At 44.3% G+C, this 72,089-nt stretch overlaps 1 protein-coding gene across 1 annotated transcript; it reads right to left on the bottom strand.

Moving 5' to 3' along the window:
* Positions 1-19,039: 19,039 nt before the first annotated feature.
* On the bottom strand, positions 19,040-66,793 carry LURAP1L (leucine rich adaptor protein 1 like). Its single transcript, XM_073635471.1, has 2 exons — positions 66,086-66,793; positions 19,040-20,732 (listed from the first exon to the last, which is right to left on the bottom strand). The coding sequence occupies exons 1-2, from the start codon at positions 66,287-66,289 to the stop codon at positions 20,355-20,357; spliced, it is 582 nt and encodes a 193-aa protein (XP_073491572.1). The 5' UTR covers positions 66,290-66,793; the 3' UTR covers positions 19,040-20,354.
* Between the last annotated feature and the right edge of the window lie 5,296 nt (positions 66,794-72,089).

Genomic DNA, 72,089 nt, shown 5'->3' with positions numbered 1-72,089 from the left:
AAGTTTTTGTTGTGCCCCTGTTTGGGCTTTAGCTTTACTGCCAATTAAAAACAAGGTCCAGTAGGAAGGTACACAACTTCTGCAACATAGATATGTGTAAACCTTTTGTTCAATAAAATAGGTAATGTTCTAACAATACTGTATATAGCATTGTAAAATGTGTGTTAACAAAGGCTATCTTTATTATTATGATATAAAATTCCTGAAAGTTCACAAAATGTATTGCTTAGTTGTATCTACATAGAAAAATAAAGGCACTGAAATTTCTGCTGGTATACACAAGAGAAAAAATAAATCCGAAAGAAGCAACAATGAGTAGTTATCTATGAAGTGGAGAAGGAACATTTGGAAGGATTATGTGAAACAGTATCTATTCCAGATGTTATATACATGTCATTAAAAGTCAAAGGTACTGACATGTAAATAACCAGGTGGAAAAAATGGGACTGAAATGTTAATTATCCAAAGTCCTTGACAAGGATGAATGTCATTACATAAATACTGTTTGGGGAACAATCTATTATACATATGCCTATGAACAATTATTCTGTAAACATTTGTCAGTTTAGCAGTATTTTTCATTGGAAACTTTGAGCACAGAAGATTTCCTCATAATATTGGGCATAGAGTGTGCCTTTTGTCTGTTAATATCAATCATACACACACAGTCAACTTCAAGCTGATGAATATAAAATGAGTGAATACTGGAAAATCTGCTCCTCCAAACCCCTGCCAGATGATTCAGTGTAATTGATTATATAGTTCCATCAGCAAATGGCAGCAGGGCCTCACAAACAGGAAGCCCTTGCTCCAAATATACATCTTCCTCATTAGGTTGGTGATGTCATAGTGGTTCTCAACCCATAAACCTCTAAGCTATTAAAACCCGAATCCCCTTTGTATTCTTTTCAGTAACTGGTGGTCACCCAGGGTAGAGAGAGCCTGTTCTTTCCCATATTCAATCTTTGTACCGCTTTTGAACATTCTATTATACTGTAAGCTGTTCCACATTTTGTATCCCATCATAAATGCTAATAGATTGTACAATCTTCCAAAATCTGTATCGCTTCTCTCTACCCTAAGTTTAGACATGCAGCAAGTTTGCCCACACCTCTAAAAAAACAATTTTCAGAGGCATTCACAGGTGGTGAGGAAGCGATGTGTTGCATTGGATGCAGTTGAGGGGCGGGCAGTAATGGCATGGCCTTTTTGCTTGAATAGGTGCCCTTGGGCAGCAGTACAGCCTGCCGAATGTGACATGGGGAAGAATTTTTGGCCACAGTCGTAGTATATGAACACCCCCATCTGCTGCCTTTGCAGCTTAAGGGACGGCAGAAAAACTGCCCCCCAGCCGCAAGTCTAAACCTGGCCATAGATGGGTTGTTTTTTGTTTCATTCAGCCAGCTGGTTGAATGAAGAAATACAAATAGATACCTCCATCCCCTTAATACATTGATCAGTGGCTCCAGCCCATTGATTGCAGATGCAGATTGAGAAACATTTTCCAACAAGCCCGATTTACGGCAGTCAATCGCTAAATTGACCTTCATTGAGTGAGAGCGACCACACATGAATTGAAGTTTGTCTGGTCCCTGCTAAATTGGGCAAATTTAGATCCACCTATGGCCAGCATGGTGCGTTTTTGGCTCCACAGACATAAATAGAACTCCTCCTACTAAAAAAAAAAAATTCAGAAGCATGCAAATGTATTCAGAAAAGCGTCAAAAAAGCGCTACAAAAACACATGAACTGCACACACATAGATGTTAACCTAGCCTAAGATGTGTCCCATAGCCCATATATTGGGCACCAGGGAAGTAGGGAATGTTTTACAACCTTGGTGTGTCCCATTTAAGAGGTTTCACTTTACTACATGTAGTGTAGGCACAACAAGAATTGAGAGCAAATCTATTCAAAGATTAGTAAACCCAGTCTTAAGCCTGGTACACACGATCGGATTTTCAGCAGGGAATTGTGTGATGACAGACTGCCTAAAATCGGACCGTTAGTACGCTCCATCAGACAATTGTTGTCCAACTTTCGGCCAACAAATGTTGGATGGCAGGCTCATAAATTTTCAGCGGACAACGGTCTGTTGTCAGATTGTGTGTACACAAGTCCACGCATGCTTGGAATCAATGCTCACCAAACACGACATTAGCAGAAGGTGCCTAGGGTGGCGCTCAAGAGCTGAAATTCCACGCAGTACATCACTACGTTCGTGTTTGTTGGCCGACAGTTATGTGGCGCTAGTATGCAACACAAAATCCATGCACACGTCCTTCGGACAAAAGTCTGACGCTCTGTTGGCCAACAATCCGTTTGTGTGTACGAGGCTTTAGACAGTTGTCCTAGTTGGAAGATCCAGCCCAACTGTATACCTATTCTGGTGACAACTGAAAATAATGAATCTTCCATCACTTTCAACTAGGGATGAGCCGAACACCCCCGGTTCGGTTCGCACCAGAACCTGCACGAACGTTAGAACCCCATTGACGTCTGTGGGACTCGAACGTTCGAAATCAAAAGTGCTCATTTTAAAGGCTAATTTTCATGGTATTGTCCTAAAAAGGGTTTGGGGACCCGGGTCCTGCCCCAGGGGACATGTATCAATGCAAAAAAAAGTTGTAAAAACGGCCATTTTTTCGGGAGCAGTGATTTTAATGATGCTTAAAGTAAAAAAAAAGAAGTGAAATATTCCTTTAAATATCGTACCTGGGGGGTGTCTATAATATGCCTTTAATGTGGCGCGTGTTTTCCGTGCTTAGAACAGTCCCTGCACAAAATGTCTTTTTTAAAGAAAAAAAAGTCATTTAAAAATGCTTGCGGCTTTAATGTAATGTCGGGTCCTGGCAATATGGATGAAAATCAGTGAGACAAACGGCATGGGTACCCCCCAGTCCATTACCAGGCCCTTTGGGTCTTGTATGGATATTAAGGGGAACTCCGCACCCAAATTAAAAAAAGGAAAGGTGTGGGGCCACCAGGCCCTATATACTCTGAACAGCAGTATACAGGCGGTGCAAACAAGACAGGGACTGTAGGTTTGTTGTTAAGTAGAATCTGTTTGTAATTTTGAACGGGTACATTTTTAACGTGTTTAGCTCCAGCCAAAAAATCTTTTTTAAGCTTTTTGGAAAACATCACCCCTGTGACATTTGTTTAGCTGTCTGTGCTCCTCTTCAAAAATTTGAACCTCACTTTTTGTCCAAATGCCAAATGTTTTTTGAAAATTTGGGTTTTTTTGTGAAACAAGGATTGGTGATAAAGCATCAGTGGAAAGGAGAAATGTTTTTCCCATATTAACTCTTACAGGAGAGAATTTCCCTTCCTAGGGGTAGATTTCATCTCACTTCCTGTTGTCTCCTTCCGTTTGCAAGTAGGAGTCGTTTGTAAGTTGGATGTTTGAAAGTAGGGGCCTGCCCTATATACTCAGCAGAAATTTGGGCCTTAGGTGTTGTTGTGGCCACAACACTGTAAGCCCTCACAGGGCCCTGCTGTGAAATATTAGATCAAGAATTGTAATTACATGTCCCTGTTGAACAGGGGCAGAAAAATTGGGCCTTTGGTGGTGGTGGTGGTGCCACAACACTGTAAATCCTCACTCGCTCTTGGTGGGCGCAGAAACGGGCCCTGCTGTGAAATATTAGATCAAGAATTGTAATCAAATACCCCTGTTGAACAGGGGCAGAAAAATTGGGCCTTTGGTGGTGGGGGTGGTGCTGGTGCCACAACACTGTAAATCTTCACTCGCTCTTGGTGGGCGCAGAAATGGGCCCTGCTGTGAAATATTAGATCAAGAATTGTAATCAAATGCCCCTGTTGAACAGGGGCAGAAAAATTGGGCCTTGGGCACTGGTGCCACAACACTGCAACCCCTCACAGATACTCTAGTTGGAACGCAGGAACGAGCCCTGCTGCAAAGTATTGCATTAAAAATTGTAATTACATGCCCCTGTTAAACTGGGGCTGAAAAATTAGGCCTTAGGCACTGGTGCTGGTGCCATAACACTGCAACCCCTCACAGATACTCTAGTTGGAACGCAGAAACGAGCCCTGCTGCAAAGTATTGCATCAAAAATTGTAATTACACGCCCCTGTTAAACAGGGGCTGAAAAATTGGGCCTTGGCGGCGCCCAGAACCAAAAATGTTCTTACAAGCTATCAGCGTGATCATTGAGGAGGAAGAGGATAATTACTCAGGATAGTCACTCAGCATCAGCATAGGCAGTCTTTGAAGGGATCTGAGATTTCAAAAAAAATTATTCGGTTACATCAGCATCAGGTGCTTGGTAGCTGGTGGTGATCCAAGACTGATTAATCTTTATGAAGGTCAGTCGATCGACCGAGTCGGTGGACAGACGCACCCTGTGATCGGTTACAAAGCCTCCAGCAGCACTGAATGTGTGTTCCAAAAGAACGCTGGATGCAGGACAGGCCAGTAGCTTAATTGCATACTGTGCAAGCTCTGGCCAGTGATTTATCCTCAAGACCTGGTAACCCAGAGGATTTTTGGTGGCAAAGGTGTCCAAGTCAGATCTTGCCCCTAGGTATTCCTGCACCATGTAAAACGCAGGCGATGGTTGCTGGAACCGATCATACCTTGGGGCTGCGGACTAAAAAATTGTCTGAACGCATCGGTCAGGCGGCCACCTTCTCCACCGCTCCTTCTTTGACTGACCGAAGCCTCAGCAATGCGTTGTCCAGAAACAGGAGTTTGCAACGCGTTCCCAGAGACTGGGAGGTTACACAGACCTTTCTGCAAGGCCTCCTGAAGATGTTTCATCCTCTGCTCCCTCTGCGACGGCAAGATAAGGTCCGCAACCTTACCCTTGTAATGTGGATCAAGGAGGGTATCTCCTTGATACCACGAATACGAGGATCCTTACGCTGGCTTTGCAGGATCAGGGAGGCCATGCAGCGTAGGTTTGCTGAGGCATTCGGTCCGGAGTCCTCTGGGTCACTAAGGACGACATGGTCCCCAGCCACGTACAAGTCCATGTGTTTCTTGGGACTGATCCCTTAAAGACTGCTGCTGATGCTGAGTGCCAGGCTCCACCTCCATAGTGACACAATCCTCCTCCTCCTTCTGTGTGATCGGCAGGCACGCAGGAACACTGTCTGGATAAAGGGGGCCTTGAGATCTAAGGAAGTCCTCCTCTTCCTGCCTCTGTTCTGCCTCAAGTGCCCTGTCCATTATTCCACGCAGCGTGTGCTCCAACAGGTGGACAAGGGGGACAGTGTCACTGATGCATGCACTGTCACTGCTCACCATCCTCGTGGCCTCCTCAAATGGTGACAGGACAGTGCATGCATCCCTGATCATGGCCCACTGGCGTGGGGAAAAAAAAACAAGCTCCCCTGACCCTGTCCTGGTGCCATAGTCACACAGGTACTCATTGATGGCCCTCTGCTGCGTGTGCAGCCGCTGCAGCATGGCCAACGTTGAGTTCCACCTGGTGGGCATGTCACAGATTAGGCGGTTCTTGGGCAGGTTAAACTCCTTTTGGAGGTCCGCCAGCCGAGCACTGGCATTATATGACTGGCGGAAATGCACACAGACTTTGCTGGCCTGCCTCAGGACATCCTGTAAGCCCGGGTACCTGCCCAAGAACCGCTGCACCACCAAGTTAAGGACGTGAGCCAAACAGGGCACATGGGTCATTTGTCCCTGTCGGAGGGCAGAGAGGAGGTAGGTGCCATTGTCACAAACCACCATTCCTGCCTTAAGTTGGCGTGGCGTCAACCACCTCTGAACCTGCCCCTGCAGAGCTGACAGAACCTCTGCCCCAGTGTGGTTCCTGTCCCCCAAGCACACCAGCTCAAGCACCGCATGGCATCTTTTGGCCTGCGTACTTGCATAGCCCCTTGAACGCCTACAGAGCACCGCTGGTTCCGAGGACAAATCACAGGAAGAGGCCATGGAGGAAGAAGAAGAGGAGGGGGTGGAGGAGAGAGGTGTGTCACAATCATTAGTAGTGGCATTTTGGAGGCGTGGTGGCGGAACAACCTCCAACACTACTGCACCTTGTCCTGCATCCTTCCCAGCTGCCAGCAGAGTCACCCAATGTGCGGTGAAACTTAGGTAACGTCCCTGTCCATGCCTGCTGGACCATGAGTCAGCGGTAATATGCAGCCAGCCAGGCCAAGACATTGCCTTCCACATGCCGGTAGAGAGCCGGAATCGCCTTCCGTGAGAAAAAGTGTCGTTTGGGTACCTGCCACTGAGGAACCGCACATTCCACAAACTCACGGAAGGGGGCAGAGTCTACCAACTGAAAAGGCAGCAGTTGAAGTGCTAGCATTTTTGCCAAGCTAGCATTCAACCGCTGGGCATGTGGATGGCTGGGAGCGAACTTCTTTCGGCGGTGCAGTAGCTGGGGCAGGGAAATTTGCCTGGTACAATCTGACGTTGGTGTACCAAAAGCAGATTGCCCACAAGTACTTGGCTGTGACACACCTAATTCTACACCTTCATCCTCTCAGTGCAGGTCTCAGAGAGGACTGAAGGTATAGTGGGGTTGGAGATCTCAGCTGATGAGCAGCAAGAAGAGGTCCTCTTTGTTCTTTGGTGTGGGTCTTTTAGATACGCTTGCCAATGAACTGCATGTCAGGTCAATATATGTCTGGTCAAGCATGTGGTGCCCAAGTGGGAGATGTTTTGGCCACGCAAGATACGCTTGAGACATATGTTGCAAATAGCAGCGGTGCGATCTGATGCACTCATCTCAAAAAAGGACCACACCAAAGAACTTTTTGAATAATGCGCAGAGACTGCAGCGCCCTGCACATGCGGAGCTTTGGGGTGTGATGCAGTCAGTGTGCTGCCCTTAGGCTGGCCCCTGGAGGGCAGCCTGCCTCGTTGGTGATGTGCCTCCTCCTCTTCCTCCTCCTCCTCCTCTCTCCTATCAGACACCCACGTTGAGTCAGTGACCTCATCATCCCCTCCCTCATCATCACTGGAGCAAACTTGGCAGTATGCTGTAGCAGGGGGAGCATGACTGCCAGATTGCTGTCCTTCTTGGGCACCCCCTCTGTCCATGCTCACGTTACTGCCTTCATCTAGCTCAGTATCATCTTCAGAGCCTTCCAAAGGCTGGGCATCCTCCTGGAGCATGTACCCAACACTATGGTCAAACAGTTCGAGGGACTCCTCAGGAGGACATGGTGGGGCTAGGGAAGGAGTCACTGATGACATTGAGCCAAGGGAAGAGGCCGCTGCTTTGCCAGACAAAGTACCCTGAGCATGGGTGAGAGAGGATGAGGAGGATGAGGATGGCTTGGTCAGCCACTCGACCAAGTCTTCCGCATGTTGCGGCTCAACACGGCCAGCTGCCGAAAAAAAGGCTAAGCGTGTCCCACGGCCACGTGCTGATGAGGATGCACCGTCTCCACGACCAGCACTGTTGCCTCTAGACACAGAGCCTGCTTGCCCTCTTTTATTGGCTTGTGACTGTCTGCCTCTCCTTGTTGGCCTTCCAGACATACTAATGGCCTGTAGCTGCACTAAGCTGCCTGCCTGTAGTATGAGAACCCCACCAACCTTCTACAGGTAGCTTTAGCTGAACACTGTGCAGAGCTCGCCAAAAAATAACTTGTAGCTTATTTAGCTGCCTGCGGTAGTGATAGGATGAGGAAAACACCACCAACCTTCTACAGGTAGCTTTAGCTGAACACTGTGCAGAGCTCACAAAAAAATAACTTGTAGGTTTAGCTGAACACTGTGAGGAGGACGCACTACACTAACTTGTAGTTTTCGCTGAACACTGTGAGGAGGACACACTACACCAACTTGTAGCTTTAGCTGAACACTGTGAGGAGGACACACTACCCTAACTTGTAGCTTTAGCTGAACACTGTGCAGAGGTCACACTAAACTAACTTGCAGCTTTAGCTGAACACTGAGGAGGACGCACTACACTAACTTGTAGCTTTAGCTGAACACTGTGCAGAGGTCGCACTACACTAACTTGTAGTTTTCGCTGAAAACTGTGAGGAGGACACACTACACCAACTTGCAGCTTTAGCTGAACACTGTGAGGAGGACGCACTATCCTAACTTGTAGCTTTAGCTGAACACTGTGCAGAGGTCACACTAAACTAACTTGTAGCTTTAGCTGAACACTGTTATGAGGACACACTACCCTAACTTGTAGCTTTATCTGAACATTGTGCACTACACTAACTTGTAGTTTTAGCTGAACACTGTGCAGAGGTCACACTAAACTAACTTGTAGCTTTAACTGAACACTGTGAGGAGGACGCACTACACTAACTGTAAATAGTCTAGCTGCCTGACTGTGGTACTAATAGGATCAAAAGAACACCAGCAATTTTCTTCAGGTAGCTGTAAATACTGTAACAAGACAAGCCTGCCTGTCAGTAGGAAGATAACAGGAACGGATCTAGCTAAATTGAATACAGTGTATATATATATATGCAACACCTGGGATGCATATATATACACAACACACTGTAAGTGCAGCTAACTCACTGACTGTCCTGCCTAATCTAGCTAACTCAAATGAAATGACACTGTCTCTCTCTCTCTCTCTCTCTCTAAGCCCGCCAGAACACACTACACAGGGCCGCCGTGCAGGCGGCCTTATATAGTGTGGGGCGTGTTCTAAACCCCCTGAGCCATAATTGGCCAAAGCCACCCTGGCTTTGGCCAATTACAGCTCTCTCTACCGACGGCGCTGTGATTGGCCAAGCATGCGGGTCATAGTGCATACTTGGCCAATCATCAGCCAGCAATGCACTGAGATGCCGCAGTGAATTATGGGCCGTGACGTGCCACACGAATTTGGCACGAACGGCCCATATCGTTCGCAATTCGACTAACGATCGAACAGCCAATGGTCGAATCGAACATGGGTTCGATTCGAACATGAAGCTCATCCCTACTTTCAACTTAGGTTGGATTTAACCAAACTCCTTTAAGCCACATCCACTGCTTTGTAAAATGTAGCCATCTGTACCATTCACAAAAGCGTTGCAGTTTTTTTCTGCTCAAGATTTTCTACAATCCAAACAATGACCCTGGAAGTTATATTGGGATATCGGTTGCTGTTCACACTCTGGAGACTGCCCCCCATACTCCTAAACTTGTCAAAATTACAGGAAGTAAACAGAAATACTTGATTGATTTGATTTGATTGTAGGAACTAAACAGCAAACATGTAATATGTATGAGCAACTTTCAAATAAGTCTTTAACTTGAGCCTCATTGTGTTAGGCTAGATGAAAGATCTACCAGCATAGCTCTCAGATAAAATCTCATACCAATATTCCTTTTATTAAGCTTTCAACATTTAAAGTTATTTAGTAGTTCATGTGATAATAGAACCTTTGTTCACTTGGCAGGGATTTCCCCATTACTATATTTACTTATACCAAGAACAAAGCAATCGTAAATCATTTTCTCTGCCACAATAAAGTGATAGCATAATTAACTGGTGATGTCATCTATGAACTTTTCTTTTTGATACGAACAATTAAAAGGAGAACAAAGGGCTAGCTGCCAACCATATCTTGCAGTAGAGTAAAATAAGAAAGACCGCAAAAAACAATATAGGTTCACACATTGTCTTTGGTTGTATTCAATTACGTACTTGAGGTTGCATCATTAGTATTTTCAATACAGTAATTTGAGAATGGCTAACATAAAAGATGGATGGATTGTACAATAACAATTGAAGGATTCGGGGTACACATCACCTAAAGTGGTATTAAACACAAACAGTTATTATAATGCAATTTACCAATCCATAAATGTTTTGGCTGCATCTGTTTTCTTTTTTTTTCTCACCTGGTGATCCAGCCAGTAACACATTTCCTATTTTAGGATGGCTACTCTATCTTTATAGGAGCAATGGAGACACCCTTGGACAGCAGCATGGTCTGGAGAGGGTAGTATTAGGTTGTCTAGTGGATCACAGCTGTGGGGGTATCCAGGGGGCAGAAGACTGAAAGTTTCAATGAACAAAGCAGCCACCAGCAAGGGGCACACTTCAATCTTTGGTACATCCCTTGTGCTGATTTAAAAAAATATTGTTCCACTAAACCTAAGCTTCATAGCTCTTCTCATTACCTTTTAATCTCCTTTATTTCAGCCACACATGGTGTCACTTATCCGTTGCCATGTCCACACCAGGGGTGTTTTGTACAGGTTTTGTAAATGTATCAGTAGATATATTATTTTAATTTCCAAAATGCATTCTAGAGACTTTCTCTCTCACAAGTTTGCTAAAGTTCAATGGCACATCTGGGGGAAAGTTGAGATGTGGATTTTCTTATTTATTTATTATTTCTTTAACCCTGGGACTGATTGGGTTTCATTTACTAAAATAGACTGTACACCTTGAAAGCATATTTGCCTTCATTTTCCCCAGAGCTTAGTAATTGTGAAAAATCTCCATCATCCAAACATATACAAGCAAAAATGCTGTTTTTTTTTTCTTTGCATCTGATTGGGTATTCTTTTAGAAAGTGAAGCTGCACCACATTCACTAAGCTTGAAAATGCAACTGCAGCCTATTTGCTTTTAGTAAATCAACCCCATTACACGATTATAGCAGGCAAATCCTTCTACTCATCAGTCTGTGGAAGTTACAACAATGGCAAGTCTTTGCAGTTGTGCCAGCCATACATGGATCTAAAATTAGCCAGTTCAGCAAGGTCCAGCGGAGATTCGATCCATGTATGGGCAGGATGATTATATCCAAGTCAATCCATTAATTGACTTGGGTACAACCAGCCTGTCGGATTTAGCCGCTAGCACTAATTGTGTTCTTCTGTCCGGGAAGGCTCCCTGCGCCCCCCTTGCCAGCAGAACACAATCGCGCTGCGGGAGGCACCCCCCAATCAACACTGACTGTGTTGATGGGGGAATCAAGTGATTTTCTTTCCTTCCACCTGAAGGAGTAATCTATGGGCTGTTTTACAGAATACAAATGGGTAAAGTTCTAAAATTAGGTTTACTAACTTTCTTGTAAAGTGAAAAACTTGGCAGCAGAGGGCCATTTTCTAAAGTGGAACTAGAGGCCAAAATTAAGGATGGGCAAACAGCCAGGAAGTTTAATGCAGAAGAGACATGCTTTGCCTCTTCTACATTAACCTCCCTGGCGGTATGATTATTTCGGATTTTAGGTGCTGAAAGCGGTACAATTATTTTGCATGGAAATTTGGCGTTTTATATTGTAGGTCTGTAATTCTTAACAATAACACACTTAAATCTGTCCAAACAAGAGTCTAGTAGATATCCCGGGTATCATAAAGTTTGAAACACAAAAACATAAATTATAATATACTAAAAAAATAATAATTAAAAAAAATAAAAATAAATAGTAATAAAATAAATTTCCACACGATTCACTATCGCTCAATTCTGCAAGTGTTCTAATTTACTATCGTTGTTTTCTAGATGGTCTAAAGCCATTTTTGACGTAAAGGGACACTTTTTGGTTGCTATGGACAATCTCCAGTTTCCAAGCAGAAAGAACAGTATATGCAATATAAAACTGCATGCAGGGCATGGGCCAGAGCACTGGGGACAAATGGGATGTGAAATGATTTCATACAGTACTGTAATCTGTAAGATTACAGTACTGTATGTGTTATGCTTTTTACATTTTTTTGAATTTGCCGCCAGGCTCCGCCCCCGTGCGTCGCGCCGCTCGCAGGGAACGGAGCCTGGCACAGAGAGGCTTCGGAACAGGACACAGCCCGCGGACAATGCGGGGGACATCGCAGGATCCCGGGGACAAGGTAAGTAAGGAGGCACCAGGATCCTGCGATGCAATCCCGAGTGTGGCTCGGGGTTACCGCTAATGGTCCTGAATTTTAACCCCGAGCCACACTCGGGAAAACCGCCAGGGACGCTACAGTTACTTACCTGTCCGCTCTTATACAGTGAGCCGTGCAAGCGCAGCTCAATGTACAAATTCAGCAAATTTTAACTGAACTCCCGTGCATGTTCTGCAGTGACGTTATCCCTACTCAGCTAATGACAGTGGCCAGTGATGGAGACACGTAAGCCAGCCGCCCAAAAATGTCAGCTGTCAGACGGGAAACTTGGGGACGCAGCTTCACTGGAGCTGAGGTGAGCATAGTTCTGGATTAACAAAAGTGGAGTTTCTAAAAGGTGATTTATCAGTAGTGTTGTATTTTGAACACCTTTGTTTTTACCCCTCCTTCTTACCTGTTATAATGCCTTGTCTTTTTTAGTACTTACCTGCCTATTGGATTCAGTGCTGTCCTGCTGAGATACAATCAAAGGTCCCTTGCCATCATCTTGGTTCTCCTTAGGGACTGCAAGCTGGCTGCCTATTCCAGGAAGTTGGCCAACAATGACACGTCAGCTCTGCCCATGGCAATTTACATTGCAGAGGAGGGGAGGAGTGATGGGACGCCAAGTCACTAAGGGGAGTGCAGGTCTGCAGAATTCCATAATTTGTAAGTATTCAAAATACAACTGTATAAAGGATGTATGGGGATTACCATTGCTGGCCTCCTTTAAAAAATTAGCTGCCTAGAACTAGAACTGTACAAGAGTGTCAAAAAGTGTCATCAGTCTAAAGACCCATCATGTCTGTAAGGCCTCATGTACATTGCTGCTGGTAAACGGATGTTCAGAGGCAGTTGGATGCTTTTTTCAGCTGTCCCAGAACTCATCCAATGTTATCTTTTGTGTACATGTACACAGGTTCATTTAATGTCGTTTTTAGGCAGTTGAGTTTAGAGGCTTTTCGTTGAAGGCAAAAAAAACTAGTTCAGACGCCGAAGTTTCCGACGCCAAACGCGGTACAGACGTTTAGCCTTGTTTTTGTTTAGAAGCGTTTTTAAAGGTGCCCTATTTTTTTTTTTTACATTCCAAAACTTAAAAATGATAGCAAATGATGAAAAACTACTAAAAAAAATTTTAAAAAATTGTAATTGCTTGCAATGGTTCATAGACCATTTTTATACCCCTAATAAGCACACGATCAAATCCAATACACCACTAGCATTGCTGCTAGCCAAAGTAGAATTGGAACTTTTTCAAGAAGGTCAAAGGTGGCAATGGACATGCAAGTACAATTAAAAAATGTATCTTCAGGGAAACTACACAGCTGTACATACATGTTGGAAAAATATCCTACAGACATGAGCTGTGCAATCAATGGATGAGTCCAGCAGTGACGAACTCTGGTCCTCGGACGCAATTTCCAACGTCTTTCCAGCCTCATCAACAGCAACATCAGGAGCATTTCCTCGAAATAGAGGTAGATACAAGTACACTGCTGCTCTCTCAGCTGCTGCTACTCACTCTGGTCTCACAGAAAGGATAAAATAGTTAAATAATACTGTTTTTGTGCTTTGGTAGCATCTTATGATGTTATCTTAACCACTTGCCGCCCGCCATATACCAAAATGACGGCAGCAAAGTGGTTTCAATATCCTGACCGGACGTCATATGACGTGATCAGGATATTAAGCCGCTGCGTGCCCCCGGGGGCGCGCATCGCTCCGATCTAGGTAAAGAGTCTCCGACGGAGACTCTTTACCATGTGATCAGCCGTGTCCAATCACGGCTGATCACGATGTAAATAGGAAGAGCCGGTGATCGGCTTTTCCTCACTCGTGTCTGACAGACGCGAGTAGAGGAGAGCCGATCAGCTGCTTTCCTGACAGGGGGGTCTGTGCTGATTGTTTATCAGCAAAGCCCCACCTCGGATCCCACCCAGGACCACCATGGAAGACGCCCAGGAACACCAGGATGGCCATCCACACTGGACCACCAGGTATGCCCCCTAGACCCCCAGGGAAATACCAATCTGTGCCCAGGCAGCTGCCAATCAATGCCCAGGCAGCTGCCAATCAATGCCCAGGCAGCTGCCAATCAGTGCCCACTCCAATGCCTACCATTGCCAGTGCCACCAGGGATGCCTATCAGTGCCACGTATCAGTGCCGCCTATCAGTGCTGCCTATCAGTGCCACCCATAAGAACCCATCTTTGCAGCCTTTCAGTGCCCATAAGTGTCGCCTATCAGTGCCCACCAGTGCCACCCATGAGTGCCCATTAGTGCTGTCTATCAATGCCCATCAGTGCTGCTTATCAGTGCCACCCATCAGTGCCCATCGTCAGTACCCGCTCATTGGTGCCACCTCATCAGTGCCAATCAGTGAAAGAGAAAACTTACTTAATTACATTTTTTTAACAGAAACAAAAGCAAAACTTTTATTTTTTTCAAATTTTTCGGTCTGTTTTCGGTTGTTTAGCAAAAAATAAAAACCACAGAGGTGACCATATACCACCAAAAGAAAGCTCTATTTGTGGGAACAAAATGATCAAAATTTAGTTTGGGTACAGTGTAGCATGACCGCGCAATTGTCATTCAAACTGCGACAGCGCTGAAAGCTGAAAATTGGTCTGGGCAGGAAGGTATATAAGTGCCCAGTATTGAAGTGGTTAAATAAACACTCCTAGACGCGAATGCGGAAAAACGCCACTAAACGCGGCTAAACAGGCGCTTTTAAACGCCGGTTACAAGCTGTCAAAAAATCATTCAGAAGAGGTTGTCTCAGCGTCCCGTGTACATTAGGCCTTACTAGTCAATAACTCTGAAAGAAATAAAGCCAAAAGCACCAACATGACAACCAAAGAGCTAAAGTTGGTTATTTTTCACTTCGCTGGCAGGCTGACTGAAAACAAAAAACAAAACAAGCAAGCAAGGTGGATATAGGGATTCTCCCCATTGCGTTATTGTATTTTAAAGTTGTTGTAAACCCTAGAACCCCCCCCCCCCAAAAAAAAAAAAACCCTGCAAGACAAAGACATAATGAGCTAGTATGCATAGCATACTAGCTCATTATGAATTACTTGCCTGAGATCGAAGCCCCCGCAGCCATCCTCATACACCGCTCTCGCGGCCGACATCGAGTTACTTCCGGGTATCGCGGGCTCCGGCGCTGTGATTGGCCAGAGCCACGATGGGAGCCGCCAGTAACGGCACAGTCTAACTGAAGCAACGGCCGATGACGATGACGTTGGCACATGCAAATACAGGGGATATCTCCTAAACCATGCGGTTGAATTTTGATCCATGTATGGCCAGCTTATCTCTCTCAAAAGAAGAGATCAGAAATGGCAGCCTACATTGTTCCGATGATAGGTGTACTTTAAAAATTAGTCTAACGTAACATGAGTCACAGAACATGTTCGCACATGATACCAGTGTGAAAGGCTCTAGACGTATATAAGATGGGAAGAAAGGGTCATGTCTTCAGTCTTGTTCCTGTACTGCTAATGAACATCTGCCAAAAGTGGCCCCCAGGCTTTTTTCTCCTAGCCCCTTGAATTTCAGGCCTTTTTTTCCTCCTTGAGCTGCAACAGACTTTCCCTTCTGCTTCACAGCACCCCAGTGATCTCTGGTCTTCGCAGGATCTGATCAGCTGTAGCCAGCATCGGTGCAAGGTTGCAATCTGGGAGCTGTCCTGTAGCAAACTCCTTTACCTCTTGCAGGTGCCTTTGACAAATCCTAGGCACCTCACACACATTTTTGCTAAATGTGTAGATATAGTGATACTGTGCTTCCTGTGTCCTGAGCCTCTGGTGTCAGGCCCCTTTCACACTGGTACCTCCGTGAAGCAGAATCTCCTTATTCAGCGTGGGATCCCTTTGCTGAGCAGGCAGATGACAGGTCCGTGTCTGCTCTGCTTGGCCGAGTCACAGTCCTGCTCTCCTCTATAGGGCAATCAGATGGGAACAGATGCCAATTAAAATTATATCATATTCGTGTGACTTTTAGGTAGCTTAGTAGAATTGTAATGTTTAAAGTGAATATTAGGAGAGCTTTATTCTAGGGCTGCGAAAATTAACGATTAATTCCTCGATTAATCATTAATTTTTTTGATCAGTAGGCTGCCTGCCCTGGGGCAGCTTTGGGACAAGCTATGGCTGTAGTGCAGTGCTCCGCTCCCTCCTCCTCCTCCTCCACTATATGTCATACACGGTCTGCGGGCATCTCCCGCTGTGTGTCTCCGAGCTGAGTGTGAAAAGCAGCGTAGCCAAAGTTTTCACACTCAGCTCCGAGACACACAGCGGGAGATGCCCGCAGACTGTGTAATCCAGGCACAGGCACTGACTACAGTGAGGCTGCGATTATGGGCACGGCGAGGCTGAGTTTATGACGTGTGACGTCCTAGCAATGCCCCGCTATGTCCGGCTTCGGCCGTTGCCATAACAACGGTGCTAAATCAGCTAAAAGTAGTTGGATCTGTATGTGCGTTATAATTAATTGAAATTAGTCGATTAACCAATTAAAAAAAAATCGATTAATCGAACACAAAAATTTTAATCAGTAACAGCCCTACTTTATTCTTATTTTGGCATTGCATGGCAATGCATGTAGGGAAAAAGCAGTTTGTGTACTGACAGGAAGTACCGTGATGTCAATTGTAAAGATTGGAAGGCCAAGAGTTGATAATTTCAGCTCCTGAATAGAGATGTGCCGAACACCAGAACTCCCGAACAGAGAAAAAGTTCTGACCCGAACGGAGAACCCTATTAACCACTTCATTACCAGGCTATAGTCATATGACATCCGCAGATGGGATCTCCCATCCTGGGCGGGTGTCATATGATGTCCTCAGTTTCTCGCGGCTCCTGCGTGCCCCCAGCGCGGTGATCGGGGAAGAGATGTGTTCCTCGGACACAGCCCATCCCAGATCCATGTAAAGAGCCAATAAAAAATGGCTCTTTACCACGTGACCGCCTGTGTCCAATCACAGCCGGACACATGTATTGCCCTTGTGCACGCCCCTAGGGGAACGAGGCTTGTCACCCTGACCCTTGTCACCTTGACAGAGCCCAACCCCGATCGCAGTAAAGAGCCAGTGAAATTGGCTCCTTACCTTGTAACCGGCTGTGTCCAATCACAGCCGGTCACAGAATGTCAACAAACCGTGGTAACGAGATGTTACCGGGTTCTCCTCCTCACACACTGATCGTGCGCGAGGAGATTGTGGTAACATCTCGTTACCGCTTACAGTATACACCAACCACACTGACTGCACCCCCCCCCCCAATAAAGTGTACCTGTCACCACCCATTAGAGTACCTGTCACCACCCATCAAAGTACCTGTCACAGCCCATCTGAGTACCTGTCACAGTATATCTATCTGAGTACCTGTCACAGTCCATCTGAGTACCCGAGTACCTGTCACAGTTCATCCGAGTACCTGAGTACCTGTCACAGTTCATCTGAGTACCCGAGTACCTGTCACAGTCCATCTGAGTACCCGAGTACCTGTCACAGTTCATACGAGTACCTGAGTAACTGTCACAGCCCATCTGAGTATCTGAGTACCTGTCACCAGCCCATCAGAGTACCAAGGACCTGTCAACAGTACATTAGAGTACCCGAGTACCTATCTGCAGCCCATGCCTCATAAAATCTAGGTTGGGGTGTTTGCTTTCCAAAATGGGGTCATTTTTGTGGGTAATTTTACTGTCCTGGTGCTAAAGGACCTTCAAAAGTGTGATGGGTAGGCATGAAATGAGATGTAATTTATGCTCCTAGAACACCTGAAGGTACTACTTCAATGTTGGGCCTCTGTATGTGGCCAGGCTGTGTAAAAGTCTCACATATGTGGTATCGCCATACTCGGGAAGAGTAGCAGAGTGTGTTTTGAGGTGTAATTCTTGCTATATACATGCTATGTGTTAGAAATATCTTATAAATTGACAACTTTGTGTAAAAAAAAAAAAAAAAAAAGGTTTTAATTTTCTTTCTACGTTTTCCGAAGACTTGTGGAAAAAAATGAACTGTTCAAAAGACTCATAATGCCTCATAGAATATACGTTGGGGTATTTGTTTTCCAAAATGGGGTCATCTTGTGGGTAAATCCATTGTCCTGGTGCTCCAGGGCCTTCAAAAGTGTAATAGGTCGTTAGGAAAGTAGAGGTGTAATTTATGCCCCTAGAACCCCTGACGGTGCTCCCTGCATGTTGGGCCTCTGTAAGGCCCAGGCTTTGTAAAAGTCACACACATGGTATTGCCATACTCGGGAGGAGTAACAGAATGTATTTTAGGGTGTAATTGGAAGTATGCATATGCTGTGTGTGAGAAATAACTTGTTATTATGACAATTTTGTGATAAAATCATTCTTATTATTCCCAAGAATTGTGGGAAAAAATTACAACTTCAAAAAACTCACCATGCCTCATACTAAATACCTTTGACTACTTTTCAAAAAGGGGTCATTTGGGGGGTATTTGTACTTTCCTGACATTTCAGGGCCTCAAGAAATGAGACCAAATAATATCCACTAATTTGGGTTACTTTTATCAAAGAGATGTAGCAGTATATATTTTGGCCCAAATTTATGAACAAAAATGACTTATTTGCAAAATTTTATCATAGAAACTAAAAAAAAAAAGTTTTTTTTTTAAATTTTCGCTCTTTTTTCACTTATGTCGCAAAAAATAAAAAACCCAGTGTTGATTAAATACCACCAAAAGAAAGCTCTATTTGTATGAAAAAAAATGATAAAATTTCTGTTTGGGTACAGTGTTGCATGACTGAGTAATTGGCATTCAAAGTGTGAGAAAGCTAAAAATTGGTCTGGGAAGGAAGAGTGTATAAATGTCCTGTATTGAAGTGGTTAAAGTGTATGGGACCCGAACATGAAAAAAAAAAATTAAAAGTCCCCATTTTGAAGGCTTGTGTGCAAGTTATTGGCCATAAAAAGGGCATGGGAGTGCGGGTACTGCCCTGGGGGACATCAATGCAGAACGTTTTTTAAAAAGATTACAGGAGCAGTGATTTTAATGATGCTTAAAAGTGCAACAATAAAATAAAAAATTCCTTTTAAATATAGTGCTTGTGGGGTCCCTTAGGCTGCCTGTAAAGTGGCACATCTGTACCCTGGATAGAAACTACTGTAGCACTGTACTGTAAAGAAAAAAAAAAACTAATCACATTTAAATTGCCGGCAATAAAATGCCATTGCCAGCAATAGAAAAATGTTTACAAAATGGCAGGCCCTTCAGCAGTTTTTGACAATTCCTTTATTAAAAATAATATGTAGATTCAGCATCAATCATGCCATTCAAACCCACCATCATGGGCAAAACCAAAGAGCTGTCAAAGAATGTCAGGGACAAGATTGTAGACCTGCACAAGGCTGGAATGAACTACAAGACCATCAGCAGCGTTTTTAACGCCCACTGTGCATGAGGCCCTAACTGCAGGAAAAAGTGATCTGGACGGCATAAAAGTTGTTTATATCTCTCAGATAAACTTTCCCAGTTTTTAGAAAAGCTAAACTCAGGAGTGCAAGTGTGAATGAGGCCTAAGAATTTAGCATCATATTAAAAGGTTATACTGTGCATCACAGTAACGTTTATATTTATTTTTTAAAAATTTGAATTACAGGCCAGCCAAAAAACAAAGACAAGTAGCCATTTAACAGTCTTATGCCCTGTACACACGGTCGGACATTGATCAGACATTCCGACAACAAAATCCATGGATTTTTTCTGATGGATTTTGGCTCAAACTTGTCTTGCATACACACGGTCACACAAAGTTGTCGGAAAATCCGATCGTTCTGAACGCGGTGATGTAAAACACGTACGTCGGGACTAAAAACGGGGCAGTAGCCAATAGCTTTCGTTTCTTAATTTATTCTGAGCATGCGTGGCACTTTGTGCGTCGGATTTGTGTACACACGATCGGAATTTCCGACAACAGATTTTGTTGTCGGAAAGTTTTATAGCAAACTCTCAAACTTGTGTGTCGGAAATTCCTATGGAAAATGTGTGATGGAGCCTACACACAGTCGGAATTTTCGACAACAAGGTCCTATCACACATTTTCCATGGGAAAATCCTATCGTGTGTACAGGGCATTACATAAGCAGCCCCCCCCCCCCCCCCCAGTTCTTAAAAATAAACAAGAAAATTATTATTGCAATGTAGAGGTTTAGTCAATTACATTATAAAATAGGTACAATTAAAACACACATAATAAATAGTAAATTATCTCAAACATGAAATCATTAGAAACAAGGCACATTGTTTCTATTACAAATGTGTACATCTTTTATTTCTTAGAAGCTGGAAAAAAAAATTAAAGAAGAAATTCACTAAGCGGCAGTGGGTTTAGCAAGAGTGAGGTAAGTAAGGTGTGCAAAAAAACCACTGAGCCTCTTTTTGGCAGTGTAGAGGCTTAAAGCTCCTAGTGAACCTGGGTGCTGCGAGACACAGGCTGATGGAATATGGGAACTGTTCAGACCGTTTATTAAGTGGAATTACCCTTTAAAAATGCTTCACTCATCCAGTGTGGGTTGTTCTACTCCCTGCTCTATCTGATACAGTAATATTCATCAAGCTGTTCACTGGAATCATTACCCAGTGGTTGGTAGTCTCCACGGTTCTCTTGTGTATCACTGTACTGATCAAAATCTGGAGTACAATGTCCTGGAACAATATCTGCTAGAGTGTCCAAGTAGCTTCCCACCGAGATCTCATCCATCCCATCACTGTAGCCGTGCAAACTGGTATAACTTCCATGTAATGAGGTGTCTCGGCTTTCCAATAGACTGCAAAGACTCCCGCTCAAGCTGCTTTCCTGGCTGGTGATGAGATCCTTCTCCTCCATCATCCATTTGATAGATTCAATGTTTTCATTAATAATGAGCAGCTGTCTCATCAGTTTAACATCAGTAGCTCGGAGATAGATCTGATGTGACAAAAAAAAAAAAAAAAAAAAAGAATATCTTAATTAGTATGCAAGTGAAATTACGTTTGAAAATATTTTTCTACAGAATTTTATTTCCCATTAACAATACTTTTATATGGACAAGTAAAAGGATCAGAAAAGCAGGGCACTCAAAGTTTTCTTTTTTTTTTTTTTTTTTTTTATTGTGGGATGGTTAAAAAAATGAAGCTGTACGTAAAAGCCTGACCATCAGCCGTTTCACATGGAGATCCATTTTCTGCAATAAAGTCACCAAGAAGACTGTGACTTACGATCTCTTTGGTTAAATATAAAATAGAACAATTTCCTCTATGGGACTTTGAAAGGCAGAAACTCCTTGACAATCAAGATGTATTTGTAACTATATTCATATTTTTATTAGAAAAGTTAAAATTGAGGATATCACTTTAAAAGTCAAAATTGGATGCATATATATTCTACAGGTGAAATATTACAAAAGAAACACATGTATGTACAAACAAAATAACCACTCGACTCTGTCCAGTGAACAGAACTAGGACAGAGGGTGCCCGACGCGTTTCAAGGTTAATAACAATAAAACCTCTCCCTCAGGGTCTATGGGGTTGAAAATTTAGCATACAGAAAGCTGGTGTTTACCTGTGGTCTGGATTAAAGAATGCTTGGCCTGCACGGTGCTGGGAGCAGCATAAGACTGAACACCAAGGTGTCAGCCTTATAGAGCATATCCTGCTAATCAGCTGTATCTCTCACAGCTGTAAGTAGGAAGGAGAAAGGGCTGGAGGGAGGTGGCACTCTCCGAGTCCCCGGGGCACAGACCCCCCTCGAGTGTTATCTCGGCAAGACTTGAGGTATAGAGCGCCGCTCGGAAACAGCGTCATGATGTCACCCACCTGATGGAGAGGGGCGGGGATGTGATGCCCAGGTGACTGGCATCCTGGCCCGCAAAGCATAACGGGCACCATGGCAACGAGAAGAACACTCAGCCAGGTACGCCCAGAAAAGAGGCCAGCCGCATCAAAGGGAAAAGACGCAGGTGGCCCCCGCGCGCTGAGTGACTAAGAGATGGGCCCAGTGTGTCCTACCCCCAGTGGCTGGATTTGCAATGACAGGCAGCAGAGAGTAACCCTAAAACTGCAGAAAAGAACCAGATAACAAGAATACAAATAGTGAAATATAAAGGGGAATCAAAAAGGAGGGTCAGAAGAAATTGCTCTAATGACAACGCTTTCAAAAAAGAAGCTAACTCATTAAAAAGGCTATTTGCGTGAGGATATTCCACCACCTGCCTAAAAAAAACTTTAAAAAAAGAGCTTGCTTAAGAAGGAGACAAGAGCTTATTTATAATCCCATGTCTGCTAAAAATAAGACCAATCCGATACGGATCATTACCAAATTCTCAAATCAACACAAGACCTTTAAGAATATAATTGAAAAATACTGGCATGTGCTGAAACTCGATCCAACTATTGGCTTATTCGTATCAGATAATCCCTCATTCACATTCAAACGGCCAAAATCGTTAAGAGATCAACTAGTCACAAGTGAATACTTGGGAGGAGGAGGAGGAGGAAAGAGAGATTCCTGTAAACGTCCAGGGACTTTCAGGTGTGGGGGCTGTAGCTACTGCCAGTTTATGAACACTGCTAAAAATATAAGGATTGCCTAATGGTGAAAAGTATCTACCAAACCACTATGCAAATTGTCAAACTTCTGGAGTTGTATATCTTTTGTCATGCGACTGTGCGTGTTTTTATGTAGGCAAGACAAGCCTTGAATTTTGGAAGTGAGCGTACCAACACATAGCACCCATGAAATCCTGTAACCCAAGTCTAACCCTTGGTAGACATGTTTCGGCCACACATAAATGGTAATTTTGCAAAGATATCTTTTTTGATTCTAGATCGCGTACATTCGGGTATGCGTGGAGGCGACTGGAATAAGATCCTTTTGCAACACGAACAGAGATCTTTTGCCTGAACGCAACCAGACCCCCAGGCCTGAATGAATCTATTTCATTCAGGCCTTTCTTGGAAGGATTCACGTCAGGGGGGATCTGAAAGGGATCTCAATGACGCGAGTCTGACCCTTTAACAGGCTTTTATGTTTGGGTACGCTATGTTGTCTTTTGAAGAATAAAAACTATCTGTCATTATATTAAGCTTTAAGTAGGAATGATACATATCAATGGTATTTATTTATTTGCAATTTCTTATCTGATGCAATTCTTTAATTTGGGTTTGATAGACACTGCATATGTTTGGATCATAATTCATCGGCTCTGTTTTTCTCCTTTTTCGATTCCCCTTTATATTTTTTCTGACCTATATAATCTATCTATTTGTATTCTTGTTCTCTGGCTCTTTTCTGCAATTTTAGGGCTAATCTCCGCTGCCGGTCATTGCAAATCCAGCCACTGGGGGTAGGATGCACTGAGCCCATCTCTTAGTCACTCACTCGCATGGGGGCCACCCGCGTCTTTTCTCTTTGATGAGACTGGTCTCTACTTTTCTGGGCGTACCTGGCCCAGTGTTCTTCTTGTTGCCATGGCACCCATTATGCACCGTGGACACCAGTCACCTGGGCATCACATCCCGCCCCTCTCCATCGGGCGGGTGACGTCATGACGCTGTCTCCGAGCGGCGCTCTATACCTCGTCAAGTCTTGACGAGATGACGCTCTGGGGGGCGGGTCTGTGCACCGGGGACTCGGAGGGCGCCATCTCCCTCCAGCCCTTTCTCCTTCCTACTCACAGCTGTGAGAGATACAGTTGATTAGCAGGATATGCTCTATATAAAAAGGTGGACACCTTGGTGTTCAGTCTTATGCTGTTCCCAGCACCGTGCAGACCAAGCAAGCATTCTTTAATCCAGACCACAGGTAAACACCAGCTTTCTGTATGCTAAATTTGGAAACGATTCTTTGAATTTTTGTTACTCAATATTCTTGGAGATGCAATTCTGCTCTTGCATTGTACCCTGTGCGTGACACATTATTTGTTAATTTTCTTATAGAAGTTAGGTGCTGTCCTGCCTTGGTCTTTTATATATGCTTCTCCTTCGGACTGCACACTATCAACCCACCAGACTATTTAAAGGTGTGTGCTCCAAATAGAGGATTATCTTCTCTCTGTATCAATATATATAATTTTATTATCACAGTTGCGCACACTTTATAACAAATAGGCTTTTTATCGCCCTTCTTTCTCCCTCTCTTTTTCTTAGACCTGAGAATTTTGAGTGGTCTTTTGCCTCAATGTCGATAGCTCTGGGCTGTTTTTTGAATGAGGGCTCCCTCTGAGTTTGACCTCGAGTTTGGGCCTGGAAAATTCCCCCCCATTCCCCCTCAATCGGCCCCTGTCAATCGGGTTGACCTCTGGCAGCAGATCTTCTCCCTTTTAAATGGATGCAGTATTGGTGTTTTTTTTAAGAAATATATGGTTAGAATTGGTATTCTATTATTCTAATATGTTTACTGCAAAGCTTACCTATATATATTATTTGATGAATGCTTACTGCTTCTTTGTTTTCTATTCAATTGTAGACAACCAATCACTGAAGCACTAGTCCCTGAAGAAGAGGTTTTATTGTTATTAACCTTGAAATGCGTCTGGCACCCGCTGTCCTAGCTCTGTTCACTGGACAGAGTCAAGTGGTTATTTTGTTTGTACATACATGTGTTTCTTTTTGAAGTTATATCCTCAATTTTAACTTTTCTAATAAAAATACAAATATAGTTTCAAATACATCTTGATTGTCAAGGAGTTTCTGCCTTTCAAAGTCCCATAGAGGTAATTGTTTCATTTTATATTTAACCAAAGAGATCATAAGTCACAGTCTTCTTGGTGACTTTATTGCAGAAAGTGGATCTCCATGTGAGTCCCATAAAGGAAATTGTTCTATTTAATATCTGAGTTATGGATGTGGGCAGCAACTCATTTTCCATAGATCTATGGCACAACCATAATATACATTTCTTTGGTTAAATACATCTTCCTTTTGTCTGTGATAACATGCTGGATAGTGTGTTTAGCTCCATTAATTACTTAGGCTAGGTTCAAACTTGTGCGATCTGCATTCTGCGTGTAGGCAGCACATTTATTTCAACAGACTGCCCTACCAGGCAGAAGGCAGGAAAAGAAGTCCCTGACCCTTTTTTTTTTTTTTTTTTTTTTTAATCACGCTGCACTGGGCCACATGGCACATGTTCCCAACCGGCAAGAATATGAACGGAGCCTTAGGCCTGGTTCACACCTATGCATTTTTTAGTGTGTTTTCAGTTTTGCAGAAACACACTACAGTCCATTTAACATGGTTTCCTATGGATGTACTTCACATCTCTGCATTTTATGAAAAGGGCCAAGGACATTTTTCTGGTTTTTGGTTCCAAGCGTGTATTGAAAAACGCAAAATGCACCTGCAATTTTTTTTTTTTTTTTTAAAAGCAAAACACACCCAAAAACTTCCACCTGGAATGGGTGTTACACTGATCCTCCACTAGGGAAGGACCTTACCCTGATCCCCCAGGGCGTTAGGCTCCAGACGGGGACTGAGGTACTTCACTTGGGTCCATCTGGCCAAAACCAGATGGACCCCCATTCTCTGGAAGGTCTGCCGAAACAGACCCACCCAAGTACTAGGTGGGACTCCCCCGAAGGGAGACCCCATGAGAGAGGGTGAACCATGCCAAAAGGCCTTTGTCCACCCCCTCCCAAGACTTTCAGAGTAGGCCCGAGGACCCACACCCTACTCATCACACAGTGGCAAACGTGTATACACATCAAACAAGAGAATACAAAAAAGTGACAAACACAGGGATGAATAAAAAGAAAGCGGGGAGAAGGAAGTGGGAGAGTGAAAAGTGACCATTGAGTAATACAATGGCCGGCCCTCCAGCCAAGAATAAAAATTTTCCCTGGTCCTAGCCAAAAGGCTCGGCCCTAGAGGCAGGCGCGAAAAACGTGTGTTGTGGTGAAGTGACCATGGTGCCATAAATCAAGTGCCGAAACACTGACTGTACAGCACCCCTGAGCTGCCACTTCAGGGGCACATTCACCACTGGCTTTTCATGCAAACCTGACCCCCAACCCAGACCACAGCAGCCCCCACCCCAGCCAGGAAGGCCTGGAGTTCTGGAAGCCTGGTGAGAGCCCTTTACCATCAGGCCCCACTGTCGCTCCCATCCCTCCTACCTAATTACATTCGGGAAATACTACCCACTCTCCCCCCGAAGGAGGAGTCAGTGTTCTCTCCCGAAAAACTGACCGGAGCTAGAGCTACCCCAATCTAGGCCAGAAGGCCAGGGACCCGACCCTCTGGGTCAGACCCAGTGGTTCTCCATCCCCATCAGAGGGCTGTGGTTGTATCATAGGTGTTCGCAGCCTATTGCATTAGGGTGTGCACTCTAAAGCTCAAACACACACGTGTGTTTGTCTACATATACAGGACCCCGGCACCTTGATCTCCCTGCCAGCACATGAAAAAGAGCCTAAACTCTTCTCTTATCGAAGAGCCGGTAAGAGGGAGATCTTTCCAATCTTCCTGCTTGCACACAGAGAGATAATACTAATGCACATGGGGTGATCAGGCCTATGGGTTGTATCCTACAGGGAACTAATCGTATAAAAATTCTGCTGCATGAGATAGTAGACAGTTTGTTACAGTAGTGTAGCCAAAAGTTAGGTGCATGTGTCATAAATACATTTTTTTAATGTTAGTGGAAAGTAATTTACATATTGCATGTGTGCTATTCTGGGGAACAATAAAATATACTGTATAGCATCATTAGGAAATTGGCAAGTATACTATAAGCCATATTCACATTGTCCGTGCTGTGTGGTCTATAGTACATCTGTGAATATTGTTGTAAATGAAATCAGAGAGAGCATTTGTTTTTTGACATTCCACTCCACTAACTTGTAAATGCAGCTGGAGATCAGGTAATCAGCGATTATGAAACTAATCCTGAAGAAAACTGTTTTTCAATTATGGTATCTTCAAGGTAATGAAAATCTGCATGTAGTCATTAAGGCTGAATACAGAATGGCTCAAGTGTTGGCAAACATTAATAAAGCAGCAGCAGCCACTGGGAATCGCAGTGCTTGTTCTAACATGCTTTAATTGCTGAGCAAAACCCTACAGATCTCTCACCGGTTAAAGATGTTCAGATTAAGGATACGGTAATTACAGTATACTCATTTTATATAACCTCCGTGTAGATACAATTATTTCCCAAAGTAATTCTAGATGCGTCTTGCCATATATTCATAGACAAGTCATTTTTTTTTTCTGTAAGTACATGGCTTTTCGTTGCTCCCAAAACAGAAGACTTTACAAAGAACAGGTCCTTGTTGTATATGTTCAGTTATAACCAATAACCACAAATCTACAGCTGCTCGTAGGTCAAAAATGGATACATTTGTTACATAAACAGATGAAGAATGGGCATTTTTGAGAATACGAGGACATTTCCAAATAGACTTAGATTCTGAGGATCTTATTTTGTCTTCGTATCTGCTAAGGAATGTGAACAAACTTGATTATGTTAAAAATAAGGATCCAAATTTAGATGCATGATGCAAAGTTTTTTTTTTTTAAAGTGGAATTCCACATTAACAATCAAAATGGGCCTATGATTAGTACGTCAAATAACATTAACTTTTATATTATGCATTTTCTGAATTATTGATTGTCTAGATTAGAAACAGTAGTCTCAGCTAGACAATCAGCAGTCCCCTGTTCTGTACTGACAACGGTCGGCTTGTTATATGTGACAGGTTACAGGCACTTCCTTAAAAGCAGAACTTTAAAGCGGGGTTCCACCCAAATTTTGAACATTATCGCTATGCATTCTCTTCCTTGCCTAGATGCTGACATGCTGTGTAAAAAAATTTAAATCGCCGTAATTACCTTTTTTTTTTTCGAATCTTCTTAGCACTTTCTGGTTTTCCTCCCATGGGAGTAGGCGTGTTTCTAGCCTCTCCCAGACCTCCCACAGTCCCCTGGGAGCTAGTCTCAGGCTTCCCAGCATGCATTGTGCAACAGCGTCATCACAACATCTCGGTGAATGCTGGGAGCACAGCATTCACCGCATCCAGGAAATACATGCTTGTGGGCTTCAAATGCCCACAATGAAGATGGAAACAGCCTTCAGTGAATTTTATAAGTTATTCTTTACAACGAAATCGGACACAGGCGGACTTATTACACAGAACATGTGAGTAGATAATCATGAGAAGAAAAGTTTGTGAATGAACTCCAAAAAAAAAAAAATGATAGATAGGTGGACCCCCGCTTTAACCAACCCCCCTAAAAAAAAAAATGTTTTCCTCCTCCGCCGGCCTGATGCTGTGTTCTGCACAGGAAGGATACTCACCCATCCAGTGGATCCAGCATTGTCCTGCTGCCAACCTCATTCTCTGTAGCCAGCACTTGGGTCCTGTGCCGACATCTTCTTCTGGGATGTCACCGGGAGGCACAGGCACTCCTCCCGATGTGCCGCTAGGCCCGCCCCCTCCTGCTTTAGTGAATAGATGCTCCCGGTGCCTCGAGGGATATCCACGTCACAAATCCCGAGAGGCACCGGGGAGGGCTGACGTCATTAGCCTAGGCGAATGACAGAAGAGGGGTTAGGAAGAAAATCAGTCTAGATAAAAAGGTAAACAAACAAAAAGAGGGGAAAAAATGTATTAACTCTGTAACGAAAGGGTGGTATGATGGAGAGGAGGAAACTGGTCAGGAATGGTGAAGTTCCATTTTAAACCGCTGTCGTCCTCTGTGTAATAAATTCAGCAGAGCTTCGAGTAGCCCCGTACTCATCCCACTCAGCCTTACCTGCTCAGCATCGCCCCCCATCCCACCCAACCATCGGGCTATGAAAACGCCACAAAACAACAGGCAGAGGGGTACGTCGGAAGTGATGGCACTAGCTCTGAGTGTTCACACCTGCTGGCTAGGTATGTCACTTTTGGTAGGTTTTTTTGTAGTGGCGGGCCTAAGGAGGCCGAGAACATGCGCAACAACCGCAGTGATCTACTAAACCCCAAAGCTTTGCGATCACGGGGGACTTTTTAACAGAAAAAAAATGCAAAGAACCATATTTAAAAAATTGGAACCATGCAAATTTCATACTAATTGGGATTAATAGTTGTTTCGGTTAAAATAGAGCCTCCCCTTCTACTTTAAATGTTATTTATATGTTTAATTGTCATAATACTATGTACTAAAAAAAAAAAAAAAAAAAAAAAAAGAAAGACATTGGCGACTGAAGTTTGGCTCCAAAATATACTGTCATTAAATAATCATCTTACATTATCCTCAAATATTGGGAATGAGTAAGATAAGATGACTGATGACGATAGGTGGAGCAGGGAGGGAAGAAAAGTAGTTACGGGGGAGTTTTAATCATCTTGTAAGTGGATTCCTGCCTTTCCCACGAGTAAGGTATTATTATATTTGGGGAATGCATTTTCTAAATCAGTCTGAAGAATGTAGATAGATTTCATACTATTAAGAGCTTGTCTGTAACTGAAACAGTAACCTAACTTCACTCCTAGATGCAGTCAGTGGGGCTCTTCACGCTATTCCCCAATACTTATTATAAAATTTGGATGTAGGCACCAACTGGGGGGAAACTACTATTCAAAAGTGGAACTTAACTGTTCTCGAGCACCGCAAACCAATAATGCTAATAAATTAATTTTTAATATTTAAAGCAAACTCACCCATCCATGTCTCCATGCTTCCAAATCACTTTGTCACTTTGAAAAACACCCCCCCCCCCCCCCCCTTGCATTTTTTAGCCAAGGCCATCTTGAGAAATGGCAGATAATTTATGTAGTATTTACCAGTGATGGGAGTAAGTCACACATGTGCAAGTCATAAGCAAGTCTCAAGTCTTAACCTTCAAGTCATAAGCAAGTCCCAAGTTACTGTGGCGAAAAGCAAGCAAGTCAAGTCGAGTCCCTGCCAGAAGTCAAGCAAGTCAAGTCAAGTCATTTATTTTGGTCAAGTCACAAATTAAGTCAAAATACTGATCTACCCCGAAGCCGGGACTCGGGGGGAGCTTTCTATTGGGGGGGGGGGGGGGGGGGGGTTTGGCGGCGTTTTTTGCCTAGGCCAAGACACAGAACTGGTGGTGCCAAGTCATTGCAAGTCATTGCAAGTCAAATAGCCCAAGTCAAAGTCAAGTCGCAAGTCATTAGTGACAAGTCAAAGTCAAGTCGAGTCATTTATTTAATTTTGTAAAGCAAGTCGCAAGTCCTCAAACAGGTGACTCGAGTCTGACTCGAGTCAAGTCATGTGACTCGAGTCCCCCACCTCTGGTATTTACACCCTGAAATCTATCTGCCCTTAGCTCAGGCATGCAGGGCGTGCTTAGCTGAGAAAACCCCTCTTCCAGATGAAAAGAAAAAAAAAAGTAACCACGAAGATTCCTGGGATGTACAACATCATTTTGGCCTAGACCAGAAACCAGGAAGCAAAAAAAATAAAAAATAAAAAAGGTTTAAACAAGTAAATATAATATACATTCCTATCTATTTACTAATGCTAGCAGTATAAGGAATAAACTTAATTCATGTTGATTCAGAGAGTAAAGTTCTGATTTAAGAAAACCCTGATATGTATTAGTTTTAAAAAACCTATCCACAACTTACTAATGTACCGTAGGTCTAGCAAGTTTAGTGGGGGTTTCCTGAGACTTGAAAACTATTTCAGGAGTTCCTCCATGGTAAATAAGTCTGATCTAAAGGCATTGGCAGCAAAAGCACATATTTTTACAGCTTAGGGTAAACGTCTAGTTCTGATTGTGTTCATAGACTTGTTCTTCAAGTAATTTGACGCAGACAGTGTTTTTTGTCTCGAGGAATCAAAACTTTCTTTTTATTTAGCTATAAATGCTGTTTTTCTAGTCACGGCTCTAAAAAGGTGGCTGGTTTCTATTTTTCGTGTGAACTCTTATTATAGGGTCATGTTTAGATAAGAGTATTACTTGTTAAAATAGTCACAGACACAGCTGCTTACTAAAATCTGAAATGCTTGCAATGCTTTTTCAGAGCTGGGTAGGAAAATACAGATCCAGTAAACAGTTCACATCCAATGAAATATTGAAAGGATCCAGGTCTTCCACTACTTGGTATATAAACATGGCGGTTCCTCCTGCCAGCCCCTAGGTCATGACTGTGTCCTGTAGTGAGGAAGGGGCTGACAGAAGGACCATAGAGACTGGAAGGAAGAGAGGAAAGATCCCTGGTGCTGCACATCCACGGAGTCCTATGGTGGTATGAGAGAGACAACCTCAACCTGGGCTCCTGCCAGGCCACGCCCCCAATGCGCTTTGCTCTGCCCCCCATGAGCCCCATGACTAAGCTCCGGGGGCGGAGTGAAACATGTTGTGGGTGTGGCCTGGCGGGAGCCCAGGTTGAGGTTGTCTCTCTCATACCACCATAGAATGTGGATGTGGAGCACCATGGATCTTTCCTCTCTTCCTTCCAGTGACTACAGGAGCCGAGACAAGCTCCATCCCTTGCTGGCACTCCTGCAGTGGTTGCAGCATCACCCACACTACTCCCCATAGTGATCGAGCCTAAACAGCACACTAAACAAACCGTGGGCCACAGAAGGACCATAGTGCATGGTGGTTGTGCTTACACCCAACAGTCATGGCTTTCTTGAAGGATCTAAAAATAAAGATAGTGGATTCCTATGCACCGTACACACGATCAAATTTTCCGACAACAAATGTTGGATGTGAGCTTGTTGGCGGCAAGCCCGACCATGTGTATGCTCCACTGAACATTTGTTGTCGGACTTTCCGCCAACAAATGTCGGCTAGCAGGTTCTCAAATTTTCTCAAAACGTTGTCGGAATTCGCGATCATGTGTACACAAGTCCGCTGCACAAAAGTTCACGCATGCTCAGAATCAAGCAGAAGGAGCGCACTGGCTATTGAACTTCCTTTTTCTCGGCTCGTCGTATGTCTTGTACGTCACCAGGTTCGTAATTGTTGGCCAACATTTGTGTGACAGTGTGTATGCAAGACAAGTTTGAGCCAACAACCTTCGAACAAAAATCAACGGTTTTGTTGTCGGAAAATTCCGATCGTGTGTACGGGGCATTACACTGAAGGTAGAAGCTATTAAAATATAACTCTTGCAATTTCCATTATCCTAAATGTTATCAAAAACTTAAATTGAGATTAGTTGTTGAGATTTAAAAGATTTAGAGATAGTTTTTGGTCTTCCAGAAGTACTGCTGTAGACGGGTCATGTAGCACTGGTGCATCAGTCCACTGTGCAGCACTGCTTGGACAAATAAAATCCACATGAAAGAGTCATCAGAAGGAACTCCAACCTGAAATCTTGCAAATGTCAATATCTGAAGTATGCAACAACACACTTAAGGCTCTTTCACATGGGTGACTGGAGGACAGTAAACAGGCAGCTGAGCTATGGTTTTACGCCCCCTGCCTGCCCACCTAAATTCTAGCCATACAGCCATGCTGTATACAGGTCGCGACCAATGCTTTGCTTTGTTGCTGCAGAAATTTTAACTCAGCCCGCAGAATTTAACTGGCACCACCTGGTCAAACTCATCTATTGAACTTATTGGAAGCACACCGGAATTAAGAGCCAAACCCTTGTAGTATTTTAATACCAATTCCCCCTCCCCCCTGGGAAAAAAAAAATCAAAACAAAAAAAATAAGCAGACATTCAGGAGGCAGCAGGATTGCCACATGAATGTCTGCCAGATGCTGCTTCACCGCCCCCTGTGGATTGCTTTTTCAGAGGGCGTTAAGCACTGGCGCCAATCTGAAAGAGCCCTAAGATAGGCCAGATATTTTGCAATCGAGTGCAATCATCTGATGGGAAGAAAACTGAAGAACTCCTTTGCTGCAACTGCCAAAGATATTTGAGAGGTGACAAATGGAGAAGCATTTGTAGAAAATAATACCTGCTAAAGAAAGCCTGCACATGCATAAACAATATTAATAGAAATGCTGAAATGTAGACACTTTGAGGTTTAATTTTTTTTTATTCTTTTTTTTCAGTTTTTCGAGGGTTGAGGTTGATTTATTAAAAAGCAAAACAGCCTATTTGCTTTTAGTAAATCAATCTCCATAAGTTGACAGAACATGCTAGCTTTGAAGGAGAAGTATGGCCATAGCTTGTTTGGCTTTACTTCTCTTGTGGGTCACAGGAGTGCACTTAGTTCTGCGTTGCTGTGACCCAGATTCAGCTGACAGTGGATATAGATAAAAAAAAAATAGATTTTTTTTGTAAAGCCGGCTGATGTCACAAAGCCAGTCCAGGCTTTTCAGGGAACCCGATAATAATGTCAGGATCCTATCATATTCCTGACCAGCAGCTGGCTGCAGAGAGCCTGAGCCAGCCACTACCACCCTCTCCACAGCCCGGTGATTGCTGGAGAGGCAGAGCAGAGAGCAGGTGACCGACAGTCACCGCTGACTCAAAAAATGAGAGATCAGCGGTCTTTGATGGCTCTGTTCTCACTGTAGAGTTAGAGGAGAAAAGCAGCAGAATCGGATCAATACTGCAGCCATCTAGGCGAGTAGGATTTTTTTTTTTTATTTGGTTAATCCCGCACTACTTGTGTCAGCATAGTCAGAGTCTCTTCATATTCCTCCTGATAGAAGAGTATGATCTCAACACTCACTAGCACAAAGGAATCTCCACTTCCCATAGTGCCTTTCTATGTATACTTCTCTTACAACGCTAAAGCCTGTCATTGCAAGCATAATTGTGTCCATAAAATATTAAATATATCATCATCAAAAGATGAGCTATGATACCCTGTTGAGAGAGCAAGCAGCAGGGACACCCTGTTTTTTTAGGTTTAAAGACACTGCAGTAAAACAGGGGTAGGCAACCTTAAAGAAGTGGAGATCTACCTGAACAACATGGGAGAAGACAAAGATCACCGGGCACAGTGTTCCCTCCTCACACCTGATTTAAACCTCTAATTGCCGTACTACCATGTAGCAATCGTGTGCATTGCATGGCAATCATGGGTTTAAATCAGGTGGTGAGGAGGCAACATATCGCTTCTTCGCCACCTGTCAAACACACTTGGATTGCTTTTCAGGGGAGCAGCAGTGCCTGACGCAGCGCAGCAAATTTCCTGGGTTAGCTGTGCTTTGCCATAGACTTCTATTATATCCTGCAGGTGTGGTGCACTTTTTGAAAGAGCACCAAAACTCCTGCACCAGTTTTAGTGCCCTTCAAAAAGTGCACCAAACCTGCAGGATATACAGTAATAGAAGTCTATGGCTAAGCGCGGCAAACCCACTGGAAAGCTGCAGGTAGGTGTGGGTAAACCACAGCGCATCAGTGTAAAAACAGCCCTATACTAATATGCTCCATGTATTTTTTCACACTGATCTGAAGATCTCCTCTTTCCTGCTGCTGGCACCTCTCTAGAGACCTCTAGTTGGGATAAGAGGTGGAGTGCAGTTGGAATCACTCCGCATGGGACAGGAGCCAGCACTACAGAGGAGTGATCAGCTTATGCGGCTCTTGCTCCCTACTTCGGCTCCAACTTTAGTAGTAGTCCCTCTGCATAGCACTCTGTTTGGTGCTCTGGAATGGTGGGTCAGCAAGCCCAGACTACCAGTCATCTGTCTGCGATCTACTGGTTGCTGACCCCGGCTGTAAAATGTCACCTGCTCACTGCTGCCAAAAACTAAATGACACTTTACCCTAACACTGCCTAGAGAGGTGCATGAGCTAGGTTAAGATGATGAACTGCAATAAAATACAATGGCAGTCACCCAATGCATACGGCAAAGCAGTTCTCCATCGTCAATACATACTAAAGCCGGTCATACCGGGGTCAAATTCCAAACAAATTTTCCTTCGAAAATCAGAAATTTATGTGCGTTTTGTGAGCTGATGGTGCCAAAATTGATTACAAAATTCGACCAACTAAGCCTTCAATTTCATAATTTTTGTGCCGGGAATCTTCTTTTCTTTCCAGGTCACAGCTCATGCACATTTCTTTTTCGATTATATTTCTCGCACAGTTCTCCCATCATTGATTTGAATTTTTTTAGTTTTTCCAAAAATTTCCAACACACCTGAACACTCAAATCTGATAGTCGCATGAAAATTGGCCTTTGCTGCAGCCAACTAATGGTGCAAAAGTCAAAAGAAAAGTCTTAGTTTACGATTTTCGTAAGACAATTCTTGCAGAATTCGACCCTTGTATGGCCTGCTTTAGACAAGGAAAGCAGAATGTATCGTAATTCTACAATTCGTTCCTGAGTGTATGCACATGAATGTATAATGTTCAGTTATTCAAGAATTTCCTCATAAAAGGATTCCAGCTTGCTGAAAAAGTTGGTGAACTCTAAAAAAAAAAACAGATACGTGAGATACTGGACAACAGACAGGAGAACTTGCTCTGACATCAAAAGACATTGTTCAGCCTTTGAAATGCCTTTTCTCGGTATGAAATTGCGTGTATGTCATTATACAGGTATTAAGCTAGCTCAGTAAAATGTAACAGCAGTATGAGAAAACTCTAAGGACTCTGAAAACACAGGCTTTTATTATTTATGTGTTGTCTGCTAGTGGTATAGTTAGACTCTACAACAACACGAAAGTGCCAGTCATTTAAAATTAACGTCCTGAAAGAGGAGAAGATGCTAAAAAAGACAGGCTTACCTGGAGGAAAAGTGAGTCACTCAATAAAGCATAAGCTATTATCTAAATCCAGCTTATGAATTCATTGTATAAATAACAGAGTTATATAGGATGACTTCTTACAGGATAAAGTGATCCATGGTTATAGTGTTTTATGGTTAGAATAAACAACCTACTATTATCACTTTTTATGTCCTATGTATTAAAAGCTTTGCATCATTTCAGGATTGCTCATAAACTAAATGTAGATCATAATTTTAAATAAGAAATGCTAATAAAATCTTTATGCTCTTGTTTTATTTATGTAAAAACAGTGCCAAAAAAATTTTGCAGCACCTTGCAGAGTATACAGGCCATTCACATCAGATTCTAGGCTCAATTCACTAGCCCTATTGTTCTTTGACAATACATTAGTTATTTTTTTTAGCCATTTGGCTGTTATGGTTAGGTCTCATTGGCTGTAACTGCTGAAAATAATGGTCAATGTGGCAAAATACCATTGCTAAAATACAGTGAATTGGGTCTACTATCTCTAAGTGAGCTTTCAGACTAATGTTATTAATCAAAAACATGTAGATTAGTAGAAGTAGCAGTAGTATCAACTTAAGATGTATAGGGGGCCTCAACTTTGGCCATGATATCACTAAAGGGCTGAACATAAAAGTCTATATATGTAATGCTACAGTAGACTGTCAAAAACTGCAGTAAGAGACAGCTAGTGAATACCGACATTACAAGCCCATGCTCCCAATATGACTGCTGGGGTCCAGGAGACACTACTTCTCTGATAGCACCAAGGGAAATGCTTTCCAGATGACAATTCTTGGACCAGCCAGCTGCCTTTAGTGCCGACAGGAGACATTAGCCTTCATCAAGCCTTAACACAAGTCCCCAGCGCACTCTTACGTGATTTTAATAACATTGACTACTCAAGCCTTGTCTTTTCCCCTCCTGAAATTTGTTAGCTGTATTTAAAGCTTGGTGCCAACAGGAGATGTTAGTCTTCATCAAACCCTAACGCAAGCTACTTAAAATGTGTTTTTGGTTTTGTCCCTGCCCAAGATAGACAGCATTTCCATCACGTCTTCTCCTGACAGGAAGTATGGGGGAATCTACCCAAAAGGAACTTGGACAGAAATAATAAAATTTACATAGGCTTTAACTCTCCCCCATTTTATCCAAAACAAAATAAGAACATTTTTCTGGAGTTGTTTTTTTAACACAGTTCCTTTGGTTTGTGCAGTCGCAATGGGGCATACACACAGGCGGACTGGTCCGACGGACTTTCTGACGGACTTTTGACAGATTTCCAATTGCCTACACCCGACAACCCTGGCCGTTGGTTGTCGGGGTCTGCGGGCGGGGGGCTTATCGGAATCCGGGGGCTCCCAGATCATGGCCCCTCACCCTATGTGAATGAGTAAGGGGTACATCGTACCCCTACCCATCCACCTAGGGAAAAAGTGTCAATAAAACAAAAAAAAAAAAAAACACTACACAGGTTTTTAAAGTAATTTATTAGACAGCTCCGGGGGGTCTTCTTCAACGCTCTCTCCGGCCTCTTCTCCCATTGTCCGGTTCTTCTTCTGCTCTCCGGTCTCTTCTCCCGGTGTCCGGTTCTTCTGCTGGCTCCTCCGCTATCTTCTTCCGCTCTTTTGCTAGCGGCGGCCCGAACTTCTGCGTCGTCTTCTTCTCTCTTCTTCCGATGTTGACACAACGCTCTCTCCCGCTGTAATGCTATGTGAGCGCTCCGCAATGACTTATATAGGCTGTCACCCCGCCCCCTTATGATGTCACAGTCCCGGGGCATGCTGGGACTGTGACGTCATAAGGGTGTGTGGTCAACATTGCCCGGTGACCATGCCCCCTTATGACGTCACAGTCCCAGCATGCCTCGGGACTGTGACGTCATAAGGGGGCAGGGTCACCGCCTATATAAGTCATTGCGGAGCGCTCACACAGCATTACAGCGGGAGAGAGCGTTGTGTCAACATCGGAAGAAGAGAAGAGGGAAGAAGACGACGCAGAAGAGCGGCAGAAGATAGCGGAGGAGCCGGCAGAAGAACCGGACACCGGGAGAAGAGGTCGAACACTGGGAGAAGAGGCCGGAGAGTGGGAGAAGAACAGACACCGGGAGAAGAGGCCGGAGAGAGCGGCGAAGTTGGAAGAAGACCCCTGGAGCTGTCTAATAAATTACTTTAAAAACCTGTGTAGTGTGTTTTCTTATTGACACTTTTTCCCTAGGTGAATGGGTAGGGGTACCATGTACCCTATACTCATTCACATAGGGTGGGGGGGCCGGCGTCTGGGGGCCCCCTTATTAAAAGGGGGCTCAAGGATTCCTATAAGCCCCCCGCCCGCAGACCCTGACAACCAACGGCCAGGTTTGTGGGGAAGAGGCCCTTGTCCTCATCAACATGGAGACAAGGTGCTTTGGGGTGGGGGGGCGCCCCCCCCCAAGCACCCACCCCCCCATGTTAAGGGCATGCGGCCTGGTACGGTTCAGGAGGGGGGGGGCGCTGACCGGCCGGGCTGCGTGCTCAGATAAGGGTCTGGTATGGATTTTGGGGGGACCCCCACGCCGTTTTTTTCGGCATGGGGTTCCCCTTAAAATCCATACCAGACCTAAGGGACATCGTCGCCTCGCGCTCGCCGCAATAGGAAAATTTGTTTTTCCTATTGCAGCGAGCGCAAGATGTAGTACCCTGCCCCTGCATCGTATCTGGTCCGTCGGAACAGCATACAGACGAACGGGCTTTCCGTTAGGAACTGAGTCCGGTGGAGTTACGACGTAAAGATTTGAAGCAGGTTGTCCGTCGAATTTCCGTCCAAAACGGTCCGTCTGAAGTCCGATGCAGCCCACACACGGTCGGATTGTCCGCCGGATTCGGTCCGTCGGACCAGTCCGGTTGGAAAGTCTGCCTGTGTTTACCCGGCATAAGCGGATGTACAAAAGTCTTTAGCCTGATGTTCACTAGCACAGTGGTCATCAACCATGTCCTCAGGGCCCACTAATAGGCCAGGTTTGCAAGATAACTGAAATACATCACCGGTGATATCATTTGCTGCTCAGTGATTGCAGTATTCTAGTCTGCATCTCCCCAAGGTAGTACATAAAATCTGGCCTGTTAGTGGGCCCCGAGGACAGGGTTGATGACCACTGCACAGACTCTGCCAAGTAAGTTACATTTTAAATTACCCTTTCAGGTATGTGCCACTTAGTTTAGGGTAACCTCTGTGTTGTTAACCCTTAGTGTTACTTAGGATGGAAATGTAAACACTGTTATTACTGACATTTGCTAGAGGTAAGCATTTTACCATTTAATTCCTGGCCCAAGTAATTCTCAGGGTCACTGCCAGGGACTTAAGATGGCAGTCTGTTCCATTATCCTCCACCTTTCATTTCAAATTCTGGCTGCTAATAGCCAGAAATGTATAAAAATAGAGTACTTTGGGGAGATATCAAATGGAGGTGAATAAAACACACAGAAATTTCCAGGGACCCACAGTCCTTTTACTTATACATAATTATGCATAACCCCAAGATGCACTTGCACATGTAACACATATTGGGTATTACCATGCACACTGGTGTGGGAAGAATAATTTGAGAGCCATTATGTATAGTTACTTCTAATTTGACGAACATGTAAAGCTCGTCAAATTAGAGCACGTGTTTTAAAGCATCAACAATGGCAATTTTGAGTCTCGTAATTTCTGGCTGCTTCATGTCTCACACATAAATTTTAAGGCTTGACATAATGGGTAACATTGCGATTATTGTGATTGTGCATACTAAAATTCGTTTTAGTGTAATTTTTACTGAAAATAAAGGCTTGAGAAACAGCTGTGCAGATATACAACATAAAACTACCTGCACCTAAGTTAGGCAAGCATTTGTGCCATTGTCGGTAACATTACTGACAACTGTGTCAAATTCAAGTACGGTAGTTCCTACTACCACCACTTTTAAGAACCTGTTGCTATGGCAGCAAAAATTCTTAAAAGGTTAAGTTTTCCTGTTTAGAAAAAAAAAAAAAAAAGAAGACCAACTCTGACATAGCATAATGAAGTATGCCAGAGCGGGTTGTGCCTGTGCTAGGAAGCTGTCATGTATGTGACAGCTTCCCACACGCGGCTATGTCCCCTGCATTTTTGAGCTGTTGGCAGGGAGTTTCCTTGTTGGAAAGCTAAATGTAAAATATGGCAATGCCATTGGGTAGGCAGAGCCAAATGGGGCACTAAGAGATTAGTTTCCCATCAGGTCCACTTTACTTTGGATTGATGCACAGCGGTGAGCAGATTCAAAAGGCGCTATTGAACTGAATAGTGGCTATGGAGTAGCCTCCTGCTGTGTGCTGTCAATCAAAAGTAAAGTGGACCTGATATGGCACTAGGCTCTTAGTGCCCCATCAGGCTCTGCCCAACCCTAGCACAAACTCTTCAGCCCAGTGTGATGAGGATGGAGGGCACAAACGAGTGCAATGAGGAAGGAGTGTCGTGTGTGCATCACACTGCTTCCTTCTTTAACTTTATTTGAAGCGTCACATAGTCACACTTTATTCATGTATTTTCATCACAATGAGGTGCATTGCACTGCAGTGTGGTCACATTACGGTGATAACCACTGCGTTGCGGAAAAATGCAGACACGCTACATTTTTCTGCACTGCGATGTACATCACACCAGCATTGTGGCGTGATCAGGGTACATGGAAGACGTGTGTTTTCTATATGACCTAACAGTGACCTGCCTTTATCCTTTGCAGCTGCTAAATGAAGAAATTGACCAAGGTTATATGTAGGGTTGCAACAATACCGATATCGGTGCTGATATTAAGCATTACCTTTTAGGGTGCGATTTGAGCTAATAGAAAACTAATGGGCTTAAATCGCACTGCACAGAATTGCCAGCGATTTGAACAGGAATGCAGTGCAAAGCCTGTCCGAATTACACGCGGTTTTCCCCACCACTCCTGTGTGAACCCAGGCGTGTCAGTGACTCCATCCTGGGTTTACACAGGAGCAGTGCCGGAAACCGCATCGATTGAGACAGGAATCACACTACATTCCTGTGTAAATCGCATGCAAATCTTTGAGCCTATTTTGTATGGGCTCAAATCGCATCACAAAGGTATCGGCGAGTACTTAACTGAAAGCATCAGTACTTGTACTCTCCAGTAAAAAAAAAAAAAAAAAAAAAAAAAACTATAAATCGGTGCGACACTAGTTATATGTACTATAAGAATTCTGTAAAAAGTGATACGTTTCTGGTGTATCACTGGTTCTGTTTGAAGGTCTTGAGGCATATAAAGGATACTCCTCTGTTGCAGAGTTAACTGAAACTTTGCTTAAGAGGCTGGAATGCAGCATTAGCTGGAATAACCTTGATGTGTAAGTTAACTGAAAAGTAATCAAACTGTCAAATGTTTGTTTAAATAAAACAGGTTCCTGGATGAGCTTTTAACCCTGAATGTTAGACAGCTAGGTCAGTGCATGCTTTGAAAGCACACTTTGAACCATTTTGTTAGCTTTGAATTACTGCACCTTAAGCATTATTATTGCTGTTTATATTGCCTACTTTAGGGGTTCTCAATTCTTCATGGTCTGCAGCTGCGTTGAACACCTTTTCTGATGGCAACAGGGCAGGCTAGCATCTCTAGTGCATGTGATGCACGCTCCAGCCTCTGGTCTATCTAAAGCTGGATACATGCAATTACTATGCAATTTTCTTTAGATTCTTTCCTTTAGATTTACCAAAACCATATAATAGGATGTCAAGCCTAAACACTTTCAATTTATATGCAGTCAGGCAGGCCCTTGCACTACTGCAAAAAAAGACAGGAAGAACCCAAAGGTTATTCATCAGAGAGGACAGTCCGGTGTAAGTTAAATATCTTTATTGATTATCCAAATTCATAGAAATAAGCAATAATAGAAAACTACACCCATTTCCAACACATAATTAAAAATAAGACCTAACGTCTTAATGGGACACAGGTGGCCACCACACCCGATTCAAACGCTTCATACCCGTCTCACACACAAACCAACATGAATATGACCTAGTGTCAGGTACGGGAATAAATTCATTCAGTCAAGGAAAAAAGTTAGCAAATGGAGGTTTAGAAAAAATGTGTGTTTCCTCCTTAAAAAGATATTATTGGAATGTTCAATTAGGTATTCCCATGGGAATGTAGGAAAGTGCTTGTGCTTCTTGAGATATATGGGAACTCCCTCGGATGTATAAGCTGGTAATATCGTGGTACTAAGCCCGCATTGTATATATCATAGGACTGATATTGGTAAGGATCGGAAATAACTGACATAAAGGCATGGAGATAACTTGACACAAGGAAAACAAACGGGATATACTGTTCATGCAGCTCCCCTTCAGGTACTTGGGGTAGGATACAGCTCACCGTTTGACGTCTTGTGTTGTAGAGTCCTTGTCCATGAAAGTCTAGTCTCCGTAGCAATGATCCACTGTCTTGCAGACTACATTGGTAGCCGGAACTGGAGTATCAACTAGTAAAGTCCAATACACACAGGCTTCCAAACTCATGGGGCAGTATAGAAAACCACGGACCAGTAAAACAGGTTATTCATGCCAGGTGATGGAAGGAAGTGGCGGCTCGAGGTTTAGTGAAGTGTGATCAAGGTGTGTGGTTGAAATCACTGTGTCCTCACCACGAACATCGTGATGGCGTTATGCTTACGCATTTCGCTTGAACTCAAGCTTCCTCAGAGCATGTCAAGGATGCCAAGCCTAAACACTTTCAATTTATATGCAGTCAGGCTTTGGACATAGCTAATGGGATTACTCAGGCACCCAGTAGTCTATAGGGTCTTTTTCTTCACCTCTGAGGTTGTTGGTATCTGAACTCATTAACCATCTGTCAAGCCATGTCTGTGGGTGTCATTTGGGACCAGGCCTGCCTACTATCCCCTGCTGGCGGCTGCACTGCAGACTGCTTGTTTGCTGTGGGTATGCAGTAGCAGAGGGATCCCTGACACAACCAAGACTTTGTACAAGCAACTTAAAAGCACCATTACATAGTAAAACATCCTGTCTTCCCTCTCATGTGGTGGGATGCAATCGGCCATTTTGGTGTTGTAGCATGACTCTGAGTGGGTGGCAGAAAGTATTTTGAAGAGTCATCCCCAAAAATGACACAGGCCTCAGATTAGAGGCAGAAGGCCATTGAAGTTATCTCCAAAAATGTATCTCTTGTGTTTTCTGCACTGCTCTGCCACTAGCAATCCTACCGCTATTTGTCAAAATGGCTAGTGGCAGAATTGCTAAGACGCTGCCCATTGTCCCTATGGAATAGCTCCCTCTGTAGCTGGGACAGAGAGATATTGCTCAGATTGCTAAAGTATTTGTGTGTGGGGGTAGAGAGTGATACAATTTCTACCCTTTGGAGGTACCATTCGAAATGTGACACATCTCGAAAATACCAACTTTATATGGGACTTCACTTTAGATGTACCTCCTAGGGTGTAATGAACATGTTTTTAAACAAATCTTTCCCCCCTCATCTTCCAGGACTGCTACTTGGAGACGATTGGCTCTGCCCTCTACAGGAAAAACAAATCAGACAATTTAAAAAGGCCCCTTCTTCTCCTCTGACCCTAAGTTGTTTTGTGTTTCCAGACCTTCCAGGAGCACACCGTAATGTTTGTTGTTTTATATAGGTCTGGTAACTGTGGTTGGTGGACCCCCCTTCTGTTGGTGATATCCAGGACTGGTTGTGGCCATGTCTGGGGTGTTTTTCTATGTTTATAGACCGAGAAGGGCCCCCTGTATGTATTGGGTTACTTGCCTACCTGGTGGTTTAGCAGCGGCAACTCCCTTCCATTTCCAGCCTCTAGTTGTGTGGAGAGGCATCTTCCTTGTGTCTTCCCCACATTGGGTGTACCAAAATGGCGTCGGAGGACTTCTGGTGACACATCAAGATGGCGTCAGAAACGGAAGTGACATGACGCACTTCCTGGATGCTGTTTTCTTAAAGGATCTCAGCGTGGTACAATGCAGGGAACTCGCTGCTTTGGAAACAGTCTGCCAGACGCAGGGCAGACTAGTTTAGCAGTGCAGCGGCGGTCAGCGGAGTCTCACCAGCCAGCTTATGTTCTCCCCTATGGAGTCTGAGGACAGGACTGAGGATGAAGCACCCGCTCAAGTTCAGCAAGCGGTGGCATCCGGGTCCATTACTGCCCCCAAGGAAAGCCCTTATCTGTGGATAAAGAGCTTCTGCAGCAGGGGGATCTGTATAAGCCTTTTTTATGGTTTTGTTTTCTGTTTTTTTCTAGGTTGACAAACCTGTAAAGAAAAAATGTGGGAACTGTAGAGCCAGGCATTCTGATAGTTCTAAAAAAAATATTTTGTGAGGATTGTATTACATCAAAGGCAGGTTCTGGGTCTACTGCCTCTATAAAGGAGTTGATGACTTCTATGTAGGAGGTAGTGGCCTCTTTTTGGTGCTTTAACGACAATGTAGCCGGGCTAGGTCCTTCCACTTCTAAGCCTGTGACTCAGGAGCCTTCAGTCTCAGCTAGATCTCTACCTCTCTTAGTGTCAAAGACCATTAGTTCACATAATGTTTCTAACCTGGAAGAAGGTGAGAATCCGGTATCTACGTCTGAGGAGGAGTCTGCACCAGAGGATGAGGATACTGGTGGCTCAACTATGTCAATACCTTCAACTGGAAAAAGATACAAACTATTAAAGTCAATATATACTTCTGAACAGATCGAGATGCCTCAGCAAGCCCAGTCTGTTCAGGATAAGATGTACAGTGGTCTACAAGGATGGAAATCTAGGTCTTTTCCTGTACATCATTCACTTAAGGATATGATCCTTTCTGAATGGAAAGAACCTGAAAGAAGGTCGTTCCACTCTAGAGGACATAAAAGAAGGTTTCCCTTTCAGTCCGATTTTAGAGGAGGTTTTTTTCAAATGTCCTAAATTAGATGCTCCTATGTCACAAGTATCTAAAAAGTCAGATCTTTCATTTGAGGACTCTGGGGTCCTTAAGGATCAGATGGCTAGAAAGGCAGACTCCTTATTACGTAAGGTGTGGGATGCCTCAGCTGTAGCGTCCACCTGTGTTGCTATGAATTTAGACGCGTGGGTCCAATGTCTGGATGACCTTATCTCCTCCGACATCCCCCATAGAGGAGATCACTGATTTTCTACCCCTTATTGCCAAATCAGTTGCTTTTTTGGCTGATGCGGCAGCAGATTCTGTAAAATCTGTTGCCAGAACATCAGCACTCATTAATTCAACTAAACGGCCATCTGGCTACAATCTTGGGAAGATGATCTTACCCCCAAGAATAAACTTTGGGGTATACCCTTGGAGGACAAGCTCTTATTTGGTTCTTCCTTAGAGGAAGTCCTAGCTCGTTCCTCTGAGAAGAGTAAACGGTTTCCACCTTCTCAAAAGAACAAGCCCCAGAATAAGAGGCCTTTTCGTGGCTTTCAGAACAAAGTTAATTTTAAGACCAATAGGCAACAGGCAAAGAAGAAGTGGTCATTTAACAAAGACGAGCAAGAAAGGGGGGGCACTCTTTGCTCCTTCAGCCTCTACCAAAAATCCCCAGTGACACCAGAGCGGGGGTAGGAGGGAGGTTGTCCCATTTCATCAAGGAATGGGCAGAGATTACTAGCAATCCTTTTATCCTCCAAATGATAGAAAGAGGTTACAGGTTGGAATTCAAAAACCCCCCCACCCCAGAGGTTTTTTCTTACCCATCTGCTGAGGGACCAAGAGAGAAGGCAGTCCATGGTGAATCTGATTGCGATGTGGGAAAAGGAGGGGGTTATTTGTCCCGTTCCAGAAGATCAAAAATTCTGAGGTTTTTATTCTCACGTCTTTCTGGTAAGAAAGGCTACCGGCGGTTTTCGGATGGTCATCAATTTAAGCGTCCTGAACAGATTCATAGTCTACAGACGATTCCGAATGGAAAACATTTATTCTGTAAGAAATCTGTTATTACCAGGAGTGTTCATGGTAACCATGGATCTTCAGGGCGCTTACCTTCATGTACCAATCTGCTAGAATCATCAAAAGTTCCTCAGATTTGCAGTTCTCATGGAGAACGGTCCAAGTCATTGGCAGTTCAGAGCCCTCCCTTTTGGTCTCTCGGCAGCACCATGGATTTTCACGAAAATCATGGCCGAAGTCCTGGTCTATTTTCAAATACAGAGGGTAGTGATCGTTCCATATTTAGACTTTTTTTGGTCTTTGCCCGAGAGAGAGCCTTGTTCAGGATCTGAAATTGATCTTGCAGTCCTTTCAGAAATTGGGGTGGAAGGTCAAGCAGCAAAAGTCTTGTCTGGTTCCCTCCCAGAGCATGCCCTTTTTGGGTTACCTAATAGACACAGTTGCCCAAAAGTTTTTTCTTCCAGAAGAAAAGATTTTAAAGATTCTTCTCTCCGTGCAGAACTTCAGGTTGCTCCCACAGGCCTCCTTTTGTCAGATCATGCAATTATTGGGCTTAATGAATGCAGCCATTCTGGGGGTGTCATGGGCCCAATTGCATTCCAGGCCCCTTCAGACGTTTCTTCTGCGTCATTGGGATAGCAGAAAAAGCTCTTTGAATAAGCTCATACAGCTTCCGATAGAGGATTTTCTCGATCTGTCCTGGTGGGAGCAACGGGAACATCTGCAGGGGGGGGGGGGGGGGAGGACTGGGCACAGTATTTCCCAATGAAAATTAAGGTGGGGTGTTCCCAGAGTGGATCTTTTTGCATCCAGTTTCAACAAAAAACTACCGGCTTTCTTCTCGCTGGAAAGAAAGACGGAGTCCTTAGGGACAGATGCACTCTCTTTCCCGTGGAATTTCGCTCTAGCCTACGCCTTCCCTCCATTTCCTCTATTACCACTGGTAGTTCGGGATGTTGTTTAGGATCAAGCAGAAGACGTTGTCCTGATTGCCTCTTGGTGGCCCAGGAGGAGTTGGTTCTATTCGCTGAGAGCTCTCTCAAAAAGAGCCCCCCTGGCCCCTGCGGGAGCAGTGAGATGTTCTCTGTCAGGGGCCAGTACTCCATCCAAACCCTCAGGCCTTCCATTTAATGGCCTGGAGGATGAGCGGTGCATCCTACAGCTAAGGGGGTGCTCAGAGAGGGTTATTGAGACTATTCTGGACAGCTGTAAGTTAGTCACAAGTAAGATCTATGGGAAAGTTTGGAAAACTTTTGTTTCCTGGCAGAAGACAGGAATGGATTCTTTTTCTACTCCCTGTATACTAGATTTTTTGCAGAGGGGAGTGGAGAAAGGACTTTCTGTCAGCACCCTTAGGGTTCAGGTTGCTGCCCTGTCTCTGTTTGCAAAAAGACTGGCTGAGGCTCAAGAGGTTCCTTTTAGCCAGAACTAGGCGTACAGCCAGGGCTGTTAAACAGATTCCTCCTTGGGATCTGTCGTTGGTATTAAATGCTCTAACTAGGGCTCCTTTTGAGCCATTGCATGAGGCCTCTCTGAAATTGATTTCCTTAAAAAGATTACCTTTCTTTTGGCTATAACGTCAGGGAGAAGGATTTCTGATCTAGAATCTCTTTCCTGTAAGGACCCTTTCCTAAGGTTTTTAGAGGACAGGGTAGTGATTAGGCCCAATCCTTTGTAGTTACCCAAAGTTTCTTCCAGCTTTCACAGGTCCCAGGAGGTAGTTCTTCCTAGTTTTTATTCCTCCCCCAAGAGTGCAGAAGAAGAAAGATTTAGTTTTTTAGACGTGAAAAGATGCCTTCTGCTTTATCTAAAAAGGTCTAGTGAGTTTAAGTGATCCTCCCAACTCTTAGTGTTGTTCAGTGGCCCCAAAAAGGTGACCAAGTAATCTAGAAGTTCCATTAGGGAAGCAATTTGTGAAACTTAGAGAGCGTCAGGTCACATCCCTCCTTCCAGAGTTAGAGCTCATTCAATGAAATCTTTGACCACGTCATGGGCAGAAAGAGCAGGAGCATCATGGGAAGAAATTTCTAAAGCTGCTGTTTTGTCCTCCTCTCATGCGTTTATCAAGCATTATAGAGTTTAGATGCTCTCCAGCCAGGACCTCTCTTTGGTGGGAAAGTACTTCAGGCTGTCGTCCCTCTCTAAGGTATAGAATCGTGTTTATCCTCTCAAAACCCCCGTTAGACTTACCGGTAACAGTATTTCCATGAATCTTCCAGGACATCGTCTATATTCCCACCCTATTCTGTATTCACCGGTCTCCTTTTGTTTACTTGGTGGTGTTTTTTTAGTGAGTTCCTGTTAATCCTCTGCCGAGTGCACTTTTGGTGGAGGTTTACTTGATCTTCAAACAACTGCGGGTCAGAAGAGAGGGAGAGGCCTTTTAAATTGTGTCTGATTTGTGTTTCCTGTAAAGGGCTGAGCCAATCATCTCTCAAGTAGCTGTCCTGGAAGATTCATGGAAATACAGTTACCGGTAAGTTTAACAGGGTTTTTTTTTATCCATCCATATTTCTCAATAAAAATGTTATGGTTTTTATACATAGTATTTGTATCTGTTCATTACACCCTGGGAGGTACATCTAAAGTCCCATATAAAGTCTGTATTTTTGAGATGCTCAGATTGCTAGTGATCATTATTTAGCAGCATTTGTGCCAGTAACTTCTCACTGCATGTGGCTATAGTTGAAGCAATGAGAAATCATTTAAATGGGCTGCCATGCCTCCTGAAAATTCAGGGCAAAAGATCCCTGGTCCATTTTTGAAAATCACAGTCTGCACAGGAACTGCAAGTGCAATGCGGTTCCCAGTGTGGGAAGTGGCTGCTGAGATTTCCAGCGTGTGTGAGTACCATTAGGATTATTGATACCAACACATGCATCTTCTGTGTTTTTTTGTGAGAGTGGCTGTGGTAACAGGTGCAGACCTGTAGCAGGAACCACTGACGCAAGTGTGAACCAGGCCTTACGCCATAAGTGCGTTTGTGAGGCATTTGTGGTGCGTTTACATTTACATGATTAGAGGGGTTTGGGGGAGCGGTAAAAGCAAGCTGAGTGCTACCTGCTGGACACATTTTGGAGTGATGCATCGTAAAACACTGCAAACCTGATCATGCGAACTACACTGTCAGTGGCAATGGACAAAAGTGGTGTAGAACGTGCAGAATGATAGGTGTTCATGAAGCTTTAAATACGTGGATGAAATGCCTGCTCTTGATGCACATGTAAACTTAGTGTACCCAGGAACACTTAATTATAGATCAGTGTGAGTGCAGACCAGTGAGAGAGTGGGGTTCCAGTCACATCATCAGCTCCCAGAGGTGATTTTAGGGGAGAGGATGGACAGCGGACAACGGATGCCCCATAACAAAGCTTATGGGTGACAAAACTACCCAGGTATTGCAGCAATTGTCACTGCTCTCTCCTCTCCTGAAGCTGGTCACTGGGGAGATCACGTGACCGGACTGAAGCACCCTCAGAATAGGCAAGTACAGGCATCTCTCTTCTACAATAGTTAGAATAGAATTTGTAAGGGGTTGGGAGGAGTTTTAAACTTATTAAGCGCCTGGACTTCCACTTTAATGTCTCTAATCAGTAGTGCAAAAAAGGTGGCAGCTGCATCCTGGGGGAACACAGACAGAAAGGCAACCTTTGGGGCCCAGATACCATTGAGACATCAACAGTCTAATACCTCTTAACTACAAGCAATACTTTGGATACCCACCAGGATCACTAGGGTTTCCCAATAAACATGATCCAAGCCTCCTATTTTCTCCTCCTCCCCAAGGTTGCTGTATCTGTGATCTTAGTGCATGTTAGATATGTGTGCTTATGAGTGCCCCCCGAGTCCGCCGTGGGTGGGGGGAGGTGTTGTGTCGGGATTGCCTTTTGGTGCACCTGCCTTGTTGTTGCTGCAAATTATTGCCTATCCTGGATGATAATAATAAGTAAACTCTTCCTGAAGAAGTGTTTTCACTGTGAAACATGTAGAGGATTTATACATCAAGATCTACTAAATTTGGTATCCTCATCATCTATTGGGGATAACTTGTTACTACTTAGAACCAACAAGCACAAATGCACCGATTTAACTGCTGTTTCTGTTCATATATATGAATATGTGCAATGTTTTTAAATTAATTTGTATAAATTGTTATATATTTTTTATAAAAACCATTGTTAATTTTTGGGTATTAAGATAGTCCATTTTCCATTTTTTTGCCAAGGACATGATTGGGGTAGTCCCTGGCTTTTCTCTTCAATACTACTAATTTAAGGATGATGGTACCCCTATCTATTCAATACCATACCCTATGTGAGCCACATTCTTGATAAGTAGTGCAAAAAGAGTCTCTTTTCAGCCAAGCAATTATTTATATCAGTAATTGAGCCCACATAACTATTATCTGTAAAAAGATCAAATCCCAGGTGCATATGGCAACACTGATTTCCCAAAGCAGTATAAACAATGCTAGTAATAATGGCACACTTCATTAGGACGGCATGGATAATTTAACTGTCATTTCCTGGGTTATTTTTAGACTTTTCCATTATTTTTAAATTTTCACAGCAGGTGGTAGGGCAATAGAGGACACACACAATGACAATACAGTCATGGAAAATAATAGGAGTAATATGATATGTTCCATGATGAGAAAACATTGCACCAGTCTAGATAACTTCCCTGGTAAATAATGATCTTCCTAGTTGATGATCACATAATGTAAACATAATGACTGATCTGTCGCAGGAGTTTTCCAGCTATCTCTCACATGCTTAGAAATGACAATTTGGTAACACCTAAAATAGATGTAAACCCAGTCATTACAAAAACACCATATTACAATAAGCTATCCCATGTAATTGATTTTTTTATATTTTTCATTTATCCCACCTGCAGTTTTCATTAAAGTGATTGTAAAAGGTAAAAAAAAAAAAAAAAAAAAGACAAAGTAAATTATATATATATATATAATCTCTATATCCTGGCCCCTCCCCTCTGTCCAGTGCCCCCATGAGAAGCCACTTCCCATGGGGGCATTTCTGCTCGGCCAACCAAGATCTGTAACTTCCTCCAGTCAGTCCCCTCCCCCTTCAGTGAGAATCACCTCCCAGGAAACACAGTTAACCCCTTGATTGCCCCCTAGTCTTTAACCCCTTCACTGCCAGTGACAAACAATGAATTTTTATAGCATTGATCACTGTATTAATGCCAATGGTCCCAAAAATGTGTCAAAATTGTCTGTTGTGTCCGCCATAATGAAACAGTCAAGATAAAAATCGCAGATCGCCCCCATTACTAGTAAAAAAAAAAATAATAATAAAAACGCTATCAAATCTATCCCCTATTTTGTAGACGGTATAACTTTTGCGCAAACCAATTAATATACGATTATTGTGATTTTTTTTTTACCAAAAATATGTAGAAGAATACATATCGGCCCAAACTGAGAAAAAAATTTAGCTTTTTTTTTAAAAAAAAAAAATTGGGATAATTATTATAGCAAAAAGTACAAAATAATGCTTTTTTTCAAAATTGTCGCTCTTTTTTTGTTTATAGCGCAAAAAATAAAAAACGCAGAGGCAATAAAATACCACCAAAAGAAAGCTCTATTTGTGGGAAAAAAAGGACGTCAATTTTGTTTGGGTGCAGCGTTGCACGACCGCGCAATTGTCAGTTAAAGCGATGCAGTGCCGTATTGCAAAAAGTGCTCTGATCAGGAAGGGGGTAAAATCTTCCGGGGCTAAAGTGGTTAATGCAAGGAATGCATTAAGGTAAAAAATGGTTTATGCTTTACAACTATTTTAAAGCAGAACTAAACTGTATCTGAGCACCACAAGCTCAAAACACAATTTATTTTTAATGCTCAACACAAATTCACCCATCCATCCATGTCTCTAGGCTTTATTTTGTTGAGTCACTTTGAACCCCCTCATCCCCCCAGCATTTCTAGTTGCAGCCATCTTGAGTAAGGGCAGGTAATTCATGTGGCATTTATTTCCTTGAATCCATCTGCCCTTAGCTCAGGCATGCGGGCCGGAGGGTGCGCTTAGCTGAGAAAGCCCCTCCACCCCTCCTATGGGCTTCTGGGATGTATGACATCATTTTGGCCTGGACCAAAAACCAGAAAGCAACTGAAGAAATGGAAAAAAAAAAAAAAAAAAAAAAAAAAGAGGTTTACAACAATATACTAATATTTGCAGGCACCGTCTGTGCTTGGGGACATGCACAGATGTCAAATTGGAAGCAATGGCTGTGTCCATGCAGCCTCTGTGTCCCGATTGACATGAATTAGGACTGCCTGAAAATGGCTGCACAGAACCCCTGTGCATTTTGTGCAGGCAAAACACAACCCTCACATGGGTATACCATTAAAGCCTTGTTCACGTTGGTATACAGTACTTACAGTGGAAGTTTAGGCAAAAACTAACTAACTCTACTCTATGCCACATTATTAGATTAATCTACCTAGCCCTGTAAAGCAAAAATCGCTGTATTTACCTGTTCTGCAGCCGCTCCGGCCCCACGCTGAGATGTCAGCGACGGCTTCTTTGTGGAGGTACCAAACAACAGACGCCCCATAGCAACTCTATGGGTGACGTCACTTCCCAGCCGTTGTCAGTTCTCTCCTGCACACATCTGCTGGACAATGGACCGGATCAGCTGCAGAACAGCGATTTTTGCTGTACAGGGCTAGATAGATTAGTCTTAGAATGTGGCATAGAGCAGGATTAGAGTTAGTTTTTGCCTAAACTTAAGTACAGTAAGGCCTCTTTCACATGAATGAACCTTTAAGGTCCGCCTGTCAGCTTTTTAGGCGGACCTGAACGGACCCTCCATAGACCTCTATGGAGCGTCAGATGTCAGCGGTGACATGTCCGCTGACATTCGACTCGCTCCGATCCGAAAAAGTGTAACGGAGGAAAAACCTACTTTTCCATCCGTTTCCGGATCAGATCGGGTGACGACGGACTCTACGGTCCGTCATCATCCGATCCCCCATAGGGGAGAGCGGCACTGTGACAGGTCCGTCGCTGAACAGTGTGCAGCGACGGACCTGTCATCTGCCTGCTCAGCGGGGATCCACGGAGCGATCCCCGCTGAGCAAGCGGATGTTCACTGGGCGGATCATCTCGGATTCGTCCCGTGTGAAAGGACCCTTAGAGAAGGCTTTAGAGTTTACATCTACTTTAATATGTATGTAAAGCCAAAAACTGAATTGTATTATATTTGGCACAATGTTTCAATGTATACAGTTCATTTAAACTAATCTTTTTTTTTTTTCTGCTGCAAAGTTTCCTTACCTCGAGAACCTGACAGTCACTGCACTTCCTTATGTAGGCCGACAACACTCTTAAGCTACCTCACAATTACCAGCTAAAACTTAAAGGGGCTCACATGGCAAGCTGAGTGCAGTAAGGTCACTGGTTTTACAGCAGGCAGCAGAAGGGGGTGTACACATGCTGCGGCAAGAATTAAACCCCCTGTCACATTCAGAGGGGAAGAACATGATCTGTGTTGATTAGTTGCACTGGTGGGCAGGGGAGACATTGGGGGTCTAGTAGACCCCAATGTCTTCATAAAGAGAACCTGTCATCAGGGCCAGATCTAAAAGGGTGCTGGGGTGGGCTTTGCCCCCCCCCCCCCCAGATTTTATGACATTGGCATCAGGAAGTAGAGGGGCTTGGGGGCAGCACGCAGCCTCACTGGTGCCAAGCTGTCATGGTGGTTTAATGCCCTGTCTGTGTCCACTGCACTGCATCCTGATCCAGGCTTCTGGGTGGATCCTGACCATATGGTCAGGATCATTTCAGAGCCTAGACTGGCTCTATGACGTCAGTTGCTGTCTGCTGAAAATGGGTCAGAAGAGTGCAGAACTAACAGGAGAAGTATAGCCAAAAAAGCTTTGGTTATACTTCTCCTTTAAAGTGTCGCCTATGGAGAATTTTGCGGTTTCACCGGCATGCACAATTTTAAGGATTGACATGTTTGGTATCTATTTACTCGACACAACCCAATCTTTTATATTTTATCAAGAAATTTGAAATATTGTGTCGGGAGGAGTTTTTTTTTTTAAACCAATAAATCCACAGCACATGACATCATGTGCTTCTTCTTGTGCATGCACAGTATTATATTACTGCAAAATCTTGTGAGATCTCACAGAGTAGGTATGTCATCACCCTAAAGGCACCGATGACTTTGCCTTCCCAGAGGGCATCAGTGTTGCTGGGGCTACATCATCAGTGCCTTCAAGGAAACTAAGGAGGACACAAAAAAATGCTATTATATGATTTTACATCAGCAAGTACAGATGCATGCTGGTGGGAATTTTAGTAAAGGACAGAAAAGGTCTGCTTTAAGAAAACTGTATCCAGCAGATGCCAAACACTAAAAAATAGATTAACGGTTTACATAAACTTAAAAGGGTTAAAACAAATTAGGACCAAAAGTAATTTAGTGTTTTTGTTTAATTTATTTATTTCAAGCATTGTTAGCTTGCCGTGTGAGCACCTTTAGTTTTATTTGATAATTGTGGGGTAGCCAGCCTAGTGTTGCCTGCAAAAGGGAGTGCAGTGACTTGCAGGTTCTAAACTACCGTATGTATGTTGCATAGGAAATGGTTAGCTTAGAAGAACTGTATACAGCAAGACATGATGTCAAGTATAGTGACTATGACCATGTTAATATTATCATGTTCCATATTAATAGTAAATATGGTTGGGCTTCTAAACTGAACTTTGATTTCAACATACCACAGTCCTATTTTTTTTTGATTCCTTCAACTCTCCCATGCCTTCGGCTGCCAATTCTCCAACTCCCCTCCTCAACTGGTCCAATCTTCACTAGAGGACCTGCTGAGGTCAGATTGTGCGAAAAAACCCGCTTCTCAATTATATTCACACTTGATTATCACCTTCCTCCCGACTTTGGAAAAGCTAAGATCTAAATGGTCCCATGACTTTCCCGATTTTGACAACAATGACTGGGATGACATATGGGATTTCCCATTTAGCTCCCTGGTCTCTCTGAGAGATCGCTTGATCCAATTCAAGATAGTCCACTGGGCATATTTCACCCCTCAGACTACACAAAATGAACCCCGACTCCCCCCCCCCCCCCGGGTGTTGGCGATGTGGTGGGATTCCTGGTGACTGAACCCATATCTTCTGGACCTGCCCGGCAATTGTCTGGTACTGGAGGGAGATATTAACTTCATCACGCAAATCACCTCTGTGCCACTACAACCATCAATGTCAATCTGCATGCTAGGCCTGCTAGAACAACTAATTCGTATGGTGGCGGCATGCACGCTGGTGGGATTGCTCCTGTTCTATGCCCGCAAAGCCATAGGCCTTAGTTGGCGCAAATCAACCCCCCTCCTCTCTCCCTGTGGAAACAACTAATCAACAATAGCTTACCTCTATATAAAGACACATATGCCAACAGAGGCTGCCCCAACAAATACGACAAGGTCTGGTCTAAATGGCTGGCAGATCCCTCCACTGCTTTGGACGCCTCCTAATAGATCCTGATCACAAATTAGCTCCCAAGTGGGTGCCGAGTGTACACAATGAGTCCATAATGTGTTAGCATATCATATACAACTGTGAATTGAATCTCGTGACCCAGTGAACTGTGCTGCTGTAACTATTATCATAATCTATACTTCATGCCTGATGTCTATGAATGATAAAGTAATAGTGAGATCCCTGCAAGGAACACATTGACACCATGTAAGACGAATGTTTAAGTGTTTGTTCTCTTTTTTGTTTCGTTTTGAAAATCAATAAAAAGACATTTAAAAAAATATATATATATGGTTCGGCTAGGTTGTGCTCCATTCTAGCTTGGGCACCTTACCTGCTTCAATTAAAAAGCCAATTTGCAGAGCTGAATAGCTTAAATAAAAATGGCATGCAGCATTGGTGGCCGCTGGCCCCTTTAAGCTGCCTGGCAGAATGTTTCTTCCTAGCCACACAGACTGTTTCTCCCTCCCTGCCAAGAGATTGACAACACAAGGCGCGAAGAGGCTGAACGAAGACTTTTGTTTGTGGTCACTGTAGCCAGCAAAGGCCTTTCCCTGGTAACAGGGCCAGGAACAACTGAATTGGTTGGGGGTTGTAGCCCCGTTCACCATCTGACGAGAGCAAAACATGAATCTGAGGACAGGGCGGAGGAGTGGGGTGTGTTTGCCTGGAATACCAAAGCTGCCGAGACCCACAAGAAGGGTGGAAGGAGACCAGGGAAGTAGAGGTTTGTGTCCCCTTGTGCTGCCAGGATTGAGAGCCCAGGGAGAGGTTTCAAGTCTGCAGGGTTGAGTTGCTGTGCCAGGCATCAACTGGGATACACAGAGACTGTCTGCTGCTGGGAGAGTGGTTAGGACTTGTGCTGCTTTTGCTGAGAGCCTAGAACGATGTGGCTGCTGTTACTATTTGTTTCTGCTGCTGAGAGCCCAAGAGTTGAGCTGCACATGGAGCCGAGTGGTAATTCCAAAGTTGCTATTCCGGTATTCTGCTGTCAGACTTGCTACTGTTCTAGAAGGTGCTTCAGAATTTCTAGGGAAGGCAAAAGGCTTATTGTACCCTGGGGTGCTTATATGGCTGCCATTGCCAGCAGAGTTTTTCTCCCAGAGGAGAGTAATGCCGTGTACACACGACCGGACTTTACGGCATACTTGGTTTGGCGGACCGGAGTCCGCCGGACAATCCGATCGTGTGTAGGCTCCCGCTGACTTTTTTTTCCCCAAAAGTCAGACGGACCTATAAATGAAACATGTTTCAAATCTTTCCTTTGTAACTCTGCCACGGAAAGCCCGTTCGTCTGTATGCTGGTCCGACGGACCAGATACGACGCAAGGACAGGGTACTGCATCTTGCGCTCGCTGCAATAGGAAAAACAAATGTTCCTATTGCGGAGAGCGCGGGGCATACCAGGCCCTTAGGTCTGGTATGGATTTTAAGGGGAACCCCTACGCCGAAAAAACGGCATGGGGTCCCCCCAAAATCCATACCAGACCCCCGATCCGAGCATGCAGTCCGACCGGTCAGGAAAGGGGGTGGGGACGAGCGAGCGCCCCCCCCTGAACCGTACCAGGACACATGCCCTCAACATGGGGGGGTGGGTGCTTTGGGGCAGGGGGGGCCCTGCGGCCCCCCCCACCCCAAAGCACCTTGTCCCCATGTTGATGAGAACAAGGGCCTCTTCCCGACAACCTTCCCTGGCCACTGGTTGTCGGGGTCTGCGGGCGGGGGGCTTATCGGAATCCGGGAGCCCCCTTAAATAAGAGGGCCCCCAGATTCCGGCCCCCCACCCTATGTGAATGAGTATGGGGTACATACGTCGGACCTAGTTTCCCAGAAAGTCCGGTCGTGTGTACGCGGCATAAGTGCTCCAATGTGAGTCAAGGGGCCCCAGCGCCGCCAGACTGAACTGTAACCATACTTCACTGGCCATTGCCTATGGTGGAGATTTACAGTAGTAAACAGGCCATTGCACTGCAATGTCTTTGTACTGCTATGCAATAGCATATGCCACTGTTCATTATTATATTACTGCAATTTGTACTATTTTTTGTTTAACCAACTTCATTTTTAGAGCTTTTCCTATTAATAAAGATAAGGAAAGTCATCACCTATTCTGCATACTTGTCCTGGGTCAAGTGACGCAAAATGTTAAAAAAAAAAAAAAAACACTGGTAAGCCTAAACAGCCAAGCAATTACCATTTTCAGAAGCTAAAGTCCGCAATACTTCCTCAGGACAGGCATATGTACATGTAATTTCATCTGTCCTATAGCCTACCTTTCTCCAACAATGGCCAGTTGTGCTGAAGTTAAAAAGCAAATAAATGTCCTTCTTTTGTCTTCAGATGCTCTACATTCTCAGCCAGGTAGACACACCCAACACCAGGTAAGGCTGCCAACTCATTCCTTTCATTGCTGATACGTTTAATTTATATAAGATCTGTGCCTGAATAAATATTGGTTAAAAAAGGATACCCGTCATCTAGGCTGCCATTACTCACCTCTCCTTACAAAAATGCAAGTTGCTTGGCTTTGCCTGCTTTTAATAATTAAAATGTCAAAAATCTGGAAAAAGCACGAAGCAAATGAAAGTCATAGAGAAGTCCAAATTCCTTACCTCTTTAACTTCTCAGGCTAGTGACTAAAGCTGGCCATATACTGATCGAAATTAGTTCCTGCTGGACCGTCTGAATTTCGATCAGTGTGAGGGCTCCTCCGCTCAACAGAAGCTGACTGTTTCTTCTGACAAAGGGACATGTTCGAAACTTTTCCATTGATCAGGGGTTGCAGCCTCTGATCATTGTATCCTGACAGCGATATACAGTACAATGGCCCGGTGGGAGCCTCGTTTGTGCGGATGGAGGAATCTTTTTTTTTTTTCAGCCAGTGTATGGCCAGCTTTAGAAACTACAGAATCCAAAGCTTGTCGTTTTTGTTAAAGAAGAGGTCAGCAATGACAGACAATCACACCTGCATTTTGGCCCGACATTGTGCGCCCAGGGCCAATAACTCTGAGGTGATTGCTTCAATGCAATTACATGTGAGCGGCTGCAATCAGCTGCAGGAGCCAACAGCCTCCATTTGCTTTCACAGGTGCACGCTGTTGGCCAAAATGTAGGTGTGAATGTGGCCATGGGAAATTGCCTGGCTGTGATGCACAGCAACTGTTTAACCACTTGCCGACCAGCCACGGTCATACTGTGGAAGGTCGGCTCGTTCCCGCAAATCACCGTAGGTGTACATTGGCTCCTTTAAGAGCTATAGCAGGCGCGCATTTGATCCCACTGCATGCCGGGGGAGCCGATGTGCATGGCTGGCGGTCGCGATGTCTGCCAGCCACCAGCGATCGCTCCACAGAGAGCCAGAACGGGGACCTATCAATGTAAACAAACAGATCCCCGTTCTGACAGGGGAGTAGAGAGAGATCTGCTGTTCCTAGTGATCAGGCACAGCGATCTCTCTCCTTCTCCAGGCATTCCCCTCCCCCCCACAGTTGGAGACACCTCCAGCCCCTTGATCACCACTAGTGTTAGCCCCTTTCCTGCTAGTGTCATTTATACAGCAACCAGTGCATTTTTATAGCACTATTCGCTGTATAAATGTCACTGGTCCCAAAAAAAGTGTCAAAAGTGTTCGATCTGTCCACCGCAATGTCACAGTCCTGCTAAAAATCGCTGATCACCATGATTACTAGTAAAAAAAAAAAAAAAAAAAATGTATAAAAAAAAAAATGCCATAAATCTATCCCCTATTTTATTTTGTAGATGCTTATTGCAATTTTTTTTTTTTTTTTTTTTACCAAAAATACATAGAATACATATTGGCCTAAACTGAGGAAGAATTTTTTTTTGGATATTTATTATAGCAAAAAGTAAAAAATAGTTTTATTTTTCAAAATTGTTGTTTTTTTTGTTTATAGCGCAAAAAATAAAAACCACAGGAGGAGATCAAATATCACCAAAAGAAAGCTCTATTTGTGGGGAAAAAAAAGACGTAAATTTTGTTTGGGTACAGCATCACATGACTGCGCAATTGTCAGTAAAGTGATGCAGTGCTGTATTGCAAAAAATGGCCTGGTTATTAGGGGGGAAAATCTTCCCGGTCCTTAAGTGGTTAAGAGGAGCTCCAGGCTCCCCCCCCAAAAAAAATTAAAAGTCAGCAGCAACAATTACTCTAGCGATGTCCTCACCCGAGTTGATTCCTCAATTGGCTTTGGGTGCAGGTGCCAGCATCTCAAGAAAGAGAAACTGGAACTGAAGCCTTGCGGCTTCACAGCCGCTTTCTTAATGCGCATGCATGACCCACAAAATGAATGGTCACGCAATCTTCTGGGACCTCTGATGTGTGTGTGTGTGGGGGGGGGGGGGGGGGGTCAAACTTCCAGCTCAAAACTCTGTGGCACATCTGACCGGAAGTGGGAGCTGGTACCTGCTCCCCCCCAAAAAGCCAAATGTGTGGAAGGGGGGATGCAAGCAAGCAGACTTTTGGATGACGTTCCACTTTAAGTACTGATTTCTGCAAATGTTTTATCACCCAGTGTATAAGTGAATATACACGCCACTTTTTTTCCCATCTGTCTTCCTCGGCTGAAAGTAAAGAATGTGAATGTACAACAAACAACTCCAATGGTATTTACTTAAACCAAACACACATTTGTGCATTCCTGTGTTGTATTCTGCGTCCATTCATTTCCTAATGCAGAAGAGTTACAGAACAGTTTACTTTTTGTGCAGCTGGAACTAATTGTGCCCATTTTACACAAGTCATTCCTTCAGGTGTGCCATCTACATGTCACCCATACGTGTAATAAGAAAGCACACTATGAACGTACATTTTCCAGTTACGCACATATAGCAGAGGAATGAAAGTCACATGGATGTGATTAATGCTCTTTCCCCATCCCCAAACCATGGCACAAAACTATGCCACAGACTTCTACTTCGAAATATCTAGGGCTACTACAAGAATATACTGTATACAGGTATCTTTATAGCGGATCTTCACTGCGTCATAAACCAAAAGCACTAATTCATGTTTAATATTCATAGCCTATCCATCCATCCATGTCTCCACGCTTTATTTTGTTTAGAAATCACTTTGAAAAACACCCCCCTAGCATTTCTGACCGTGGCCATTGTAAGGGCAGGTAATTCATGTAGCATTTACTTCCTGGAATCCATCTGCCCTTAGCTCAGGCATGCAGGTAGAAGGGTGTGTTTAGCTGAGAACCCCCTCCTCCTGAAGACTCATGGGATGTATAATATAATTTGCCTAGACCAGAAACCTCGAAAAAACAATAAGCTTGAAACAAGTAAATCTAATATACTTTCCTATTGAAGTCAGGAGCCTTTTCACACTAACAGTGCGGCCGCATTAGCGGTAAAGTGCCGCTGTTTTAGAGGCGCTTTTTGCCCGCTAGTGGGGCCCTTTTAACCACCGCTAGCAGCCGAATAAAGGGTTAAAAGCGCCCACAAAGTGGCGCTTTGCAGGCACTTCGGCGGTGCTACCCATTAATTTCAATGGGCAGGGGCGCTTTAGGAGTGGTGTATACTGCTGCTTGCAGGACTTGCACTCGGGCTTTCACACTGGGACTGCAGATGAGTAGTTTTTCAGGCGCTTTACAGGCACTATTTTTAACGTTAAAGCGCCTGAAAAACGTCACCAGTGTGAAAGAGGTCTTAAATAACCCCCTTCAGGCTGGCAATACACATATATGCAGATTTACTGGACTGGGCTTTTTTCTGTGGGGCCGCATATATGCGTATCTGTTTTTGTGCTGGGAGCATGCCACACAGTGCGCTCCCAGCACAGAAACCGGGGTCTCAGCGGGAGCCCGAGGTCCTGTACCAACGATTGGAGGTTATTGCAGCAATCAGGTGACCTGGAATCCGGAGTTCCGGGTCACCTGATTGTAGGGCTGCAACTAACGATTATTTTCATAATTGATTAGTTGGCCAATTATTGTTTCGATTAATCAGATAATAACCTTAAAAAAAGTGAGGTGTATAATTTAATATGTAAAGTTTAAAAAAAAAAGGCAATTTTTTCTTAAAAACCTATATGCAGTGGTAAATATAAATAACCAACTATATGGTTAGGGAGCAAAATCTCGAATCCACTCTGAGAATAACAGACCGAAGAGATATACTGTATATACCATTGGAGGCTGAATCTGGTAAATATCATCAGACTCAGATCACATTTTTTATTTAGACCCCTTTCACACTCGGGCGCGTATAATGTGCCCTGTTCCCATGTGCCCTGCCCTCATGTAATATGCCCTGCCTCCTTGAAATGTGCCCTGCTCCCAGCGCAATGTGCCCTGCTCCCTGTGCCCTGCTCCCAGCGCAATGTGCCCTGCTCCCAGCGCAATGTGCCCTGCTCCCAGCGCAATGTGCCCTGCTCCCAGCGTAATGTGCCCTGCTCCCAGCGCAATGTGCCCTGCTCCCAGCGCAATGTGCCCTGCTCCCAGCGCAATGTGGCTTGCCTCCATATAAAAGTTTACTTTAAATGTAATTGTAATGCTTTCTATTACCTCCAGTCTATCAGCCTCCACCTTCTCTGGGTTCAGATGCTGATCTTCCCTGCACAGTCTTTTAAGTATTTATTTCTTTTTTTTAAACAACAAACATGTTATACTTACCTGCTCTGTGTAATGGTTTTGCACAGAGCAGCCCCGATTTCTTCTCTTCTGGGGTCCCCCACTGATTCTTCTGGCTCCTCCTGCCTATAGAGTACCCCAATAGCAAGCTGCAAATTATAGTATAGTGTGCCCCTATAGCAAGGTAAAAAAACTTCTTCCTTTTAGACCCACTCACTTCCTGCCCAGGAGTACATGTTCCATGAGGCATTGCTCCTCACACATTCACAAGTTCTCAGGCACTTACTGACATGTATGGACAGTGTACTGAGCTGTATGTGCGCTGAACTGTATTTCCTGATATGTAAACAAATAATGCATTCTGTATGCAGGCCAACTAATCGGCTGGCCGATTAATCGATTAGGAAAATAGTTGACAACTATTTTCCTAATCGATTAGTTGTCGATTAATCGTCGATTAATCGATTAGTTGTTTCAGCCCTGGGTAGAATTTATCAAAGAAGTACAATCAAAATAAATCTATATTGCACGTTTATAGGTTTTACAGTGTGCCTTTTTAAAGTGTACCTTTGGTCAAAGCATACAATTATACATTTATTTCTATGTGTATTTCAATTCATTTTAGCCTATTCCTATTATTGAAGTTTGTACACTTACTTTGTAAAGATTTTTTGTGACACGTAGTCACTATGCCCTGTGGGTAGGCTCTGCTGTGTCACACATGTCACAGAGCCTGCCTTCTGAACTACACAAGGAATTTCAGGAGACCAAGTCTGTTCGGGAATCGCTACTTTCCGGCATCAAGGTACCTTGGGATATGTAGTCCTTAGAAATTAGAAAGCTCAGCCTATCAGCATTTTTTATTTTATTTTTTTTGTGGGTGGATTTACGCCATTTGTGTCCCAATTAGGAGAATTACCTCCTGTACCACAGACAGCACAGGAAGTGAGAGGAAATCTCACAATGCACATAAGTGCTTTGCCTCAAGTTGTGCTGCTCTACAAAGCAAAAGCCATTGGCAAGGCGCCTTGGGGTACCATTAAGAACGAATGGCGCTGCATTGCACCAAAGCATGTAACGTTACTGCAGCGCAATGGCGTGCAGAATAGGCATTGGAAGAATTCCCCTGTACAATCCAGGTGGTTACACAAAACTATGGTCACCGGGCCAAAAAAAAAAAAAAAGGAGATTCAATTTACTGGGGACTCGGACAGTAATAAGAAGGGGTTTATAAACTGTCCATACTCTATCTTCAAGCAGCATTAAACCCAAAAGCAAACATTATATTTCAGCTTACCAATTCTTAGATGAGATGGCTGCCTTAGTTTTCTATTTAGGCTTTCTTCCTTCTATTTTCACCTGGTGATCTGGCCAGTAAGGCTTAAAAGTTTTGTAAACCCTTGTGTTTTTTCACCTTAATGCATCCTATGCATTAAGGTGAAAAAACTTCTGACAGTGACCGGCCCCCTAGCACCCCCATTTTACTCACCCGAGCCCCTTCGTTCCCTCGGTGGAGATGTGCTCACCCTCTCTGCCCGGGGTTCTCGGCTCTTGATTGAATAGATTGAAAGCAGCGCAGCCATTGGCTCCCGCTGCTGTCAATCAAATCCAAAGACGTGGCACCGGGGAGCAGGGCCGAGTCCTGCATTCTGTGTCTATGAACGCAAATGCAGGACTCGGGAGCGCACCTGCAAGGTAACCCCCCAGGAGAGAGCTTCTCCTAGGGGGTTATCTGATGTGGGGAAGAGCTACCAGCGCCGCCGGGGGACCCCAGAAATGGATGATCTGGGCCACTATGTGCAAAACGAACTGCACAGTGGAGGCAAGTATGACATGTTTGTTTATATATATATATATATATATAAAACACAAGGGTTTACAATCACTTTAATGTACACGTTTTACAACCTCTCCTGAACGATTTAACTTGACAGATAATAACCAACATTCAAAAATGTCAGTTTTGCCACGTTTAGAAGCGTTTTTTTTTTTTTTTTTGTGAAAAATTAAAAATGCCTGTAACTGAAACTTGGCCAAACGCGAATTACTGCGTTTACACGCATTTACAAGCTGTTACAGGTATTTGGCGTTTCAAATGCCTCTGAACATCCGTCCAGAATGTATTTTTTTTTTTTGCTTTCCAAAAAAAGCTTCTAAACTCAACTGCCTAGAAACGACTATAAACGACCCTGTGTACATGTACTGATAAGAAAAAAAAAAAGCTTATGCAGCGTACACACGACCGGACTTTCTGGGAAACTAGGTCCGACGTTCTTCCCGCTGGACTTTCTGAACGGACGGACGGACGGACTTGCCTACACACGACCGGACTTTCCGGCAGACTAGGCCCGCCGGTCTTTCGCCGGACTTTCAGAATGAACGGACTTGCGCACACACGGGCAAGTCCATTCATTTTGAGCGTGATTCGGGTACGATGGGGCTAGAAAAGGAAGTAAATCTTGCCGCTTTTATCGGCGAGATTGGCACCTTGCGAGCCCCGTCGCGTGGCATACCAGGCCCTTAAGTCTGGTATGGATTTTAAGGGGAACCCCTTGCACGGAAAAAAACGGCCTGGGGTCCCCCCCAAAATCCATACCAGACCCTGAACCGAGCACGCAGCCCGGCCGGTCAGGAAAGGGGGTGGCGACAAGCGAGCGCCGCAGGGCGCCCCCTCCCCCAAAGCACCCACCCCCCCATGTTGAGGGCATGTAGCCTGGTATGGTTCAGGAGGAGGGAGGGGGTGCTCGCTCGTCCCCACCCCCTTTCCTGATGGGCCGGGCTGCGTGCTCGGATCGGGGTCTGGTATGGATTTTGGGGGGACCCCACGCGGTTTTTTCGGCGTAGGGGGTTCCCCTTAAAATCCATACCAGACCTAAGAGCCTGGTATGCCCCGTGCTCGCTGCAATAGGAAAATTGTTTTTTCCTATTGCAGCGAGCGCGAGATGCAGTACCCTGCCCTTGTGTCGTATCTAGTCCGTCGGACCAGCCTACGGACGAACGGGCTTTCCGTTAGGAACTGGGTCCGGTGGAATTACGATGGAGAGATTTGAAACATTTCATTTCTAGGTCCGTCAGACATTTGGGGAAAAAAAAGTCAGCAGGAGCCCACACACGATCGGGTTGTCCGGTGGACTCTGGTCCGCCAGACCAAGTCTGCTGTAAAGTCCGCTCCTGTGTACGCGGCATTAAGCTTTAAAGTTCTGGATAGAGTAGGGAATGGCTATACACTCTGTCAAATTTTTATTACTCCCTGTATCCCAGCTTGGGTGACTTCCTGTCCCTGTGACACCAGTACAAGATATGAAAAGAATGGAGATCTTTGGGACGGGAATAAACAGAAAGCCATTGAAAACTAACCATAGTTCTAACTTTTACCTAATCTACAAAAAAAGTTTCATTGGAGAGATTTCACACCATCTTGTGCCCCTATGACTCTATCACAGGGCCAGGAAGTGAGGGGAATCTCTAGAATGGGTACACAGACAACAGCAAACACTTGATGGAGCTTTTAACCCTTTCACTATCCACCCAAAACTGCCACTTGTCAGATTTTTTGCCACTTAATCAGCGCCGCTGGCTTTAGCCCCCCCTCCCCCAACGCTGACCAGTGTATGATGACCGTGGAGGAAGTCTCCCCCAACCTCAGAATACAATCATGGAGGCTCAACCTGCAGCCCTCTAGCTGTTGCGGAACTACAAGTCCCATGATGCAAGGCTGACAGTTCTAAGCATGAGAATGTATGGATGGGGGAATTGAGTCCACCAGCTCCTCTCACAGCATGCTGTCATTTTTTTTTTTTTTTTTTAAATGTACACGAAAGTACTACAACGACTCATTGGAGTTGATTTACTAAAACCGGAAAGTGGTGAAGCTCTGCATAGAAACCAATCAGCTTCTAGTTTTTTTTGTTAAAGTTTCATTGAACAAGCTGTAGTTAGAAGCCGATTGGCTACCATGCACAACTGCACCAGATTTTGCACTCTCCAGTTTTAGTAAATCATCCCCATTGAGCCTAGGTTCAGACTAGTGTGATCTCAGACATCGCATGTGATTTGCACCTGCACCGCAGGTGCGATCGCATGTGATGTCTGAGCAATGCGAGTTGTATGGCTAAACTTGCATTGGATTCGCACAGAAAAAGATGCAGTTTTTCCCCGTACTAGAATCGGATTGCATGGGTGTTCACACCGATGTGATCCGATTCCTGTACGAATCCACAGTTTGCACTGCAATCTGTGAATGTCATCACCAATGACACCCGCAGCGTTTCGCAGAGGGCAGTGTGAACTGCCTAAGGGACAGAAGCGATGCGCTGTAATCGCGCTGGTTCCTGCATCGCACTAGTCTGGGACCTAGGCTGAAATCCATTCTTGCACGTGTGCTCGTGCTGCGTTTAAAAATGCATTATACTGCATCTGGCGTGCCCTTTAACCAGGAAAGCCCCCGTGACACTTGGCTGTGAACGATCTGACATATCTATGTGACAGCCCCCCACCCCCCATCTCAAGAATCAGAAAGCCAGGAGCACCTGTTCTTCTGGATCCACAGCTGTGCGCCCCCTCCTCCATGCCCGCAGGGAACGTGGCGGACACAGCTGTCAGTGCTGGTGACACTTACCATGTCCTGTCTGAGAAGTTGGATCTTGGTCTCCAGCCTCTCTAGGGTGCTGGCCTGGGGGAAGGTGCCAGGCAGGGTATGTTGGGGGAAGCCATCGGTGGTGTTGGGGGGCTCCTCTCTCAGGGATCTGGCCAGGCTCTCAGGCACTTTGCGCCCCAGTTTGATCTCTATATCTCTCAGGTCCACACTGGATGGGTCAGCCATGGGAGAAGCTAGGAGAAGAAAAGTCCAAAGTCACTTCCACCAATCTTCAGCATTAAGACCTACATAGAAATAAGGGATTGCTTCCTGGCTGACAAGTCCAAACTCTTTCTTTGGGGTGTGTGCTCCTGTAATTAGGATGACTGCTTACTCCTTGATACACCCATGTGTGTTCCCTGCAGCCTTCCTTCCTTGTGTTTGATGATCATCACCCTGAGATCTCATCACCTTGGTCATCACCCTGATCGGAGCACATCCATAGAAGCCTTCACTGGCCGCACACTGTCACCTCTCATCGCTCCAATCCTAATCATTGTCTTCTCACATCTGCTGAAACTTTCCACCGTACTGCCAACAGGACCTGAGCTGACACAGCCCCTTCTACCGTAATCCTTCATACACAAGGGAATCCCCGGCTCCTCCACTTCCCTTTCCACACGGCCAGCTGCGGGGCTTTTAGGTTACAGCGACCGCAGCCAGCCCAGACAATGCATGTACGGTGGAGTAAAGGGAGTCTCATGGATAACCTTGCTTAGAAGAAACCTGATGGATGATGTCATCCTTATCATCACATAGTATTATTATGGCTTCATTGCATTCTTTATTTCAAAGCTCAAAAAGCTCTCCTTTCCAGTGAGGTTGTTAAAGGGGGATTCCACTTTCCTGAAAAAAAATTCTAGCAAGTAAAAAAAAAAAATATATAGCATATTATTATTATTATTATTATTATTATTATTATTATTATTATTATACATGATTTATATCCCTTTCATGACTAAACCTATTTCTGACATTTGGTGTTTACAAGTTAAAATCTGTATTTTTTGTTAGAAAATTACTTAGAGCCCCCAAACATTATGTATATTTTTTTATCTAGAGAATAAAATGGTGATTGTTACAATATTTTATATCACAGGGTATTTGTGCAGCGGTCTTTTAAACGCAACTTTTTTGGGAAAAAGACACTTTCATGAATTTAAAAAAAAAACGAAACAGTAAAGTTAGCCCAATTTTTTTGTATAATGTGAAAGATGATGTTACGCCGAGTAAATAGATACCAAACATGTCACACTTTAAAATTGCGCACAGTCGTGGAATGGCGACAAACTACGGTACCTAAAAATCTCCATAGGCGACATTTAAAAAAAAAAAAAAACGGTTACCAGGTTAGAGTTACAGAGGAGGTCTAGTGCTAGAATTATTGCTCTCGCTCTGACGATCGCGGTGATACCTCACATGTATGATTTGAACACAGTTTACATATGCGGGCGCGAATTCTGTATGCGTTTTCTTTGCTGTGCCAGCTTGCGGGAACGGGGGCGCTTTAACATTTTTTATTTTTTTTTAAATTTCATTTATTTTTATTTCTTTACATTGTGTTTTTTTTTTTATTTTTGATGACTTTTATTGCTGTCACAAGGAATGTAAACATCCCTTGTGACAGTAATAGGTGGTGACAGGTACTCTTTATGGAGGGATCTAAAAGACCCCCAATCCCTCCTTTGCACTTCAAGTATTCAAATTGCCGAAAACAGCGATTCTGAATACTGTATATTTTTTTAAAAACGGCGCAATTGGCAGCCGAGTAAACAGGAAGTGACGTTGTGACGTCACTTCCGTGTTTACAGAGAGAAGACTGGCACGAAGCCGTTTCCGGCTTTGTGCCAGTCTCTCTCTAGCTGCCGGAAGAGGCGGTTCGATGATCGGGACTCCCGGTGGTATTTTGGCCGCATCGGTTGTTATCCCTGGATAGCTGATCGCTGCTCTAAAAAACGGTACCGGGATGATGCCTGCAGCTGCGGGCATCATCACGATGTAACCCCCGAAAGCCGAGGCCGCGTATCTGTGTACGCTCGGTGGCAAGGGGTTAAATCGCCAACAGTTTGCGCAGCGCTTTACAACATCGGGGAAGACAGTATATTTACCAAACAATTCGGTACAGGAGGAATCAGAGGGACATGCTCGTTAGAGCTTACAATCTAATGCCCCGTACACATGATTGGACTTTCCGACAACAAAACCGTGGATTTTTGTTTGAAGGTTGTTGGCTCCAACTTGTCTCACCTACGTACGGTCACACAAATGTTGACCAACAATTACGAACGTGGTGATGTACAAGACGTACTACGTGTTTTTTCAGCTCCTTCTGCTTGGGCTCCTTCTGCTAATTTCGTGATAGTAGAAGTTTGAGTGTTGATTTGCGCTTTTCTTTTTGCGTTTTTCATTTAGCGCTATAATTATTGTTCTTGATATCACTAGAAAAAAAATTCTTTGAAAATTAGTTTGTAATAACTCCATCAGTATCACCCGCAAAGCAGCTTCATTATTATTTCATTAAAGAAGAAGAGAATGTGCGCTGCATTTGGAGATTTCATAATTTGCCACGTCACGAATGTTAATTCTCCATTACGAACGCTAGTTTACAAGACCGGCCGCTTCTGCTCCCGAGCAAGCGTGGACTTTTGTCCGGCGGACTTGTGTACACACGATTGGAATTTCAGACAACAAACATTTGTTGGCGGAAAATTTGAGAACCTGCTAGCCAACATTTGTTGGCGGAAAATTAGACAACAAATGTTCGATGGAGCATACACACGGTCAGACTTTCCGCCAACAAGCTCACATCCGACATTTGTTGTCGGAAAATCCGATCCTGTGTACGGGGCATAAGACCACTTCGGCTCCAGAAGGTTCTACCCATACCTCCTAACTTTTTTAGATGGGAATGAGGGACACCTATCAGCAAAAGTATGCAGGCATAGGACACACCCCTTGTCACGCCCCCTTAAAGGAGAATTGTGCAAAAAAAACAAGATTGGTTAAACCCACAAGTCCTTTTTTTACCACTACTATTCCTTTTTATATTGGCTTTTGGAATTTACAAATGCAGCAATTTAAAAATTGGATGAAAGGTTAGTGCTGGAAAACACTTTTTTGAAGGATAGAAAGTGCATTTTATATACATCTATATAGATCAGACCAAAATGAGGGACAAATGAGGAAGAATGAGGGACAGAGGGACATTTCTCCAAATCAGAGACAGTCCCTCGAAATCAGGGACAGTTGGGAGCTAGGCTACCCCCTCATGACCAGGTCATTTTTTGCTATTCGGCACTGTGCTCCTTTAACCACTTGTCCACTAGGCACTTTTACCCCCCTTCCTGCCCGGGCCAATTTTCAGCTTTCAGTGCTGTCACATTTTGAATGACAATTGCGCGGTCATGCAACACTGTACCCAAATGACATTTTTATCCTTTTTTTTCACACAAATAGAGCTTTCTTTTGGTGGTATTTATTTACCACTGGGTTTTTAACTTTTTGCTAAACAAATGAAAAAAAAAAAATTTTTTTTTCTAATGCCGCGTACACACGACCGGTTTTGCCGTCGGAATAAACTCCGAAGGTTTCTCTGACGGAACTCCGATGGAATTCCGCTGAAACTGTCTTGCCTACACACGATCACACCAAAGTCAGACCGTCTAGAACACGGTGATGTACAACACGTACGACATGACAAGAAAAAGGAAGTTCAATAGCCAGTAGCCAATAGCTTCCGTCTCGTACTTGCTTCAGAGCATGCGTCGTTTTTGGTCCGTCGGAACAGCATACGAGCAGTTTTCCCGATAGGAATTGGTTCCGTCGGAAATATTTAAAACATGTTCTCTTTCTAGGTCTGTCAGAATTTTCAAAAAAAAAAATTCAGATGAGGCCCACACATGATCGGAATATGCGATGAAGACTCCGTCTGAATTTTTCTGTCGGACATTCCGCTCATGTGTACGCGGCATTAGTTTCATTTATAAAATTTTTGCAAACAGGTAATTTTTCTCCTTTACTGATGTGCGCTGAAATGGCTGCACTGATGGGCACTAATAGGCCGCACTGATGGGCACTGATGAGGTGGCACTGATGGGCAATAATATGCAGCACTGATGGGCACTGATAAGGTGCACTTGCCATGCTGCCTATCACCAGATGAGGAATGCCACTTGCCATGCTGCCTGCCACCATATGAGGAATGCCACTTGCCACGTCACCTGCCAGTGCCACCGGATGTGGATGCCACTGCATTGGTGGCACTGGTTCATTTAGCACAGAGTGGTCATTCTTGAGTGAAGGCAGGAGAGTGGTGATGCTAGGCGGACGTGAGAGATGATGTCATCTCTATGCTCCCCGCTGCACCTCCCACATTCCGCACGCTGTGAGGGAGGAAGAGCGGTGATGCTACGTGGGTAGGGAGAGATGATGTCATCTTTCTGCTCCCCGCTGCACCTCCCACATTTTGCACGCTGTGAGGATGGAAGAGCGGTGATGCTAGGTGGGTAGGGAGAGATGATGTCATCTCTCTGCTCCCCGCTGCACCTCCCACATTCCGCACACTGTGAGGGCGGAAGAACGGTGATGCTAGGCGGGCGGAGAGAGATGTCATCTCTGCTCACCAGCCCACTTCTCTCATCCGCCTGCCCGCCTGCCTCTCTGATCCACCAGGCTCTCTCACCCGCCCGCCTGCCCACTGGCCTTGCAATGTCATGCCGCCCGCGGCGGCCCGGCTGCAGAGATGCTATGGCCGGTAGTGGGCCGCGGCCCGGTGGTTGGAGACCCCTGCTGTAGATCACCCAGAGGGGAATGTTGTTTTCTCAACAAAAGTGGAAACATTCTTTGAGGCTGTGTTCACACTTATGCGAATTGGATGTGGGTTTCCCTGAGTCCAATTGGCATGACAGAAGAGTGTGCCCGGGTCCCAATGAAGCTGGTTCACACATCTCCAGGGCGGCTGCGGAGCGAATTGCACAGGAGTCCTGGGCATCTTTGGCTCCATTTCAGATCCGAATTCAGGCAAAAAATGCAGGCCTGATTCGTCCCTGAAATGGAGAACAGGGATGCACTGGACCCCTGCTGTCAGCCGCATCCGTTTTAAGTGTGAACTCAACCTAAATGGATTAGTTCACCTTTTTTAGTAAAAAATAAAAAGATGAGTCAAAGCGCAGTTCCACTCGTTTTTCTGTTTATTAAAAGTCAGCAGCTACAAAAAGTGTAGCTGCCGACTTTTAATAAACACACACTCACCTGTCCCACGGTCCAGCGATGTGGCCACCCGAAGTCTTGCTTCTCTCCCTCTCCTCTCCCCAGCGTCGGCATTACAAGCGTGGGCACCCGGCTGTGACAGCTTGCGGCTTCATACCTGGGGGAGAGGAGGAGTCGCCTAGGTGGCGCGAGCTGAAGTGGAAGCTGGGTACCTGTCAAAACTAGGTACCCACCCAGAAAAAATGACATGCCAAATGTGGCATGTCAGGGTGTGAGGACGCCTTAAAGCGGAAGTTCCACTTTTGTACATCCTCCTCACCCCTCAGGTCCATGCTGTACTTTGCCCTGTGGGTGAAGAGCTATCATTTCCCACACAGCCGCTGTAGCGGCTCAGGAATTTCTCCCTCCTTTCTGCAGTGTTTCCATGACAGATCAGAGTGATGCTGTGTGCCAGCACTGACCAACCACTGATCTCTCATGGAAGCCCTGCAGAAAAAAGGAGGGAGAAGAGCAGGGTGTTTCAATTTCCTGGACCACTGCAGCGGTTGTGTGCGGAATGATGGCTCTTCACCCACAGAAATAAGTACAGAAAGGACTGGTCGGGGGCCCAGCAAAAAATTCAGATCAGATCCATCCCGCAAGGACACCTTACTCTGACAGCTGTACCCATTGCTGTGAGAAAACATTGATCAGCGGCTGCAGTTCATTGGCTGCAGCTAGCGATTAAGAACATTTTTCCAACATCTCACTTCAACAGAAGCCGGTCAAATGATTAGCT

This window comes from Aquarana catesbeiana, linkage group LG01 (genome assembly GCF_042186555.1).
Source record: "Aquarana catesbeiana isolate 2022-GZ linkage group LG01, ASM4218655v1, whole genome shotgun sequence".
NCBI classification, from domain to species: Eukaryota; Metazoa; Chordata; class Amphibia; order Anura; family Ranidae; genus Aquarana; species Aquarana catesbeiana.
The sequence above is the reverse complement of the archived record's forward strand: the minus strand, read 5'-3'. Positions and strand labels throughout refer to the sequence as shown.

Bases quoted from the DNA above. Each gene is read 5' to 3' on its own strand.
- LURAP1L (XM_073635471.1), bottom strand. From the start codon at position 66,289: ATGGCTGACCCATCCAGTGTGGACCTGAGAGATATAGAGATCAAACTG. The intron at 20,733-66,085 runs GTAAGTGTCACC...TTGTCACATCAG, and splicing joins AACTTCTCAGACAGGACATG to ATCTATCTCCGAGCTACTGA.